This window comes from Mytilus galloprovincialis, chromosome 13 (genome assembly GCF_965363235.1).
Source record: "Mytilus galloprovincialis chromosome 13, xbMytGall1.hap1.1, whole genome shotgun sequence".
Classification (NCBI taxonomy): domain Eukaryota; kingdom Metazoa; phylum Mollusca; class Bivalvia; order Mytilida; family Mytilidae; genus Mytilus; species Mytilus galloprovincialis.
In genome coordinates this window covers 15,578,734-15,638,219 of record NC_134850.1, presented here as the reverse complement: position 1 = coordinate 15,638,219, position 59,486 = coordinate 15,578,734, and the positions used below count along the sequence as shown (strand labels likewise).

Here is a 59,486-nt window from a genome sequence, read left to right as displayed (position 1 = left end):
TTGGATCAAAGCGATTCGATGAAATTTTATAGGAGTTGTCTACCTTTACAAAATAAATTTGTCGGTATGTTTTTTGAACTCATAAACAGTTAACCGTATAACCCTGGAATGTTTTTATTTGAAATCATCCTAACTTAGAAAATAAGGTCAAGGTCATAGGTCAAGGTCAAGTTCTCTATTGTGACTTTTGCTTGTTTTTGCATTTTCTCTGACACTTTGAAAGATACATATAAAAGAACAAGTGCAAAATGTCTGCTTTATTGTAATGAAGATATGCTACATTTAGTCTGATACAATTTAATGGCATCTTATAGGAGTTGGTGCCCCTGAAATGTCTTGATATGAGGTTATTTGATTATAACTTCAACCAAGTTCATTATAAAGGCATTTGACCTTGTACAAAAGGTTAGGTGACAAATTACCTTGAAAAATAACTACCGGAAGTGACCTTGAGAAAACCGGAAGTAGCCTTTTTTTGCAATTTTTTCATATAAAAGTACTCAGAATCCATATATTTTGTCATATAGATACATAAACTGATTACTGAAGACTAAAAATGACTTCCAACAAACCGGAAGTGGCAAATTATCTCCCATTCTACATACAAAAGTAAATAGAAACTATATATTTTTGGAATCAGTGTGAAAGAAGCTTTCATATGAGACCGGAAGTGACATTCATGTCACCGGAAGTAGCATATTATCTCCCTTATATCACTCAAAAAAATAATTAAACCATTATTAATCGCATCAGAATGAAGAAACTATCTTCTTATCAAAATTTCTTTGATGTTGAAAGACTTTCAATTGTTCTCTGAACAATTGGTTTATAATTTGATTAGCTTTGCTTCTAAAAACCAATTGAGAAATTGGTAAGATGTTACCAAAAACAATTTGAATTAATCAATGGTCTTAAAACTGCTTATTTACATACAATACTACTAAGAAGTAAAATCACAAAAATACTGAACTCTGAGGAAAATTCAAAACAGAAAGTCCCTTAACAAATGGTAAAATCAAATGATAAAACACACCAAACGAATGGATAACAACTGTCATATATATCTGACTCGGTACTGGCATTTTCAAATTTTGAAAATGGTGGATTGAACCTGGTTTTATAGCGCTTTACCTCTGACGTGTATGACAGTCTCATCAAATTCTGTCATATTTACAACAATGCGTGAACAAAACAGACATAATAGGTGAAAGTGTCAAAATATGGGTACAGCAGTCTAATATTTTAAATACTAATAAGTACTAAAATTGATATAACAAAAACACCGCTATGATATTTTAAAAGTATCTCATTGATATAAGAAATACTAGCATTTGTTTATTTATGTATATAAGAAAAACACAGCACTTCAAATTTACACGGACATAAACTTTAGCTTCTAACTAACTGCTGAGTGTATATTTAGACTCAATTGTTGTTTATATTTGAACAATAAGTTTTAAAGTTAGTATTTTCTTAATTTTTCGTTGCCGAAAACAACATTTTCCGCATGAAATGTCTGCATATTTACAATTGATATTAGACAATATCGCTATGTGATATAAGAAAAGTTTTCATCGATACGCTTCTTCCATAGACTGATTCTAACATTAAATAACAATACAGGTTGTATAGGAGTTCTTTTTTTGTTTGTTTTTTCGCTAACTATGTTCTTTATTTCCCATTTATTATTCTGTATTCTTTACATTTTAGCACCATATTACTCTCTATAATTTTACGGCCCATTTGCTCGATTTTTTATTTCTCATTTTCTGCATTGTCGGTGCATTGAGTTTCGGGTTTGTTGCATACGTTTACCTTTCGTAAACATACACAAGCAAAGTATTACGGATCACGTGAAAAATAAGTGAGATGAAAGAGCGATACTTGATTTTTTCGTGCGTTTCCATTTTTTAATTAAACTTTGTCAAATCAGTTAGTTAACTGGTTTGGTGTTTTTATTTTTGTCTTCTTTTAGACATAAATAAATAAAGGTAAAAGTAGAATACCAGTGTTCAAAAGTCATAAATCAATTGAGAGAAAACAAATCCGGGTTTATAGCTAAACCCGAGGGAAACACATCAACTATAAGAGGAAAACAAAAGAACAACAGGAACAATGAAATGAAAAAAACACATGCCAACATACATAGAAATGAACTATTTGATAACAACTGACATATTCCTATTTATTCGTGCTTTTTTTGCCTTTTCTTTCATACCTTTTTTTATAGTACTTTTCTGTTAAATTCTGTTGAATAAACATTAAATTTTTTAGAGGTTAGTTGCGCAATATTTCCCGAAAATTAAAAAAAAGGGAAAAATTGTTCCAAACGCAAAATATATCATGGGGGATCGATAGTTGTATGCTAAAAAAAAATATATATATAAATGTATATGTTTTAGGTCAAGGAATATATGTTTTATCATTTTAAGATGCAAATATTAACTTTTGTTCATAGAACAGCCTTCTATTGAAGTGTTTGCAGTTGCCCAAAAATCGGCAATCTGCAAATAGCGATCATTTTGTAATTCTATGTTAAAATAGCACATCGCTATTTGTCAATATCAGGGAGGAGAATGATTTTCCATAATAAAAGATGGGTTATTCAAAGTTCGAACAGAAATATACGAGCTAATTGAGGTCAAAATAGGTTTTTTTTCGAAGTCAAACTTATTTACCTTTTGTAATCATGTTTAAATGCAAACATGGCTTTGCGACTAAATCGTAGGCAACATTGGAATACGTTATTATCGTTTAAAAAACTTGGTTGTATTAAGCGGGATGTAAACGAACGTAATAAAATGCTGCTGTTTACAAACGTGTTAGACATGTTAAATGTGTTTAGAAGTTTAATCTCTTTTATTATTCGAATGAAAGATGCTTTGAGTGTTTTTTGAGTGTTTCCAACATAAGCTTTTAAAATACAAATGCAGGACATTGGGTATGAAAAACATTATAGGCAGTTGTGTTATTGAATACTGGTAAATGAAAAGGTTGAGTACCCTTCCTGACCTCATAAGATCATTCGCTGTTTTAGGCAGTGGTCGTTCATGCTGTGTTGTGTTTTGTGGACTGTTGTTTGACTTTAATTTAATTTTGTTCATAAGTTTCTCTGATTCATGGTTTGAGATTGATTGTCCCTTTGGTATCATTTTACTTTAAAGACATTAAGTTGCAGTAATGAATATCGGCAAAAAGTTCGGCCCACTGTAAAGTGAAGAAGATTCAACGCAACATAAAGACAAATATCCGCGAAATAAGTTTATTTGCTCATGGTGATTATTTGATATAGAATCAAATCGTATTCACGATACATTTAACTATAACTTTAAAAACATTTACTATTCAAAGAGAGACTTAAGATATCAAAGATACATTAAACTCATAATTTGAAAATGAACTGACAAAGCAGGGACAAAAAATGAAAAAGACAAGCAACAGTTTACAAAACACAACATATAATACTACAGATTGAGTAACACAAACCCCCAAAAATGTTTGGGTGAACTAAGGGGCTCCCAAAGGGTAAGCAGATCCTGTTCAACATGTGACACCCGTCTTGTGGCTCATGTAATACTCACTCGATGACAAGCCTAACTCGGTAGGTGAAATTCAAGGCAGAGATGACGGTATTTTGGTTGATTGACGGGATGATTTCAACTTTGCATTTGAACTCTTGTTTAAAATCATGTTCCAACCAACATTTTCTTCAATTGTTCTGTATAGTACCAAGTCAGGTCAGACATATGCCAGTTGTTATCGAAAAGACTGTTTCTATGTAGGTTGATGTTTGTTTTTGTAGCAGTTGAAAATGTCAGGAAAATGGCCATTGTTATATTAGAATTCGTGTCTGTGTGTGTTACGTTTTAATGTTGTGTCTCTGTTGTGTCGTTGTTCTCCTCTTATATTTGATGCGTTTCCCTCAGTTTTAGTTTGTAACCCAGATTTGGTTTTTTTTTCTCAATCGATTTATGAGTTTCGAACAGCGGTATACTACTGCTGCCTTTATTTGAGTGTTTTTCCGTTGATTTCCTCTCATGGTTGATGCGTTTCCCTCGGTTTTGGTTTGTGACCCGGATTTGTTTCAGTTAAATCGATTTATGACTATTGTATAGCGGTATACTATAGTTGCCTTTATTTAATAGCTTCATTGTGAGCAGTTACCCACTATCAAGGAAATCATGAAAGTAAATACAAGCTCTGGAATATTGTACCAACTTGGAGATACACACTCAAGTTTCAAGATAATGGTATCTTCTTTTCAGTCGTCATCAGAAGCTCTTGCATGAAGTCAGCCTCGTACGAAAAAGGAACAAGTCATTCAAGCTATTCAGGAAGTCTAGTTATAACTAGAATCGTTACGTATTAATGGAATTTGTTCTTCAACATTATTCTTTTTTTTCTGAATTAATGCATTTAAACAACGAATAACGCAATTTAAGCGATTAAAAAGACAAGTTTTATAATGTGTTAACTGGTTTTTGAATCATTAAAATTTCAATTTTCATCAATTTATTTTTTTATGCATTTTAGCTACAATTTTCAATTTATTTTTTATGGTTCAAATAAAATAAATAAAAGGTCTTTTCACACTTCAATGTTTATAATGAAACTACAATTCAAACAATTTGAAAAGTCAAATATTTCCGTCTGATAGTTACACACTGCAGATCGTGATCCCTTAATTTCAAGCAATAGTATGATGCTTGTACATTTTGTTTTACTTTAATTTTTTCAGATTCTTCAGAATTTGTTTGTTCAATCTTATATTGACCACATACAATGTTTAAAAAGGAAGAAGTGCCTAAAAGCTGTGTTTCCGCAGATGGTGGTATTTTGGGCAACTGTATGAGTTGTTATGATTTGTTGTTTGATTAGAAGTAAGCATAATTATAGGAAATTGATGATTTCAAAAACTTTTTTGATAGTTACTACGGGCTTTTACTTAGTTTAAAGTGATTAGCAGTTGCATCAGAAAGAAACATTTGGGTTTTCACTCATTTTGTTAACTTTTAATCGAATTTCAGGAAACATGTGCTGTTTATCAAAAACACGCTTTAAACATTTAAAAATGTGTTTGATTCATGACTGTTATTCTATGTGCTAAAAGTTAACTGGTTTGCATACGTAAATTTATTATAAAGAAGTCATAATATGCAATCAAGCTGACATCTTGGAAAATATGCACTTATTCGTCCTTGACCTTTGATCTTGATTTGACGGAAATTGCACCGTACGATTTTTTTACGACCGGGCAAAACAGATAGTACAGATGTGTAGCTTGGAATGATATATAATTTAGCCGTGTGTTGGGTAGGTGCATTAAAAATTTTATGGTTAAAGTCACTCCACTATTTGAAAAGGGAGTCAGATTTCCAATCTTATTTTTACATAATTTGAAATGGAATTCCCTGTTAGACACTTGAATCACAGTTCTGTTGAAATAAAAATGTTCCTTATCTTTTATTTTCGTTCATTCTTTTTTAGTATCAATATTTACAGAACAAACTTTAAGATAGAATGCTGTTGCATTTTGTTTGAACAATGCATAAACCCTAGCTGTCTATGGATTACAATTTCAAATTGATTAGAAACAAAACGGTAATCTGCTAATATCGGACTTCAAAATAATACATTGATATTGTGAATGCAAACAATCGTAAGTAAAAACTTACTAATACAGTAAAGTTTGATTTAAAAAAAAAACCAATGCATATTCTATTTGTATTGCTTATTTTTTTTTTATTTTTTCTTCCTTTTATGTTTCTTTTAATGCTCTATCAAGTATTTGTTGGTTATCACTTTTTTTCTAATCCTCCACAAGAGTTCAAGCGGTTATTTGAGACTACAAGCTGCCTCGCTTGTCTCGTAGGGATGTCTTTCACCTATGCCAACATATATAGCGTTCAGCGTGCACGCACTGGCCTCGAGTGCATGAGGGTGTGGGATCAAACACCGGCCTAGTAAAATTAAAGACTTTAAAATTGGAATTACCTGCTTTTCCACTAAATAAGTATCATTTAGGAGTAAGAGCAAATACTTTCCTCTTCCATGTTGACTGCTATCCTGTGAACTAGCACGTTGAAAATTCAGCTCAGCGTTTCAAGCATCATCATTATAGTTGTGGTCATCGTCTTTGTCGTCGTTCTCCCCTTCACCACGAAGAATGTTTTGATAAATTTTGTGTATGAAGTAGATAAATATTGACATTCTTAGCGTTTTTTGTTCATGTAAGATGTTCCTACCTACATGGCCTATTATAGCTTTCAAGATATTTATAAGACAAACAACTTTACTCTGATGTTCAACTTTTAGCTATAGTTGCTAATTGATAGGAACTTTATACTAGTAATCCCCAGGGTTTAACAACCAAAATTTGGTTGAAATTGATCACACAGAGAGAGAGGTTTTTATAAGTTTACGAGTAAGGACGATGTGTTATACCTAAATTTAGGAACTTCTAGCCAAGTTCGTCTCGTGTGTTTATTTAATAGTTCATTTTTATGTTTCGGAGTTTGATGTGGCGTCCATTTTGCTGAATTTGTATACATTATTGTTTAGTGATCAACTGAAGCCCGCGACCGGGTGCTGGATATATAGCAACACAAACCTTAACCTACAGCTATACCCAAAGAATATTGAAATTAACTGTAGCTTATATCATACTATTTTCAAGTATTTAAATACACAAGAGTGCACACGCTGAAATGTCTCGCCTTCTATACTAATCATTGATATTATGTTGATAGTCCTAAGTATAAAGCTAAGCTTTATTACAACTGTCACATAAACTTAACATTAACCAAGATAACTAAACAAAGACCAATGAACCTTAAAAAAGAGGTCCAGGTCAGATGAACCATGCCAGGCAGACAAGTACAGCTAACAATGCTTCTATACAACATATATAGTTGACACATTACTTATAGTTTAAGAAAAATAGACCAAAACACAAAAACTTAACACTGTGCAATGAACTGTGAAAATGAGGTCACGGTTAAATAAAACCTGCTCGACTGACATAAAGATCATAAAATATTTCCATACACCAAATATAGTTGACCTATGGCATATAGCATTAGATAAAAAGACCAAAACTCAAAAACTTGACTTTGACCACTGAACCATGAAAATGAGGTCAAGGTCACATGACATCTTCCCGCTAGACATGTACACTTAACAATCATTCCATACAACAAATATAGTAGACTATTGCATATGATATGAGAAAAACAGACCAAAACACAAAGATTTAACTATAACCACTGAACCATGAAAATGAGGTCAAGGTCAGATGACACCTGCCAGTTGGACATGTACACCTTACAGTCCTTCCATACACCGAATATACTAGCCCTATTGCTTATAGTATCTGAGATATGGACTTGACCACCAAAACTTAACCTAGTTCACTGATCCATGAAATAAGGTCGAGGTCAAGTGAAAACTGTCTGACAGACACGAGGACCTTGCAAGGTACGCACATATCAAATATAGTTATCCTATTACTTATAATAAGAGAGAATTCAACATTACAAAAAATTTGAACTTTTTTTTCAAGTGGTCACTGAACCATGAAAATGATGTCAAGGACATTGGACATGTGACTGACGGAAACTTCGTAACATGAAGCATCTATATACAAAGTATGAAGCATCCAGGTCTTCCACCTTCTAAAATATAAAGCTTTTAAGAAGTGAGCTAACGCCGCCGCCGCCGCCGGATCACTATCCCTATGTCGAGCTTTCTGCAACAAAAGTTGCAGGCTCGACAATATACCATATTTTGTCATTCTTGTCTTTAGGATAAACTTATATAACATGCTTTTTATATTTTCCGCATTACCATAAACAAACAAACTGTTTAATCTCTTATTTTAGATAACCTGGACGTTGATAAACATGTTCACGATATATAACAAAGGAAACGTGAAAGTCGAAGTTATACTCCAAAGTGCTAAACCGGTTACACAAGTTGACGAAAATGTTGTAAAAGCAGGGAACTTGGCATACGTCAATAAAACTAAATCAATACAAATGAAATGGATACCAATTGAAAGCAGAAGGAAATTTGAGTTCAATATGAACGATTTTAAAGAGTATGAAGGTGGAAACGTTAAAATAAGGTACACGTCATTTCTTATTTTCACAACTGAAAAGGATTTACAGCACAAGAAAGGTATAGGAATGGAAGTTACAAGTGACGGAGAACTACAATATTGCGAAATGGAAAATACCAGAGAAGGAAATGAAGTATCCCAATGCTATCCAAAAAGTAGTATTTGTTCAATTTCATAAAACTAAGATAGACAGGTCGGGTGGTATGTGCTTTATTCATTCAAATATCGGAACAATATAACAATAGCATTATATTTTAATTATATAATAAACTAATATTATTGGTAGTGGATTATTAAGTGGCCCTTTACGATATATACGGAGTTCGTGTTTTGCTCTCTTTCTCCCTATATATATGTAGCTTATTGACCCAAAATACATGTATATAGTATTATGTGACTTACACACTGTGAAACCACTAGTATGTTAGATATCATGAAAAGCCAAAGTAAGATCAATTGAACATGAAACTGGTTGTTTATTTTCATGAGCTTACGGTTCTTATTTTATTGAAAGATCACTTAGATCAAGTAACGGAAGTTAAGTTTAAATGATACTGCACGTAGTTGTTTCTATTATTAAAAGTGAATGCTTCTGTTTTTATTTTTATTGGGTATTAAAGTGTTGAACAAATCACATTTTGTATGGAGCTTCTTAATTATTTTTTTTAATATATACATCGATAGCGGCAAAGATTAATCATATTTTAATTCGCATATCTACAACATCTTGAATGTGATTGGTCCGTTAGAATTTCACTATCGTGATTTCACTGTAATATGCCTATTGCCATTACACATAAATGGAGGCCTTTGTACCAGTAAATTTGAAATTGAGATTAGAGAAAAAATAAATCTTTAGGTTGCGAGCATATAGAAAAAAGTATTTAATCCTATGATTTAATCTTTAGCTGCCAATGTGTTAGAAGATTCAAGAACCTTGATGAGTTAACGCATATATACATCATTTGGGAACCCTTTGTAGCTGGCTGTTCTGTGTGAAGCCAAGCTCCTTGTTGAACGCGTTATTTTGACCTATATATAATGGTTTACTTTTTACACATTGTGACTTGAATGGAGAGTTGTCTTATTGGCACTCATATCACATCTTTTTATATCTATACACTGCAATTTTTTTCTAGGAGCTTATTGCAAAACAATGCAATTTCAAAGTTTGCCCTTAAAAATGTAAGGTGTTGTTGAAGATAAAGTGAATTGTAAGTACAATAAATACCGTTAAACACATGAGTTCCAGATATCTGTAATCCTTTGACTGATTTGTCGTTATAGTTCTGTGGGTTAAAGAAACCAAATTGTAGATGAAATCTTTAATTTATGACAAAAACGCATGCATTTGTTAGCTACAATTTGTATCATACGTTTTCAAAATAATCATGAACATGTTTTCCAATTGAAAGATGCCAAATAGTCCTTTTTTACAAATGAAAACATACATATTACAAATATTCAAAATATTTGTTTGTGCATTCATTTATTTCAACTAACTTTTTGTTTGTGTAAACGAAGTAGAATATGCCTTCTTTAAGTTAGTCTCATTTACAAAATGAGTACTATCTCTTCTTCCTGAAGACAATGATTGATGCGTAGCTGGTTTTGAAATGTCCTCCCGCGTTGTTCCCTTGAAAGCTTCCAACATGCTTTTCAGAAACCGTGACAAATTCTCGTAGCCACTGCTTCGTTGCAAAGACGTAATACTCGAAGAGGGTTTAGAAATGATTTGTAGACATTTAGTCCATAAAGCAAACAGTTTAAATTCGTCAGAAGCATTGAGACATTTTAGAAGAAGGTCTTCATTCTGACTTTTCTCATTGTTTAAGCAAAGAAGTAAGCTCTCTTCGCATTTTTGTTTTAAATTCCAAATCTGATATTCCTCAGCCAATGACAGAATCACAAATATACTTTGATCTAAAACAAGAAAACATAAGATTAAGTATTGTTTAGTAAAATATTATCAAATGACTTTTGATATTCTCAGATCCACATTTTACATACAAATATAAATATGTCAAATTTGTCTATAACAGTCACGTATCATGCACTATATATAATACAGCAATTTTATGTTGAAAATCTATTTGAATTATATCATTAAGACGCTTTAAGCTATCTATAACGTTAAGCTATACAATCAGGTTCATGATCAATCCACCATTTCTTTTCTACATAAGAAAATGTCTGTACCAATTGAAGAATATGACAGTTGTTATCCATTCCGGCGTTTGATGTGTTTGAGCTTTTGATTTTGCCATTTGATGAGGGACTTTTCGTTTTGAATTTTCCTGGAAGTTCATATTTTTTTGTGATTGTACTTTTAATATTAACAATGCAATCGGTTTCATCAATGTATTGATTTTGACTTAAACAGGTTTGAAATAGTTCACGCTTGCATTGTATCTTATTTAAATTTCAACAGCAAGTATCATTAAACGAATTAAATATCAATTTACCTGATAGTTTTCTCTGATACGCAGGATGTAGTATATAAAGCAATTCCAAAATATGTTCATATTTCTTTCCTGTAAGTGGAATCTCTCGTTTTTCTTTGAACTCCGGAGATTGTAACAGCCGTGTCAACACTGGAGACGACATAGACAGAAGTGACCGTGCAGTATAGAGACGTTTGCCTTCAACAACCAGAACTATGTCGGAAAATGCATCCTCTTCAATAAACGGAACGTTCTTTTCAGACCTTGCGTCTGTGGCATTTTGACGCGGACGTTTTCTATCCTTTATATCATCACTATGAATAGTTCTAAGGCTCATATTTCCGAAATTAAATTTGAGCTCGGAAGTCATTATCCTGTGCTTATTTATATGTGATCAACGGGAATTGTATGAAAGTAAAATTCAATAAGAAACAAAAATGGAAAAATTAAATACAAAATTACGTCAGTACAAAACTAATAACAAGTTGTAAAGTAAACTATATTAAGACGTTAACGATTATACGGCTAACATTATAAAACATTTTCTTCTTTATCTCGAACTATAGAATTTAATTGATAAAATACTGAATAACTTATTTACAGTAAATTATCATGAAACAAGCGTTTACATATCAATTTAAAACATTATCTCGGTTACCACGAAAGCCAATATAGATGAATACAAAAGGTGATTGTTTTTGATATGAAAGCTTGGATAAAACAAACATTAGATTTATTTAGTTTCGGTTTTTACAGCATTCACCATTTCTTTTTACATCTAGTCGATTCAACTTCGAGTGTTTACGAGGTAGTCTATTTAAAACGTTTATTTCTTAATTTAGTCGATTCAACTTGGAGTGTTTGAGAAGTTTATTTTTGCATTCCACTTAGACCCTACCTTAAAGCTTTTTTAGGTATATGTATTGCTGGTGAATCATATATTTACATTATTTTGCCTTACAATTTGGTTTCAAAACCTGATATTTTTTTTCAATATAGCTCTCGGAAAAATTAAAAGGAAATTGACCACTTGAAAGAAAATTATTTAACGTATACAGCGATAATGCTATGGAAAAGTATAGATATTACCATGCATTATAAAAAAAATGAAATATTTACATGATTGATTAATGTTCCTAAGCTTGAATGATCGTACTTTTATGTGTTTTTTTTCAAAATGAATGCGTAGTCTCATGAGCATTGAATTCCCCAATGCAAGGTGCATAGTCCCTTTATTGTATGTGCGTTTAAGTTTCAAAGTAACCTGGAACCCGTTTACCATTTAAAAGTTTCAAGGTTTATTGATTTATTTTCGTTAACTTTTATAAATCAGATTCACCATATTGTAGAATTGACTGGTCAGACTGCTTTACAACTCTCTTAAAGTTGACCAAACGTGTGAACTATATAATATCCCTTAGAATATCACTAATAAAGTGAAATACCGGTACAATTTGTAAGTGGCTTCTGTGGAACATTGTTTATACAGTTTTATGTGTTCCAATCTTACTTAAATACAGATCATATACACAAGCTTTGCTTACAAGGAATGCAAACACTGTTTTATACTTTTTTATTCTGGTAATTGTTAAAATTAATAGACATCTACATCTAAACTGTTTGAAAGAGGGGCGAAAGATACCAGAGAAACAGTCAAACTCATAAATCCAAAATAAACTGACAACGCCATGGCTAAAATGAAAAAGACAAACAGACAAATATTAGTACACAGATACAACAGAAAACTAAAGAATAAGCAACACGAACCCCACCAAAACCTGAGGGTGATCACAGGTGCTACGGAAAGGTAAGCAGATCCTGCGCCACATGTGGCACCCGTCGTGTTGCTCATGTTATTACAAACCCGGTAAATACGTGTATTCATTCAAACAAAATTGGTGAATTCTAAAGATTTTATAACTTGTATTTTTCGTTTTACTAAGGATTTTCTACCAAAAGAATAGATTACTTTATGCAAATAAAATGCACGATTTTCTTACAATATTTTAATCCTGTTATTTAATTATATGATGAGTAAATATTATGAATCCACATTTTTACTAACAAAATATTGTTTATCTTTGTGGTACTGGCTTATTCCAGCCATCGAAAAAGTGTGAAGATTATTTGTGGTAGGTGCTTAGTTTTTGCTTGGTATTTAGTGTGAATGGATTTAACAAAAATAGGTTACAGTAACTGTAGTGCACCACAAAAAAAAGCATAACACATACTTGTAGAGCAAATAAGACATGGTCAGGAATGCATCTTGTCGACATGTTTTATTCTTAGCATTTGTGATACAGCTGTTAATAATAGGCTCCAGTAGTTTACCAATGTTTAAAACTCGTAAATCAATGTTGAATATAAAAACCAGAAATAAAGAACCAGAATATGGACTCCTAAAGGTGTGAGACTGATGATGCATCGACAGGTAATGAGTCGATCCTCTGAAATGCATGCATCAAATGTCATGCAAATACATTCAGTAAATATGTCACAATAGGACGCGATTGATAAAGTTACAGATTAGACGATTGTTCTTGTATTTAAAGAATAAGACTGCGAACATCGTGTTGTTATTGAATTGAGACAAAGATATATCAGTCAACTCATTCAACTTATGGTACAATGTAACAGTAAAACTTATTAAGGGTCGATATCAGTCGTTTTTTTCTTAATAACTCTGTGGAGCAGTATTTGTGCAAGGAGCATACAACTGTAAATGACCCGTGTAAAGTGTGATCATGCACAAACGTAGCGTAATGAATTCGATAAGTAAACGCCATATGATAAAGACTCATTAAAGAATTTTTGTGAAAATATGAAGTAGGTAGACTATGAAATTCCAAGCTTTAATGCCCATTTTTATGTATCTGTTATGACTTAAATATATGTCAATTAATTCATCTCATGGTCATGTTTAATTCTTAGCCATAGCAGTGATTTTGGGTGAACAGGAACAAGAAACACAAACTATGTTCTATCCCCATCCTAGTAGTGAGTATGTCTGTGTTCACCTGAATTATCAATGATATTGTCATGATTTAAGATTAACTGTTTTCAAAACATTGCATTTTTTTTTTTTTAAACTCAGGATTTCGTACCCAAGGAATACATGAATTTAGCTCTGTTTGACATATTTAGGAATTGTGTCTGCTGAATGCTGTCTAACTTCATATCTTATGTTTTGGTGTTTTAACGTTTATTTTATCTTTGTTATTCTCGAGCGCAACTGATGAGTCTCTTGTTGACAAAACGCGAGCCTGGCGTACAAAATTTCAATCCTGGTATCTATGATGAGTTTATCTACATACCCTTAAGGACATTCAATAACAGCGTGAATGTTGTATGGTTTTATAGAGGATTCATCACAAAGTTAACGACAACGTACATGTATGCCAAATGATGCCTATAGCTCACATAAGCTAGAAAGGCTCACCAAAAGGCATAGTAGTCTCTGTCTGCTCATGATCGAACTATTTATGATATCTATTATTAACTCATTTATGTTCATGTTCATTTAGGAAGCGATACAATCTTGTCAAGATTGATTACGCTAAGTTCCCTGTTTCAATTTGCTTTCCCGCCACCTATATTACCAAAACAATATTATTTTCGCCAACTTATGATTCTTTTTGCAAATTAACATTATAAGTATTATCACCGATATACTATTGTTGCCTTTACTCAATGTACAGCATCGTCGTCTAATATATATTAATCCTTTTCTATAATCATAATTAAAGGTTATTTTCTTCAGGATTTTCTTATCCCAGGAATAGATTACCTTAGCAGTATTTGGCACAACCTTTTGGAATTGTTGGTCCTCAATGCTCTTCAACTTTTTGCTTGTTTGGCTTCATAACTATTTTGATCTGAGAGTCACTGATGAGTTTTGTGTAGAAGAAACGCGCGTCTGGCGTATTAAATTATAATCCTAGTACCTTTGATAACTATTATAAAAACTAAAATGGAATGGTAAGTTTTGTTTACATTCGTAGATATTGCAAATTGCAAAATTATATTGCAAAGCGCAACAACAAAAAACTCAAACAAGAAGAACGACGACGAACCGTCATAAATTTTTCGCCAGAATAATTAACAACAACGATTGTTTTTGCCATAATTCGTTTTACTGACAGTAACACACTAATGGCAACTACCTGCGGAAACCCTACTGCTATGTCGACCAAAAACAAACGAAGCAAATAAACAAGAGGTGTTTGTCTATTCATACAAAAACAACACAAGATAATTTCATTAAATATATTTCATATTTCATGTGACAAAGCATTATTACAATGTGGTATAAAATTCAAATGGATAATAATGAATTTGATTAAACTTAATAATTAAAATAGTAACTCATCTTAAAAACACAATTGTATATAGGAATAATTTTGCTTGTGTATAACATGTATAATGTATATTGAAAATACTGAAAATTTGTTTTGGCAAGTGACAATGCTCAGTTTTAATAATGTTGTTACTGTCTACATAATAATAATATAATAATCTTAAGGGTCTTAAAGAATATAAAGTACAATTTAAACATCAAAAATTCCTTCATAACGGTTGTCGAACGTGAATTCATTATATATTCAACATTTGACTTGTTTTCCAAGCATTCCATTTTGAAATTCTGGAATTGTATATCCTATTTTTATATGCTATTTTTCAAATAATGTTTGAAATTTTGTAATTATGAAATCGTCCTCTAGTACTACCAATTAAAAACAGCATTCACTTAGTTTACTATGTACCGGGTCTTCCTAAAAAAAGTCAATGCAAACTTTTGAGCGATGACAGTTTCTGTGATTTTCCTCACTTAGCTAAACATATGAAGTCCATAATTTATTGCTCTCTTTATTACCTTCATTCAAAACTTTTTATATTATAACTCTGGTCAAGTATTGACCGTTTAACCTTAATTCAAATTTAGAAATCATAATATTTCTGTAAAATAATTGTTGTGCAAGTACCTTACAAAGTTTTGCATCAGACGTACATTTTTTTTGGCATTTAAAACATAACTAATAAAACAATATTAGTATTAAATATACTATAAATATATACAGCACAATAACAATTAATAAATATCTGTTTTTTTGACATAACGTCATTAACTGAAAATAATTCAAATAGAGGCTTACAGAAAACACTGCTGCTATTGCTTATATGTAGGATGTCAAATTACAAGGTTTTTATTATGGTTTTCCAATTTCGTATGCTAGCAATAACTTGATTAGTTATTTTGGATTGGTATATGTTGTTTTCCTAACAAGGTAATGAGCAGAGATATATCGGCTTTGGTCCTCGAATGAATAACATTTGCCTGATTTTTTGGTTACTGCTGTCCTGTTAAAGGTCAAAATTTCGCCTCCCAGTATTTGAAAATCCTGGATTCATCAGGGATATGTATTTTTTTCCTCAATTATCTAAGTTTGTCTTTAAAAGGTGGTGTCGTAGAAATATCTCGTGCTTATGCTCTACATTTGCAATTTAAACCCTATATTTTAAACAATTGCCAAAGTTGCAATGAAGTGTAGGAAAATTAATAATGGAAATATATGATTGTAAGGATTTATTATTGCGATTGGTGATAAGCAGACAAAAATCGGGAAATAATCAATGCGATTTCATGAATGTTGCATATAAATAATGTTATAAACATTTAAAAGGCAAGCTTTATCAATGCAATCACATTAAAAATTTTATCACAATAATACAAACATTGCAATAACTTTCTGACCCTAAACTTATCAATGCATATTTGTTAGTTTTCAAATTTGCTCTATAACTAGTTAGGACATTTGGCAAATTCATTTTGTAACAAACTAGCATATATTACTTTTATCTACAACATTTTCATTCAAATAGGAAAATATAAGCATAAGATAGTTTAGACTCAACTATGGCATTTTTATAAAATTTATATTGAAGATAATTCAAAATATTTAATTCAATTTTATGATTAAGATTCACTTATTAATTGCCATTTATTTTTTCGTTAAAATAATATTTCAAAATGTTTTAAACAGAACTTGCTAAATGTTATGTCACTTCTCGTTCATAATTCTGATTGTCAAAGTAGACCAGACTCGTAATAATATCTTAGCCAAGCATAATAAAGAAAAAGAAAAATTTGTAAAAATAAGTTTCTGTTGATGTGATACTTTGTGAATATGAATAATATCATTTTATTTTCCGAAGATTTTTTTTTACAGCATTTAGTTCACAATTTCTTAAATGAACAACTTATTTTAAACTGAAGATAAATTACTATGATATTACTTAGAAGAACAGACACAAGTGAATATGTATGAATATGACCCATAATTGTTAATTCATATATAAATATGTGTATCTTTATTGCAATTGTCGTGTATCTGCTGAACTTAGACATCTCAGTGTAATTGCAGTTAATGTCCACATGGTATAAGAAAGAACAGAGATAAAATGTACTTTTCTGTAATTTTAATCTTGTCATTTCAATGCTACTTTTCTAGGTATGAGTTCATAGCATTGCCAATATATTTCATCAAAATATTTCCTGAAATGTACACAGGAAGAATGTAAAGAATGTTGTGCTGAATGTTCTAAGAATTTTATCTCTAACAAACAGTGATAAGGTGTAGAAAAAATCAAACAAGGACTTTCATCGCAAGAATGTAAACTTGATCCTTTATAAAAAATGGTACATGTATTAAGACACAATATTGTTAAAAATAAAATAAAATATATTTATGAGTTATGCCGCAAACATGATAAAAATACCTGTACTGACCGGACACATTCTTAGGATTGCTAAAATGAATACATACGTGGAAATGTAACATAGACATGATGGTTCATCCGTGCTATTCTAATAAAATGAATGTAGGAGGTTTGGACTTTCATCCCTCATCGCTCTCCTCACACTTTCTTTTTACAACCATTAAATAAATACCCACGCTCTTTAACCCACATCCAAAACAATATTCGGTTCCTTCCCTCCAACATTAACATTAATATAAAAAGAACGGCCCTAAGTTCATACATTAGATGATATTGTAACTATACATAGATTATTTGAAGATAATTTCAATGATGTGTAGCTCTATAATCGCCAATAACCTGTATTGTATTTGAAAATAAACAATGTTTGATCAATTTGTTCTTTCAAAAAAATATTATCTTCACATAAATCTTCAGTGACCTTTACTTGTTTCCAGATTGTCTGTAAAATAAAAAAAAAAAAAAAATATTTATCAAAAACTTTCAGATTTTTGTTCAATTTCAACATCTTGCTTATATCTTGGTTTCTAATCGATTAAGGAGAATTCAACATCTGTAAACTACTGTAGACTTTATTTATAGCTTTTTTTTTATATTAGAAAGACATGTTTTACTGTCGGTTGATGGCTGTTGCATACAAAGCAGAAGAGGTTTACGCTGTCCACGCACCAAGTGTCGTTTTCTATGGTGTTCTTTCTTCTAGTATGTAAATTCTAAATGATCCTAAATGGATTTACAAGTTTTGAACATAGGTAAATTACAGTTTACTCATATTTTCATATGACAAATGATAGCTGGCTGTATTCAGGAGTTATTTTTCGTTTCGCTCTATATTCAAGTTCAATTTTCAATTTGCTCTTCCAGTACTTTCTCGTTATCTCTCGAATACTTCATGATGATAAAAGTATGAAATTTGATAAAGTCTTTCAATCATATGAATTCGAGATGATTATATTTCTATAGTTTCACCAAATTCAAAACATATATATTATATCTTCAACTTGCTTCTTTGACATTTGTTCTGTAATATTATGTTGATCAAACAAACAATGTTTCTTTATTTTGAATTGTGTTTTTTTGTCAGACCAGGGATCTCATATATTACAAGTGTTTTACATTCTTGTCTTAGGTGAAAGCCATATGGTAACTTATAGTTGTTTAGATCCTTATCCATTGGTTTTTGTCTGATGTTGTGTCATTTGCTGGTTATGACCCTTGTAACGCGTAGGTACGCGAATCACTCTTATTTTCACTTACATACAGAACTCAACAGATAAGTGTCTTTTTGTAATTTTAATGGAGTGTAAAAGCATTGACGTAAGCAATTTTGTATGTAGCGTGAAAGTGCTTTAGATAAAATATTCATGTTTTATTTAGAATGACGTCCATTATCACTAAACTATATTTGTTTAGGGACCAGCTGAAGGATGCCTCCGGGTGTGGGAGTTTCTGGCTGTATTGGAGACCTAATGATGACCTTCTGATGTTGTCTGTTCTATAGTCGGGTTGTTGTCTCTTTGACACATTCCTCATTTCCATTCTCAATTTTATGTAACGTTACTGTATTGTATAACTTACTTTGCTTGGGCTTCCTTCCGTTCAATCATCTGACGTTTCCATGCTGGCATATTTGCGAAACGTGCCTCATATTCTTCTTCCTGTAAATATTACAGAATTAAGTTGTAGTGGTTTGCTTGATTCTTATCAAAAAATCATAACAAAAAAGGAACAAAAGATAATGTGCCACTTCCTTAAAACAGCACATACAGTTCTTGCTTGAAGGCACAAAGAAATGTTTTTTCGGTATTTTTTCACCTGTATTAATGAATTATAATCATTCATGGGATACTCCAGTCATTATCAACAAACGTGGCTAAGCAAAGAGTAAGCTCCGTGGTATCTAGAAACTAGAAGTTTTACAAATATTTTCCCTAGATAACCAATAAACAGACATAACTCTTTTTAGGGCTTAAACTAAAATCGAGACTTCTTATAAACCGCAAGGACTTGGGGCAGGTGTCCCAAAATGTCAATAAAAACAAGTAACATTTCATCCGTCCTAATGAAAAACAATTGGGCAAGAGATTCATCGCTATTAGTTGGGACATATTTATTGGTCCGAGATATACGAGTCGTTTCATTTGACCAAGGGAAACTCGAGTTAACTTCTGTAAAGTATTTGTTTAGGATTTAATGGAAAAAGGCCATGGAATTATATGTTTTAATGCACTATTTTTCGGAGGCATTAAAAATCGGTTGTAACATTTTCTCCTTAATCGTTTGCAAAAACAAGTCAAATTGCAATAATATCACAGTTTGAAAAAATGTATCGAAACCAAAACTATTGCCTACCTTTTTCTTTTCTTCTGATTCTTGTAACGCTTTCTCTGCCAACTGTCTGGCTAAGAGTTGCTTCTTCCATTCAGGATATGCTGCTCCAACAGGGTCTACATCCGGGACTTTTTCCATAAAATTCTTTGGATCAAATTCTCCCATTAATACTGGGGTTTTAGGTTTTGACTCCTGTGAAATGATTGAAAGTCGCATATCGATTTTTATATTGTAAACTGCGATTCAAAATATGATATTTTTATTTTGGTTGTCAAATGAGCTCAGCGTACAAGTTCAAAAAGTCGTCATCCTTTGATGACAAGTGAAAGTTAGCAATGTCAACATGATGAGAAACTGATTATCATTTAATATGAGGCAGGTGGAAGCGAAGACTATCGGGGAATGTTTGTTTTACTTATCATCATACCTTTCAGTAATCAGAAATATATACAAATTCGCACGAAATCGTTTTCTGATCAGATAAAAATCTCACTATGATGTTTCATGAAAACTCCCGAAAAAGAACAAAAAATTGTGGTGAAAAATATCAAAATCTTAAATTTGAAGTTGAGACAGGAGTGTTTTAGAACATTAAAATGCCAAAAACGGGAAAAATGTAATACATTTAAATTCGAGGAAAATGCTTGTGCGAGCTAGAGAAGAAAATACATGACACACACAAAAGATGAATGGCTGGTCATATTATATGAGGGGTTGAATCGGATGTACAGAAAAGAAAAAAATGGACAAAAAGTGTAGATTAGAGGGCAAAACAATTTAATGAAAAGAGAATAATATGGTTCTACAATATAAATACTAGAGAATAATTAACAAAATAAATAACGAATAGAGAAAAATGGTATAAACAAATTAAAGAATAGAGAAAAAATGGTATACAAAATTTTGAAAAATAGAGAATAATGTCGAGCAAAACAAATTAAGAATTAAAAAAATAGTATAAAAATGTATGGAATGAGGAAATGAGATAGCCCCCACCAGACCTTCATTGATAACTGTTTTTCACTCTATAAATAGTATGTGATTCCTTATACAATATAATACCTTTTGATTGCCATTATTTACACTGACTAGAGGACTACTAGTATTGTTCGGTGTCACTTTTACCGGACTTGGATCGCCAAACGAAAAGACCATTTTGACTTGCTTCCCTTCTCCTGGTTTCTTGGTTACTCTTAAATCTGACAAGTCTTTTTTCTTCAATTCGTCCACTATACTTCTACCGATGACAGGACTCATGCTGCCCATTGATGATAAATTTCCAGTCGAAGATGATGATGTTAACAGTTGTGGCCTACAAAACGTGCAAGGAGTTTAGACAGATAAATGGAAAAAATAGATACGAAGAGGGCAGTACAAAACTGTTCAAGAAAGAAAGAAACGAGACTGAACATCATAGAAAAAATGAAAAAATTAACAATTAAATAAAAGTCATGAAAACATTATTGTAATACAAAACGTTTGAGCAAAGAGAACACCTGCAAAAATGGAGGTACATTTCAGAAGAGTAGGTTGTTCGACTTGTGGCGTCCGTAGTGTTGATTTATGTCGATGAAAATCCAGCGATGTTTCCTAACGCGAAAAGGACGAAATAGACGGTTGCGACTGATTTTATGACAGTACACAGATATGTCATTACATTCATTCAAATGACGATGGCGTCTGTTAAATTATAAGTATAATTTCAAGGTCAAAATATAGGTCTGTACAAAGATTCTTTTATTTTTATTGAATCTATTTACGCATTCATTCTTTTATTTTTATTGAATCTATTTACGCATTCATTCTTTTATTTTTATTGAATCTATTTACGCATTCAAACTTTTCTTTTCTACTCTATAGCTGACCGTACGGTATGGTTGGTTTTTTTTTGGTTTATTGTAAAAGACCGTACGGTAACTTTAGTATAATTGCTTACATCCAAATTTACTGAACTCTCTTGTATAGGTGTCCAATTGACAATCAAATCACATTCGCTTATCTTTATATTGGTTCATTATATTGTATACAGAGTACAAAATTCGTGAGTACTATAGTACTAAAAATACTCACTATCGCTCTGGCAAGAATAATCACGAATATAATGCATGCCTACCCAAGTTAAAACTACAATAAAGTATAGCTTGCATGACTTATTTCTTAAGTATGAATGGCTAACCAAAGTTAAGTGCAAAAATTTAAACATTGCATGGTTTTGTAATTCTCAATTTTAAGCCAAATAAATCATTTTTTGGTGATATTTTACGAAAAGCTTGCTGATACACATTTCAATCGATGATATTATAACTTATTTTCCTAGAACAAATTCATATAATGTTTAACTTATTATTTGAAGATTGCATAATTTTGGTCCCTAACAGACGTATATATTTATACTCAATGATATTTCAATATTTACCTTGGTGATTTTTTAACTTCGCCATTCGTCATTGACATTGGTCGATTTTTTTCTGCATGATCCGTGTTTCCATTTGTTCGAATTTGTGCGACTTCAGAATCACCATTTTGATCATGTGTATCGTTTTCATTCAAGTTTGTTTCTGAATTGCTTACATGCAATTGTTTAAGCTCTGATAACCAATCAGATTTAGGAGCCGTTATTGATTCTGTCATGTTTCTAGTTCCTTTTGGTTTCAAATTTGAAGCGGAAGTTGGTACTTTTTGTGGTATTCCGCGAAATGGAGGTGTTGGAATCAGCGAAGAAGAGTCTTTGCGTTGAAAATTGTCCCTAAGTGTTTGCACAGTTCTTTTTTCTTCAATATTTGTTGAAACAGAGTTTGGTTTACTGCTATGGTCTCCGGTTGCTTTTGTTAAAATGGACGCACGGGGTGATGATACACGATGCGGCGAGCTAGTAGGAGTTCCTTGTGTAGATGCGCTTGGCGAATTTATAAAATGATGATTACTTGAAAAATGAACAGAACTGTCAGTCGTCTGCCGTTTTTTGCTTACGTCATCATATCTTGAAGCAGACGACAATGTTGATGTATCGGAAGATAAATCGCTTTCCTGTCCAGCAGAATTATGATCTTCTACAATAGATTTATCCGTACCATAGACAACTTGTGTCGTAATATCAGTTTCGGGAAATGTTGTGTTGCTGTTATCTAATAAAACTGGACTGCCGTTTTCAGATTCTTTCTCTGCAAAGTATTAAGGGGAGAAAATCTAAACCAACGTGATTTCATGACTATCGGAAAAATACATTTGTATAACTTTAATAACAACTTTCAAAGTTATTATTTTCTATGGGCGAACCATTTAACTTTAAGGAGTAGGGGGTTATGGTTTTTTTGTCTGAGGCAGAATAAAAAAAACATTCGCACAGAATCTAACACTACACTGAAGGTGTGGCGAAAATCTGGATTCAGAATAATTTCTTTGTCATCTGCTTGACCACAATATCTTGTTTTTAGGATAAAACCAATACATTATGTTCTCGAATATTTTTTTCTATACTCTATGAATCCCACATGAACCTTCTTTTCTTACTGTCATATATGACTGCATATTGAACCATACAATTACATAAATTTAAACTTAAACATTATTATTATATTTCGTACTCCGCCCCTTTATTATTTGATTTACCAATTTTTTAGTAGTGTAGTTAGCTCAACAACAGTGATGTCTTCCGTTTTCACACAATATTGCACCAACCCTGGCAATATAACATTTTGAAGTACCTAAATTAACTCACAGAACCTTTCGATGTTATATCTCTTTTCCAGATACACACTATTAGTTGTTAAACAGTATATAAATCTTGTTTTATGTTGCTCTATTATGAAAGCTATCCGTAAAAAACAAGTCACATCATTGATCGAGTTTTCCTCTGTGTTTATGGCGTACTCAGTCAATCACAAAGTGTTGGTGAACACATTTGAAAATATTACCTAAAATACATTAGTTTTTGAAATGGAAAATTGTCTCAATTTGTTCATCAGTATGAGATCTCTGACAACTCGTTTACCTGATATTGTATCTGGAGGTAAGTCTGGTGGTTCGTAGTTGTCTGGGTTAATCTGGTGCGATTTATAATTATCTGCTGATGCTGAGCGGGTTGTAACACTTTCAGTGCTTGACAAAGAATCGTCGTCCTCTGGATAGTCTCGTTCTGGAATGTGAACAGGAGGTTCCTGGTGGACGTCGTGCGAGTTAGTATTAAGATTATCACATGCTTCAGGCGTCACGTTTCTGTCGGTTGAGTTCAGGGAGTCATGCGTTGTGGAAGAAGTGTTGTTAGTGAAAGAATCGTGATCTGATTGACTGAAGTTACTTTGAGAGGAACGGTTATAAGTTGGATAATGATTAAAGTGGTTAGAGAAGCTATTAGATGCCTGGATTATAGGTTTCTGACGATCTGATTGGTTAGTGTGGTTGCTAGTATTCAGTTGATTTATACCGTTACTATTTGTTATGTTGTCCGAGTTTTCTTTTTCTAAGAAGTCAGAAGATGGAAACTGAAGATAGAAAAGTAAAAGATGAGTTAAAAGCGAATCTGAAAACAATTGTGACAGGAACAATAAATATTCATGAGTAGAAAAATAAGAACTAGTACTGCGGATTCATTATTATTTGTTGGATACCTATTATCTTGGATTTCGTTGTTACAGGCGAACCCCGAAATAACAAATTTTCTATAGGCAAAATCACGAAATTAAATATCCACGATTATATAAGTTTTCTTTGATCCACGAAAATAAGGACCCAACGAAAATAAATGAATCCACAGTATTCAATTTGTCTTTAAAATTGGATAGATATAAGTTTATAAATACTAGAATTATTCAAAATATATATATTAAACGAACAAGGCAAAATTTGGCCATTCTCTTTCGATAAGTTTACAAGCTGTTACCCAATGGCCTTTAATACTATATTTAATGGTATAGGCTGTATCCATTATTGAAGGCCATGTATCGAATTGACCAACAATTAAAGAATAGAAAATAATTGAGTGATAAAATAAAAAGAATAGAGAATAGTAGACAAAATAAGTTAAGAATATGGAAGAATGGTTATCAATTGAAGATTACATAAATTAAGCCATTAGTTTTTTCGTTTGAATTGTTTTACATTTGTCATTTCAGGGCCTTTTAAAGCTGACTATGCGTTATGGGCTTTGTACAGTGTTGAAGGCCTTGCGGTGACATAAAGTTGTTAATTTCTATGTCAGTTTGCCTCTTGTGGAGTTTTGTCTCATAGGCAATCATGCCACATCTTCTTTTTTATATTAAAAGTAGACAAACCAATCCAGACCCTCTTTTTAAAGAAAATTTGCATGTGCAATCATATCACATTACCATGTGTGTAAATACAATAAGGTCTAAACTTAACAGTACAGCAACATCGAAGACAAGACTTAGTGTGTTTCGCGTTTATTTTTAAACTTTCTTTCTTCAAACATAATTGGAAAGAAATGGTATGCTGTATCAAATTATCACAAAAAAGCACAACACATGCACAAGAAAAAAACAAAGGCAAAATAAAGATGCAAAATTATTAAAAACTGAGTTGAATATTTTTCAATTTAGCCCCATTTATTGAAAGTAAAAATATCCTTTATGAGTCAGATGTTTTGCAACCTAGGTATACGTGTTCCTAGACGAAGAAAGCAATCAAAGCGCTGTTACTTTGCTATTTATTTATCTTTTGTTTTTTGCAGTGCATGTACTGATTTTGTGTCATGGATGGATACCCAATATCCTTTGATTTTCTATTAGTATACGTGCATACATATAATAAACTTGTAAAAACTGCATACATGCCCTAATAAAGTATATAATAAAGACCAACAATAAACATAGATCTGTTTCCTGCCTCCATACATACCCCAACATATTTTATCGACATGTTTCAATTGGTTTAGCAAGTGTTAACGACTACACATCATTAGCTCTAGAACTTCCCCCTATACATATAGTAACCCCGCCGCACCTTTGTGCCTGTCCCAAGTCAGGAGCCTCTGGCCTTTGATAGTCTTGTGTGGTTTTAATTTTAGTTTCTTTTATATATTTCGGAGTTTAGTATGACGTCCATTATTACTGAACTAGAATATATTTTTGTTTAGGGGCTAGCTGAAGCACGCCTCCGGGTTCGGGATTTTCTCGCTCCATTGAATACCCATTGTTGACCTACGGCTGCCATCTGCTCTTTGGTTGGGTTGTTGTCTCTTTTCCATTCCATTCTCAATTTTATATACAGAATACTATTCCTAATCTATAATAATTATTTTGCTCACCAATCTACTGTCTGTGTTCTACCAAGCAGACAAGAAACATATTTATATTTGTTGGCCTAATACTTATTGATTTGTATCAAAACCTTTATATGGCCTGATATTTATTGATTACTGTTGATTCATTCATATTCGTTGAACACCAATTTTCGTGGGAACAGGGAAACCACGAATTTAAAATTCAACGAAGTACACATTTTCTTTAGACGTGAATGCAGAAACCACGAAATTAAATATCCACAAACATGTTAGTTTTTTTCAATCCACGAAATTGATAACCACGAAAAAAAATGAATCCACAGTAGTACCCAAACCCTTTTCAGCCAGGAGGTAATTATATAGTATATATCTGTTGGTCTAATATGCATGGTTATGTATACCAATACCCTCTACTCTAGCTATACTTGATGCAACATGACATATATACAAATAAAGAACATCCCATTACTAAAAATTAGGTTACGGCGACTATACAAGACAAGATATTATATAAATTGCTAAGCGTATATCATTAACTGCTATAAAATAGATTGTTGTCTAAGATATAATCCGTCCAATACTGACAGTCTCTCTATATAGCGATCTTATATTGTTTTTCAATTTTTATTGAGAGATTAAGGGACGACATCAAAAGTTCAATGAAGGATAAAAAACTTAATTCACATAGTTTTTTCACTGACCCCCTCACCCCCCTCTTAACTTAATTTGGGAAAAATTGATTGACCAATATGGATATATGTAAAAATCAATGTCGGATAACCAAATCTTGCGGCAGTTCAACCCCCCACCCCCAAACTATTTGAATTAAGTTTTTTATCTTACATTGATCTTTTGATGTCGTCCCTAAAACTAAGTTCGCATTTAGTATATTGTAATGTCTCATTGTTACATAGCATGTTATCCTCTAAATCTTATGTTTGGTTTTTATTTTTATCATCAAGTTGTTATTTCTATTATGATACAACACGTAAATACACACTTGGTCATAAGTTAAGTCTTTACTATATTCGAGTCTTTGTACAACACTGCTGCCTCCGAGGGTACCGAACTTGGCTGTTTTCTTATAATATAATTGTATCAATTATATTATTATATAATTGTTTTCTTATTGTTAAATTTAAGACTACATAGTTCATGTACATATATAAGTGGACAGGATCAGCTTTTTTCATGTTTTTTCTTCAAAATCTTCAGAAACAGTGTTAAAACGTATTTGGTTGTAATAATTTCCAATATTACCTTTACGTTAGTTATTTTGCATATTTTGAGAGAACCAAAGTTTTAAACAAGGTTTTAAAAAATCCAAAAAAAATCGGGGTAAATACTATCATACTTTGCAAGATTATGACTGGTAGTTTTAAAATGTCTGCAGACGCAACGTAAAATCTTATTAGTTAACATTGGCAACGTGTTTTGAGAGTTATGAAACCAATCAAACTCTATACACGCGGCAAGTACAACAAAAATGTCAAAGTATCTAATTTTTCATGATGAAGTGGTCCTTAACTTATGACCGATTGTATATAATTTATGAAAAGTACTAGTATAAAGTACTAATATATAATTTCTTAAGCATGGATATATATTATTACATGTTGAAGAGTTTTTATCTGACATTGAAAAAGCGACCTGATATTCTAGGTTGACTTTGAGATATGACCTTTTCTTACACAACAATAGAGACTGTTCTATACGGAAGTTTAATTTATTCGTGTGTCTTACAAGGAGAGTGTTAAAATACCATTGCCACAGATCTATATATAGATCAATACATTTGTATATGGAAATAAATAATACGTCAAAGCTATCAGATACGAATTGAGGGGTTTGGCAGTGGACATGCCCCCCCCCCCCCGAACTAAAAATGTGGTTAAGGTATAGAAGTTTTTAATGTAAGTATAGGAGTTTTTAATGTTTCAATCTTTTATGTTGCCTAGTTTGAACACCCCTCTCCCTTTTTAAAACCCTCGATCCACATTTGGCAATATGGGACAAAAAGTAAAATCTGAAAATACTTAACTTACTAGAGGAATTGTACCTAAACTGGGGACATCAAAACAAATTTGACAAAGGAGGTTGTAAAGCGCCGAATCTCGTTATGACATCACATATCAACCTTCAATAGTAAACAGAAGCGGGTCCTTTCATTTCTAAAAGGGGGTTCCAACCAAGGAGAAGGGTCCATATATATATGATGTCCCCGTTCAAATGCATTGATCGTCAAAAAAATTATCTAACACCTAGTTCCCCAACCCCTGGATCCGCCATTGTAGATAGTCTATCATTGGTTAGTATTGCATGACTGAATGTTTAACATTGTAACCGCAACTCAGAATCGAACATCTACTGCGATATAAAATGATTAATAAAGAACAAACTAGATAGTGATGTTTAAGCTGAGTTGCACATAATACAGTTCTCTTCATTCTTTATCCATGTGTTCGGTCATTAAGCGTTTTAAGCCCCCCCCCCTCTTTTAAATACCCATCAAATAAAGATATGGAATCTGAAAATACTTAACTTACTAGAGGAATTGTACCTAATCTGGGGACATCAAAACAAAGGAGGTTGTAAAGCGCCGAATCTCGTTATGACATCACATATCAACCTTCAATACAGAAACGGATCCTTTCATTTCTAAAAGGGGGTTCCAATTAAGGAGAATGGTCCATATATATATGATGTCCCCGTTCAAATGCATTGATCGTCAAAAAATTTATCTAACACCTAGTTCCCCAACCCCCTGGATCCGTCATTGTACATAATACAGTTCTCTTCATTCTTTATCCATGTGTTCGGTCATTAAGCGTTTTAAGCGTTTTAATAAAAATATGGATGCATGGTGATTCAAATCAAACTTATTAATGTATCTAAAAAGTCAATAGTGTAATGTTCTTACTTTTTTACTGTAATATATTCTACTTACAGGTAAAACGAACTAGGTAACTCCAGTGAAACCAAACAGGTATGACAGAAGATAGTCTACCTTTCATTATTTAAGACAATACATAATTAATAATTAAAGGTCCAATTAACTTGGCTTATTCTTCTTTGATCTGACCAGAATGATGTGTGGTTGCGTTTTTTACTTAACTTTTACTTTCGAATAACATAGGTAATAAGTTGTTTTTTTCTTCTAAAAAGTGGTATGGCCTAATTTCACTCGAGGGGTCAAAACCCGAAAGATTGTTAAACCGAATGAAATTTTTTGTATTGAAAAGATTTGTTTTTAAATTAGATATCACTGCTGGTGACAATTTTAATAACATTTTGTAAATTGCATTTTTCTGTAACGTAAGTTTGAGTTGAAGCAAAGATTTGTATAGTACTATACAAATCCTTGGTTGAAGCAAATACTTTATCAATTCAAAATGAATAAATTTGTTTCTGAATTGAAAGACCCTCCATAGCTTTACTTCGTATAACGGTATGGCTTAGAGAATTAAGTTATTGTGTAGGACGTTCAGCATACAACCTCACCAACTATACTTCCAATTGATTTCTGTTTGATCAAGCGTGTCCATCTCGGTTATTTTTGGAATAAAATACTGAATTTTCAATGTCATGACTTAAAATCGACAGATTTTTTTCAAAATTTCGTTGAAACATATTTCGACAATAAGCAACTCGACTACAAGTTTAAAAATACGCAATCATATGGTTACAGTGGCGGGTCCAGGGAAGGGTTTCGGGGGTTGGAACCTCCCTTTCTTGGACGATCAATGCATTTCAATGGGGACATATGGTTGGAACCCCCCCGGGTTATCCCGGGTTGAGAACCCCCTTTTAAACCACCAAGATCATATAAAATGCTGATACTTCAGATTTTAGAATAAATGAGCACCTAGTATATGAAATACAGGTCCTACCTCTTTGATTGCAGATTACTTCCGGCTGTGAACATGCACTCAATGACATGGCATTTAACCTTCACTTTTTTGACAGCTACAAAGATACTTTACGTACTAATGCGAAAAATTTAAAGCTTTATTATTTTTACCCGGGCGTATTCTAGCGAGGATTTATGAAATGGAACAAGAACACAAATTTAGACAATTCTGGTAGTTTTTATAGTTTTAAGTCCTGAAGGAAAAAATATGTAAAATGAAAATTCAAAAATGTAAATATTCGTGTCTGACAAGACTAATCTGTCTCTCAATATCTGAAGGATGTTACTCGAGAGATTTATAATACCTTTGGGTCGACCATTTCAGTTCATGATTATTCATAAATCAATTCTAAACATGATTTCTCCCTAGGACTGCAAAGAAAATAAATGTAAAAGAGTGCACAATGCACGCACTGAGATGTCCCACCTGTTAAACTGATCATGGTTGCCTTTATATTGAAAGTCTTTGATATAAAAGTTTAATACAAGTATCGTAACATGATCATTGTACATGAGGTCAAGGTCAGATTTACCCTGACAGACGAACATGAACACCTTGGAATCGTTCCATTCCCCTATATGAAACCTGCTTTGAACAAGACGGACACACTTAGTCGGATTATATACGTGTTTATTCGCCGGATATGTTGCAATTAATAGCATGCCTGAAAGAGAATCAGCAAATACTAATTAAAGGTCTTGGATTTGACCCGGAGGGATTTGGTAACGCCACCTCTTCAGTCTCGGATTCGATGCGAACATGCTACAACGGAACTCTCATGTGAAAAATTCGATCACATTTTTACATGAAAATTCATTCAAATGAGACAATTACATGTATCCACCAGGGTTAAGATGATGTGGAATCATATTTTACCATGCGGCCTTCATGTCAACAATGAGGAAAAACTAATAGAATATAGCCAGCTGTAAAAGACCACCGACATGAAAAATGTCCAACAATTCATGAAGAAAACCAACGGTTTCATTCATAATAAATAAAAAAAAAAAAAAAAATATGACATGAACCAACAACAACCTCTGAATTACAGGATACCGACGGTGACATGGGTCAGCCAAACGTATTATGAGTGAACTATAGGTATCCGCGTTTTGCCTCCATAATAGTTCTGCCTATACTACAACTTACTTTTATTAAATGCATTTACTTTTACATACACATGTTAAGCTAATCTCTAAACAATGTGTATTACTTATCTTTTACAACAAACAATTTATTCATTGTTATATATCACATTTACATTACGTAAAAACAACATCTGTTATTAGTCAATGATGTAAAATCATTAAATATTCCTTTTCTACTAAGACTTAACCAAGGAAATCGATTTAATCATCAATAAATAACATTATCTACATCTCTTTATATGTAGGTATCAAAAGCCTAAAAGTAAAGGTGTTACAATAATTTCCTCGATGGAGTGTGTATTTCACTACTATTTTCTTTAATTTTGTGGGACATTATTCTGTACTTTCCTCCCTTCTCTATATTTAAGACCCTCATTATTCTTAAATCTTTAAAATAAAAAATGCGAACTTCTCACATTCATTTTCTTTTTGCCCATTTTTTTTCTCTTTTGTTAATCTAACCCAGACCATCATCCACTTTAAAGATTTTCTCGTGACGGTGTAAACTGAAAGAAATCTGTTTGTATGATGGTTTAAAACACCACTATTATCGTCCTTGGTAAATAAATTTCCATCAGTTTTCATTGGTCGAGAACGCACGAGATCCCGGATAGAACGATGACCTTCACCAAGAAAACAAGCAATCCTTAATTGTCAATTATGAAAGGTGTCGACCACACCTTCCTAAAATTGTTAAAGTTATTTCCTACATTTAACAGCATATTCACCGCAAGGTTCTATCCAGTTATATATTTTTATTAGGGGGGGGGGGGGGTAAACATTTGTGAAGATTATCGGTCTAAAGGACACATTAACGATCCACTGTTGGGCGATGCTTGCCTTATCATTGGCTATATGACTCGTCGATGTCATAAGTGGGGCAAAAAAAGTCGTCCCTTCCGGAGCACCTGCCATCACCTCGATTTTGATGGTGGTCAGTCTGGTAATTGGTTAAATGCATATTTTTACCCCAAGGGGTTGATGGCATAAAAAACTTCATTCATGATGAATATGGTATAATACAATTTTTGGCTAGATTTAATATTATGAATCATTTAAAATTTGATTTGTATTAATATTATCTACGCCCTTCAGTCTCTGGGGGACAGTTGTTTCACTGGCAATCATACCACATCATATCTTTATGATTGTTTTTATGCCCCACCTACGATAGTAGAGGGGCATTATGTTTTCTGGTCTGTCCGTCCGTTCGTCCGTCCGTCTGTCCCGCTTCAGGTTAAAGTTTTTGGTCAAGGTAGTTTTTGATGAAGTTGAAGTCCAATCAACTTGAAACTTAGTACACATGTTCCTTATGATATGATCTTTCTAATTGTAAAGCCAAATTAAACTTTTGACCCCAATTTCACGGTCCACTAAACATTGAAAATGAAAGTGCATGTTTCAGGTTAAAGTTTTTGATCAAGGTAGTTTTTGATGAAGTTGAAGTCCAATCAACTTGAAACTTAGTACACATGTTCCCTATGATAGTATCTTTCTAATTTTGAATGCATATTATATTTTTTATCCAATTTCACGGTCCATTGAACATGGAAAATGATACTGCGAGTGGGGCATCCGTGTACTTTGGACACATTCTTGTTAATGATTTGTTTGCCGCTGAGAGTGATGATCTGCGTAAATGTCAGTTTTGTCACGTCCATGCATTTGGATGGAGAGTTGTCTCTGACATTGGCACTCATACCACATCTTCATATATCTATGACAGACATACGTAAACATATAGGTCTAAAAGATATAACTTACAGAAAATGTAAACGAAAGTGTTTTGCACATAAGTATGAATGCTTTTTGAAAAATTATCTCTTAAATTGATCGAAATTTAACATTAGACCATTCATTTTGCTGTGACCGTGAAAAATTGACAAATTGACATGGTTATAGTTTCTACGAGGTGCATCTGCTAATAAAATTAAATGAATGAATGTACATTTCTTTCTACGAACGGTGGACATGCATACACAACGCTCATCGTGCGGTAAGGTCTCACAAAAGACCTACTTGTCCACTTGCCTCGTGGCTAACTAAATCAAATAAGGAATTGGTCGAGTTAAATTCAATTTATTACATAAAAAATCTGTTACACTTTCAAGTTAGAATGGAGTATATGTCAATAAAAAATATATGTTAGTATTACATTAATGTACGAGGCTATATAATTTTATTGCGGTTGGCTAAAAAAAAGCCATAGAATGCTTCAATACAAGTTCTTTGTTTTGGTCTATTATAAACTGAATATTAAACAATATGACAAAATTTACGACTAAGGGAACGACCATTCAACTTCAAAAAGGGGGGTGGGTATGATTTTTTCATAAACAAATAGTTGTATTCCCATTTTCATTTTGAGGGGGGGGAATAGTGTGATCAAGCAGATGACAAAATATTATTCTGAATCCTGAATTTCCCAAATACCTTAGTATTAAATTTTGGAGAAAAAAAAACGGTCGAAAAAAGTTTACGCTTTTCGAACTCAGACAAAAAAAAAACATAACCGCCCCTACCCCTTTGAAGTTAAATGTTTGCAACCAACAACATTTATACACAATCCTCTATTATAAATTATAATAACAAGCTAAATGTATGCATCCCTGAATGGTACATAGTCTTTGATTAGATAGTTCCTTCCTACATTATTGAAAAGCATGCAGTGTCCTTTTTACTTTACCTTATGGAGTCATTTAATCTGTTATCAGAAAATATAAAACAAAATATTTTAAAACGTAGAGATTGAAAAATCTAAAACATATAAACTGTTAACACAGAGATATGTCTCGCCCTCGAAACCTAATCACAAGCTGTACTGAATCAATTGTTGACTCGTGAACAGCACGCCCAAGTCTCGTTTCCGCAACTAACGTTGCAGGCGAGACAATATTTTTAAAACTTTATTGCTTATAAATATTCTTGATTTCAAAGCACTTCATCTTTACAGTATATCCATATATGATTTTCCCCGTTTTATTGAAAATAAACATACAGCAAGTGAAATACAATAGGGAAACGTAACATTCTTGTGAAAACAATTACAACAACAATTTTGTGCATTTTACCCATAAGTCCATATTTTTAAATCATGGCTACGATGAAATGATGACGTGATAACTGCATGTGCAAACTTTGATACTTAACGTACCTCTCCGCGTATGAGAGCAGCACAACCCGACTGATGACACTTCTCAGCTAGTTCTGCTGCAGTTAGTCCGTCATTGTCCGTTATATTAACATCACATCCGTTGTCTAACAGAGCCTTAATCACCTGTAACAAAACAAAGAAGTAAGTTTACATGTATCTATATAGATCTATTATAAGCAGCATTCATATATTAGCCTCCATATGTCTAGTAGTACCATAACATATTCATATTCAAATCAAATCTTTATTGCCATAATTCTCTACTCTAGCTTAGTCAATCAAGAATGAGGCAAAACATAAACAAAAGCAATATTTAAGTTAATATGTCTATATATTTATATAGGGCTGACGATAAATGTCATTTTATTCTTATCAGTTAAAACTATGAATTGTATTTTAAATTACCCAAAAATCTAAATGAACTGTTTAACAGTATACTGTTCATATATCATGAAGAAGATCTGTTCGTATTTTTTGCATAAGTTATCTTCTCTTGATATCTAACCCATTCATTTAAAAAAAGAGGATGCTGACCCAGGATAACTGGTTAAGGTGGGGGAGGTCTAACTATATGGATTGATAAAAAGGGGGGTTGCAACACCGCCATCCCCTCCGCCCCCGAATGGATCTGCCACATCATTTTCTGGTCTCAGGTTGATTGACTGATTGTGAATATATATGTTATCTACACACATCTAATGATCCAATTGCAAGAGAACTCAGACAATACATATCGTCAAGATCATGTTTTGTTGATTGTTGTTTGTTTAACGTCCAGTGGAAAATATTTCATCCATATTCGGGCTATGATATCTAAATTAGTACCAATAAAGCTGATTATTCATCGTAAAATATGTCGATGTAGGGCGGTAATTTAGACTGTCACTAGAGAATGAGAGTATGTTGAAAAGGGCCGAAATATATAAAAAGGCAGTGAATGACATTGTTTCGGCTGGATGTTGTCGTGAATTACCGAGTTATGCACCCTCCTAAGTAATGCTTTATATATTAGTACTAAATTATATTAGTTGGGTTTTCTTTCACTCATCCCCTCCCCCTAAACCCTTTTCAGGCAGAATAGCACTTAACAAACGCCATCATTGGATCTATAAATTGAAATATTTATGCCATACAAAACATCCATAGTGAGGCAGAAATTCTCAATATTCATCATTTTTTTCAAGTTACTAAAAAACTTCGTACAAAACAATTCAAACTGGCGTCCAGTGACTTTGATGAGACGATAAATCTTGGGTGTTGTTCAGTCATTACATGCCGATTTATTAATATTAAGTGTCGTTACCTGTGATAAGGTTTCAACAGGTGAGAGATAACACCTGTCATACATGAGATTAGCAGGTAATTGTTTTCTTACATTGACACCACCCTCGAAGATAACGGACCATGTTGGTAAACACCAAAATATGCACTGACTTGCATAATGGCAGATTACGTAATTTGTGAAGATTTGACTCGCCCTTGGCTGTACGAATTTCTGATGCTGATAACATCAACTGATAACGACAACTTTGAAATAAATTTCTTAGTAATTAGGATGATACACTAAGAAATGATTATCCCTGATAAGAGAGAAAATAACAAGAAATCTTAATACACTTTTTTGAAATATTTGCTACTGGACAATCGAATCTACTGGGGTAATCCATGGTCTTCACGTCCCTAATAATATCTTGCCACAGGAAAGTATAAAACCTACTAGGTTGATTAATTGTCTATTTGTTCTCTTCCATATCAACATATGAACTATTTGCCACTTGACAGTAGAACCTTCTTGGTTAAATCATGGAAGTATTATATAATACTTCCATGGTTAAATCATTGTTTTCCTATTTGTGCTCATCCCTAGTTATATTCCTAACATTTGCAACTGGATGGAATAATTAACTTGGTCAATTAATTGTCTATTAGTTCTCGTCTCTAATAATATACATGAAATATTTGCCGCTGGACAGTAGAACCTACTCGGTTGATTCATTGTCTATTTGTTCTCGTTCCTTGTAATATAAATGAAATATTTGCGGCTGGACAGGTTGATTAGTATATTTGTACTCGTCCTTAATAATATACATGTAACATTTGCCGCTTGACATTGAACAAAACAAATAAACCAATCATAAACGAAGTTTGTAGAACAAATTCAACATAAACGTAGGTTGACAGAAAATGTGCATTTATAATTAATATTTCTGAATTGTTGATATGAATTTGACGTCTTATAAGTAAATATTATGATATAACATTAATACCGTCCTTTCCCTTGAGATTTTTCATTGTATTTTATAGTAATACAAAAATCAATCAAATCGGCTATAAAAATCACGTTTTATATTGTATAACATTGTATTACTTTGACACAAATATCTTTTTATTAGAATTACTCTGTCAGATAACAAATATTTTCAAATAAAAAATAGATAACAATACTATGATTTTTGGAGGTCTAATTCCCTGTATCACATATCTAAAATGTTTAAAATTATTCCGGGTGATTGTAAATTCTTATGTCCTTAGCCGAGACAAAACATGTATTTGGTGATTTGGTTCTTTTTATTAGGGGTTGGGGTCATCTTTTGTAAACTATTGACAAACCCATACCAAAAAAACTCCAGATAATTACGTTAACCACCATTATTATAACCATTTCAAAGATTATTTCCTTTTGGAGAGCCAACAAAAGTTACTAGTGAGAAGTACTACTGTCAGTATTTCAAAAGCTGTCGATAAACGTTAAACAACAACAAAAATCAATCAATATTAATTGTTGCTACATTTGTAATGCCAGAAAATGTATTCCATAAAAAGAGGGTTGCAGCTTTGTTTAAGTTTTAGATTGCGTATAAACAGAACTAGCAATTAGAGTCAAACGAACGACTTCTCATGAGTATTTAACTCAAAATGTCCAGACACACTTATCTTATTCCCAAACAAACCACATGGTTGCAAAACAACATTAAAATTATAATTTCTGTTAAATTCAGCATACGATCTTTTAATTTGTTTCTAACACAAAATGCCAAAGTTTAATGTGATAGAATCACAAAATGTGGACAAATTTATCCCTTGAGAACAATCAGAACTGAACTTCACTTGTCATATCAGCTTCGTATATACGGTAAAACCCGCTTAGTGCGAAGTTAATAATTAATGAAATGGAAGTTTATATACAATATATAAAGGTATAATAATGAAAGACCCGAAAGGCTGGGTATTAGAGGACTGTTACAGCCTCGGTTCGAGAGATATCGTTAACTTGTCTTGAATCAGACAGGACGCGTATTAACAGATCCTTTAATGAGTCAAACGAACGCCTTCTCGCTTTGGTCGTTTTTGTTAGACAGCCCAGTTTAAAAACTAAAATTATTTACAAAACTACTAAATATGCTTAACAAAACCTACTTGAATAACGAATACTACATGTTTACCTTAGGCTGCTTGCAATCCTCGTTTAAATAATAAAAGCATTTAAACAGATTTATTACTAAACGTGTTCTTAGCCTGAATATGCATGATATATTTGCCACTGGACATTTGCAAAACAAGAATTAAATCAACCGAAATTAAGCATGTTGCATCATACCCGATACAAAAACCAAAGAAACCGGGGAGTTAAATTCACAAAATTCATAAATGGGCATGAAATATTTGCCACTGGACATTTGTAAACAAAATTTAATCTGATAATCGAAGTAAAGCATGCTGTATCGTACTGGATTGTTACATGCACAAAAGCAAACGATACATGAGAGTTAAATTTACAAAAGCCATATATGTGCATGAAATATTTGCCACTGGACACTTGCAAAACAAGAAATAATCAACCTAAATAAAACATGCTGTATCGTAACCGATTTCTACATGCACAAGAGCCAAAGTTACCTGGGTGGTTACATGCACAAAAGACAGTCAAAACAAGGTGTACAACTTCCTGAAATATTTGCCACTGGACATTTGAAAAACAATAATTAATCAACCGAAACAAGAGCATGATTTATCTTACTTTAATGTTACATGCACCAAAGCCAAAACTACCTGGGTGGTATCATGCTCAACTTCCTGAAAGGCAGCACTCGCACCCGCAAAGTGGAAAGGGATTATTATAAGTTGCAATAACTTGTTTCCCAATCCACTATAATTAAAAATTTACTTCCTAAAATATTTGCCACTGGACATTTGCAACCAAATTAATCAACCGAATTAAAGCATGTTGTGTCTTACCTGATTGTTACATGCACAAAAGACAAAGTCAAAAACAGGGTGTACAACTTCCTGATCACAGGGCGATAATAAATATCAGTTCATCACGTAGAGATAATATGCAATTTTACAATGTCATTTAAAAAAATAACAAATTGGGGTTATCTACCAGAAAGGTGTGAAAAAATGTGGTTTCGACAAGCAATATTATAATAAAGTGATTTAAAAACGTTCAATCGTTCAAGAATTCTATCAAAAAGGACAGAAAACAAAATTATTAAATCATGGTGGTATTTTCTCACGCCTACAAACATTGTGAGAATATAACCGTTCTCAAAGTTTCTAGATTGAACCGTTGATGACTGTAACGTCCAGTTGCCGATGTTTCAGACGTATTCAACATACAAGTGACTGAAGATATACGTAAGGGACAACATTTTTTTTAATCGGCTTAAAGACGAACCAATTAATGTAAAACTGAAGACTGAGCTCCACGAACCTCGCCAAAAAACGGGGTATATCTCCTGAATGGTAAATACTCTCCTCCACATATATAAATTTGTCATTTCTATATCATAAACTACACAAACAGAAGCCAACGTAATCTATCATAGCTCTTGTTAGATAAACACGAATACAAAACAAACATTATAAACGTAATTGCTTTTATAACAAACTAAATATAAAATATATCTATAGGCTATAAAAGGTTATGAGATTGCTTCCAGGGACCGTTATTTGGTTGTTTGACACTGAACGTCCAATGGCAAATATTTCAGGCATATCATTTTCGCTCCCAACAGTTTCATGAATATTTGTATTAAAAATAAACATTGCACTTCTTTTAAATGGCATCTTATAAAATGTACATATACTTTATATAATCAGTTAATTTTATTAATTTTAAAGGTCTTCTGAAATAAAATATATATCCTACTGATCTAATGTATAAACATAAAAAACATATATATATCTCTGATTTTTGATGGAATAAAGATTAAGGATTGCGAACCCTGCACAATTTTTATGCAATGTCGAATCACTGATTAAAATTACGTCGTAGAAGCATGCATATATCCATGCTTAAGTGGGTATCAGCTAATAGTAGGATTCAGGTAATAGATGCGGATCCTGGAAAGAGGGTGTTCCTAACATACCCCTTTCTAACCAGCAAAAATATCATTTCTAGTAATAAATCTTTAAACAAAAAAATGTGTTGCATCACTGCTCTTGGTGCTATTTTTTACCACTAGACAATTACGCATCCTCACATTTTGTTCGTACCCTGATCCGCTTCGATAAAGCAAAATAAGTAAAGAAATAGATATGACTCGACTCTTATATATCATCAGTAAATTGCGAGATAAGATTATCAAAACTATCATACATGCAGACCATTTAATTTTGTGCATGGCTACGCCTTTAAATTGCAGGATACTTTATTTTTTCGTTTTACATTTACTCCTACACTAAAGACATGCTTTAAATACCTCACTTAGTATAAATGCACTCGATTTCATGGTTTTTCCGTACCCCAAAAACAATAATGAGTTCAGTCAGAAAAAATGGGACGATTAACATAAAAAAATTAAATAAAATCATCAAAGTTAGTATAAAACTACTGGTACCACCATCACTGACGATGAAGAATCACAGTGGACTATTAAGGACTGGCTTTCTAACGTTTGGAGATCTTTGGACTGGGGGTATAAGTTGGGTTTTTTTTTTACATTTAAAAAAATCTGTGTACCACGCAAGCATCAAAATTTTAGAACCGCCATTTACCCCCAGAAAGATCGTTCCTTTACTTCCAGACACAATCTAAAGAAAAGTAGGTGTAAGGGTATATGTCAACGAAACAGCAGCCTTCCGATACATTCAAACAAATAACGGTGTGGGGTAAATGCTAATGAGACATGCAACAACCTATGGGCAAACATAAACCGCAAGGCGTATTTGTAACGAAGTACCCTTTTCAAATACGGTTCTTTTTCCTCAATTTGACATGCATTTGAATTATTAAGAAGCAATCAGGCTGATATTAAAATTTAGTTCTATAATGAATTAACTCAGATTTTGAGGGCATTTATGACTTTATAGATAGAAAATAAGCGTTCAATGACATTTTACTGAATTTATTGGCCTGCATAATATTCTCAAAATCAACATAAGAATATTTTAATATAAAGGCTACATGCTTATACCCAGAGACATATATTATATGTTTCTGTTATACCTAATTGTGCAAACAAATCCTATTCTAAAGACATGAATCAAAAAATCAAATTATTATCTTTACCTTTTGAAATGATGTATGGTTATTCCAAGGTTAGAACTAATTTTGACTTATCACATCAATGGGATGACATGAAAGCAGACGACAGCTTGTGTGACGTCACACAGGTAAGAAAATTGCCATCAAATAGATCAATGAAGGGAAAATCAACTAGTCTACCTTTTATCGTGTAGAAATAAAGAAAACCTCATTTATCTTGTTAAAATCATCTATTGCAGGTTTTATTCAAACAAAAGTGAAGATCGACAAATTATCTACTAAAAGACAAGATAAATTAAAACAAAATGATATGGTCTTCAGATACATGTTTCCAGATTTTTTAAAAAGAGGGTACATGTACCTCAAAGTAAACAGTCTATGTATTAACAATAGATGTGTCTACATACCCCTCCCCTTTTTTCCACAAACACGTGCCTAGTCAGTCTTGCAAATGCTTTCAACAACAAAAAAACTTTGCGAAGATTTTGATTAAACAGCCTTGACCTTGTAAGTTGATGGTACCCATGACTTTTTAACTCAAGGTCATCGCGCTGACTATATATAGACAGAACTGGCTCTATTTTATGCAAAGAAGGTTCTTAATTTCTCCATTTTATCCATCTCAATTTTTTTCTATATATACAAAATCAGGCTAACTTGTACATGTATATAAGTATTAAACTACTGAGAAAGTAAATTGAGAAGATCTGCGCTCGATACAAAAATAAGGAGGAGTATAATATGCCATATTGCCAATGAGATAAATAGCAACCAAATACAAAGAGCAATGTTTAGAACAACTACATTGTGTGCATCTGACTGTTTGGATATCAACAATGAGCAAAACCCCAATATTGTATAGTCGGTTTTAAAATCTCCGGGAAGGCGACATGCGAAACAATTCAGTTAAATTTCTACCGAACGAATTTGCGAAAACAATGGCAGACAGCAAGAAACGTACACCACAAATATAATAGCGATTGAGAACACATAACCTTTCTCCCGAAACGATAGGCCAGTAATAAGGCGAAACCCCAGGTAGTATCACAATTTGTTTAATTTCCACCCTAAACCCGAATAAATATCGGCTTTTCAACTATATGTTAAGATATCAGTATGTTTTGAGACTCAATATATATCCTTTTTTGTCTATTTTTAAACATTTTGGCTAAAAGTGTCTGGTAACAGATTTTCCCACACCTTCGATAATTGATCCATAAGTATCGCATATTTTAATGATAGTTTTTAAAAAATTAATTTAATCAAAAGCCGCAAACTTAAACCCCTTTTAGATTGATGTTGGCATTGATTATAGCTTGCGACCAGTGTTTAAACTACAAAAAGCAACCGATAGAAGTTATATGCACAGATGCTGCATGTTGAAGAGAGGATAAATATTCTGATAACCTTGTCCTGCTTTCGGAGGTAAAAACAGCATAGGGAAACTAAGAGTAAAACCATTAGTCGACAGGATAGATTTGTTTTATTAATAATCTTGTACTGCCTACCTGGTTTTCAAAACAGCATTGAACACGTTAAATAAAACCCTTGGGCGATAGAATGGATTTTCTAAAATCTTTGACCTGTCTACCAGGTGTAAAAATAAAAGCCTTTGAACTTAATTCAAAACACTAAGGAGATAAGATAGTTTTTCTAAGAATTTTCTTGAAATATACACATGCTGAATACAACTGAATAAATACCATATATCATTGACCTACTATTTGTTTAACATCTTTAATCACAAACTTAAGCAATGCAAAAGTGTTAATGTCAATAGTCCATAACTGAGTAGGCGAGGTTAAATAATCTCAATTTATGTAGATTTGAGATGTTCAAATGGTTATACAACTTCATACTGTGCATACCAAATAACATTGACCTACAACGTGTTGTTCTTTTTAAACTTACATAATCACAAATTATAACATTGTTGACACCGCCGCCACCGTAAGCAGCATATCTTATTCTCGCCTTCGCCTCCACAAAGTCAAAATAATTTGAAATAGTTTTTATAACGGTAGTAATCACCTCACCTAAGTCCTTAGTGACTTGTTTCTCTCAGTTTATATATTTCACTGACATAACAGTTTTTTCTCACGATACTGTTTAATGTTTGGTAAACAGTGTGTTTTGAAGTTAATACCATTGTTTTCAATTGTTTTTTTGTGTACTTCCTAAAGATTCAAACATTACAGTAATGTTTTATCCGGTGTACTGGACTTCGTAACTTGAATCAAGACAGAAGATCATCAAACTCTAAATCATAAACCAAGTGTTGTTAAATATTTGAACATTAAGTACAATCATCTCTCCAAAATTAGGTTCAAAGGTATGTCGACTGTTTAAAGCTGTATATATTATATTATCTTTTACATACAATACACATCAGAGAAATCAGTTGAAGTCACTCAGTTCATAAAGGCGACTTTTTTTCTCTTGTCTCTCTGGACATTCTAACGCTACTGCTCTGAAATCGTTTATTCAAACAAACAAAAAATAATTAAAAAAATCAAAACATTTTAGCGTCAAAAAACGTTTTTCTTGATTAACCTCCATTAGGAACACTGAAAGCCTAGTACTGATATATGTAAGTACAAGTAAAGAGATGTATGAACAAAAGGAACCGCAAATTAATAGCCAAATCCGGCTATGGCCAACTTTGCCAGAGGAAGTTGAACCTTGGTTCTTAAGGATTTCGAATTTCAATGATACCCAAAAAAAAATTTAATGGAAACGAATTGTGTTTGTTTTAAAAACAAACTAAACATGAAAGCCTTAAGAAAAACATTTAGCAATCAAATTTGCAGTTTATCTGTTCCAAAGTAATCCAAAAAAATAAGTATACAAAAAAAAACAATAATGAATCTATCGAACCGAGTATAAATTCTGGTTATATATATATTGCTTAATAAAACGGTCTTGTACTTTGGGGGATCAAAGACACAATGGCCTTTTACAAGACTTGTCAATTGTATGACATACGTCAATTGTATGACATACAGTCAGTCTCGAGTACAAGTATTGTACATAACAATTTGAAGCCCTCCATTAATACCTCATTACTAAATTCAATACCTCAAAATGTCCCAGTTCTGCAGCATTGTGAAGTGGACTTCCTCCTAGATTATCTAATGTCACTTTAGCGCCACCTTCTTTCATCATCCATGCCACAACAGACGCCCGTCCATTGGTTGCTGCAAAATGAAGACAGGAAGCACCGTCTAGGTCACGGTCGTTGGCGTTGCACCCTTGCTCTTTGACCTGTTGTATACATTTTTTTCTAATTAATGATGCAATTGTTAAGACTTACATTTCAAAATACATGACCAAATAAATTGTAAGGAAACACAATTATTAATTTTTCACTTCCTTTTCTTTCTTTTTTATATTTAAAGTGGGGCCTACTAAATTTTCACTAATTATTCGCTAAATTTTTACAATGCGGCTTTTGCTTTTTTTAAGTTACATTTTTATTTGCCTCGTCTTAGCTAAAAAATACTATACATACGTCCAATTTCTTCGTCGTTTCCTAGTTTATGCTTTGAAACAATGATAAGAAAGCCTCTTATTTAAATCTTTAATAATATCACTAACAACAACACCGATGTCGTATCTTATTGGATGTATAAATATAATTTTTATTTCTCAATCGTAATACTGACCAGCCATTTGACAACGTCTAAATGTCCCCCTTGAGAAGCTGCGTGTACATAAGACATTCCATCGAAAGATTTCATTTTCATATTTGCATTTTTCTCCACTAAATATTTGAGTATTTCTAGATGTCCATATTGACAAGCGAGGTACGCTGGTGTGGCTCCATTATCAAGCTGCAAATTAATCGACCTGAAATAGTAGTTCAATATTATTTTTTTAGGAAGAGTGACCCAGCGTACGATACAGTTCCATGCAACCTTTTAATGGATAATGTAATTTCAATGGTATTTCAAATGCAGTGCATTGCAAAAAATATGGTTCAATCCAATTTAATTGAAATACATACGTATGATGCGTCCAGTTTTTTTTTTTTTTTTTTTGTTATTTGCCAATTTACAACACGACTAAACATACCATTGAAAGTTAACTTTGTATTAAGATTTAAAACATGACAACATATTTGTTTCTCGTAAACGAGATAGTGTTTTTGCATATATGCTATTGATAAACAAAAAATTGCATTGGTAGTTAATAAAAGGCTTTGTTTAACAGGTGACAGAGCTTAACAATGTGAGATGTTGCTACTGTCTAAAAGTGTCTATATACTTGCTCAGCTGAGAGCATCTAGATGAAACCATCGCGCTATATTTTATATGAACGGTCACTCATGATCATACTAGTTAGCGTTTATATGTATTGTTAAATAAAATTGAGAATGGAAACGCCTTATAATATGCATTATCTTAGAGATAAACTGAGAACGGAATGAGGAATGGGTCAAAGCAACAACAACCCGCCCCAAGTGCAGAAAACAGCACCAGGCCATAAATTGATCTTCAGCACAGCGAAAAAGTCCCACACATGGAGGCGGACGTCACACTGATCTTCGATTAAAGACTTATTGCATTTATCTAAGTGTTTGTTTCGATTGATTTGCCTTCCCCTTTACGTACTGTATACCAATTACCCTACATCTCTTATTTACAATGACTTAATCAACACATATAATTCTATTTATGGCTTGATATACATGTACTTCGGAGATAAAATGTTGATTTAATGTAGATATATTTGATACAGATTGCGTTATCCTGAAGTTATCTATAATAAGTTTACACCTAAATATTATTTTATATTCCGCATGTACTAATTTTCTCCTCTGGTCGGGATGTTGTCTCAGGCTTTGACAAAATCCCTATATTCATTAAATTTCTTAATTTCTTAATTTGTAATCATTTGCTGAACGATCCTCTAAAACATCGTTGAACTATATCCTTTTGCTTTAACCCTTATATATTTTGATGTAAATTATATACACTCAAAAGGCTAACATAGACATGAGTGAATTTAATATACAAGTACCGATTTCATTTTAAATCCATGTACTGACCAATGAGTTTATAATGATACTATTGACATGCCAGTATAGTCCTATCTAATCTGAGATAAAATAAAGATTATGAAAATACTGTGCGGTTGGTCCATTCAAAATTAAATTCAGCAATTCAAGTATCCAACAGAATCGTGTTTGCTTGAATAATTTCAGTGCATTTAAGCATCATGTTTCGTTTTTTAGTCTGGTTCGACCCTGTCCCAAACGGAGATCCAGCTCAACCTCTCATGTTAGAGGGGACCACGCTACAACGAGACAACGGAGACGTAGACTACTCGGTAACATTGTCCTTTCAATTAGCCGAGCGAAAGTTTGACCGGGCGGGTGCTTAGTAAACAGTAATAGTAGCTATAGGAGCATGTACACTATTCTGGCAAAATCTAAGGAGTAAAAGACGCTGTGTAGTACTACTTTAAAATACCTTTGATTTTATTGAAATGATTGAGAAAAGTCTTACATTTAAATATTTCACAAGTATCCATATATACATGTATAAGAGAAAATGAAATTTGAACAATTAAAAGTGAAAAGGGCGTATATATGTGATGCTAGGATAGTATTGTTAGTCAATCACATACGAAGAAAAACATTTAACACCAGAATTCTAAAACGTTGTGTCAAGTTTATTATATATAAATATATATGAATATAACTTCATGGATGTATTTCCGCACTCAGTATTGCGTGTGGGTCATAGTTTAACACATCTCATAAACCATTGAAATGATAGACATATATACAAGTACATGTCTCAGATAAGCGTAATTTAAATAGATTTCATACTAAAGATTTCAAAAGTGAATAAGGTTATTACAAATGTATAAGTTGTTTGATTAGCCACTTGAAATAAAGAATAAATAGAGGTTTCTTTCAATGTCATTTTAATATGAAACTTTTACAATGTATTTGAACCCATTAGTTGACAGATTAAGCAAACATACACATGTAAAGGGGTTCGACTGTGTGTTATCACCAAAGCATTTTACCAATAACACAGGGGCAGCCTTAAAATGGGGTCCTTACCAGGATTTAAGGGGAGGGGGTCCACCAACTATATTTCCCCGATTCAAATGTATTGATCGTCCCAAAAGGGGGGGTTCCAACCCCCAGAACCCCATTTGGATCCGCATAAAACATCTTACCAGTATGGAATTTATAAATAAATTACAATTAGGTTTTCCTTGATATACACGAACGTAACAAAATAAGTTTCGTAACGTGCTATTTCCTACCTTAAGTCTTAAGAATTCATAAAAATTTCTGGAGAAAACACTATATGTAAAAAACAGATTGACCCGGTATCTTATGATTGATTGGTGTTTGATTAACACCCAGTGGCAAATACTTCATGTTCAGGACAACTCGAGAATAAACTACTACGGTCTGTTTATTGGAACAAAATATGCTTGGACTCTAAATGGTTGATGCTATCATAGGCGGATCCAGGGTGCTCTCCCCCACCCCTTTCGTGGAAAAATTTGGTTGATTATATAGGGAATCACTGAAGCATGACTGGAGCGGGCACCCCTTAGTTCAGTCAGCGCCCCCCCCCCCCCTTATGAAAAGTTTTGGATCCGCCACTGGCTTTGTCGTTTAAAACTATATTAACTGTAGATTAAAGTAGCTACATGTAGTCTGCTTTCTTGTGTATCATATGTACTTAGGTCAGCTTATCTGAACATTTTCATAACATTTATATATAACATTGATACTAGTCAACGGTATCTAGTCAACTGATTTCATTTCCCAAGTTGAAGGACAAATCAAGTGTATAAAACTATAAAGGAATGTAATTATGCCCCATTTATAGGCATATTTCTTTCTGGTCTGTGCGTCCATTTGATCGTCTGTCCGTCTGTCCCATTTCAGGGTTAAGTTTATGGTCGAGGTAGTTTTTTATGAAGTTGAAGTCCAATCAACTTAAAACTTAGTACACATTTTCCTTATGATATGATCTTTCTTATTTTTATGCCAAAATTAGAGATTTTATCCCATTTTCATGGTCCACTGAACATAGAAAATGATAGTGCAGATGGGGCATCCATGTATTATGGACACATTCTTGTTTTTACAATATATTAATTAATGTCATGAACATACATTTTGAACGTACAAGAAAGGAGATCTTGTTTTAAATTTTAAATCATGATCACCATGTGGAAAATATTTCAAAAATTATGATAAACTATCACTTCATGTATATCGTACATGTAAAAAAAATGTACTTAAAAACTACATGACTGTATAATAGCAAGAATCAAAATACTGTCATTACTGAAGAAATACATTTGTTGTAAATATCAACACGGACAGCTAAAGTGAATGATGCCAATTGTTTAAACTCGTGGATCCTCACATGATTCCATTTAATGGTGGTTGTCACTGTTTATTTTTAACATGCCTAAGAAAATCCTTCAATATAGACAAAAAATATGAAAAGTTTAGAAAATAATTAAAATTTGAGTTTTTGATTGATTAATTTATTTCATTTTTATCACTGTTTGTGCATGAAAACTGGTTGTCCTGTTCCTCCTGGTCACCATGTCAGTGAATTTTGAGTGCACATTGTAGCTACAGCTAAAAGTTTTAGGTGGTTTAATTTTTTTCATACTTTCTTGTAGGGTAGCTCCTGGTTACAATATATAATATATAACATGTATAATGTACCTTTTCAGGGACATGTCAAAATAATTGGTGAATTTATACTGTGAAAAGGTCCATCAGGAAACAACATATATTCAAAAAGTTTAATACATGTACAATGATGTACTATGTATACTATATTGAAAATGCATAACCTGTTTCAACATCATGTACCATATTAACTATCACCATATATTTACAACAGGAATACAAAATGTTCATTACCAATAAGAGGATGACAGTTATTGTACCCTTTGTCATGTTTGTGGTTGGAGTAAGGCCATCAGTGCCATATACAAAATAGATACATACATGTACATGTATAAAAAATTAGAAACATCATATAATTTCTTTTAAAAATTAGATGGATTCAGAGGCCTTTATTGTTAAGTTACTGACAATACAATGTTTTGTACTTGTCTTGGCAGTTGAACTTAATCCTGTAGACCATGTAGACTGATGTTTATAAATGCAGCATTTCAAAAGTGTTACATTTGTATCTAATATACAAGAATTATGTATTCAGATAATGATTTTTTTTATAAACATACAAAATTTGTCAGAATACTGGTCCTATTAATTAGCTAGCAGTTGGAAAAGATTTTGGTGCAGATTGTTAAACTATTTCATCCTTCTTGGCTATGGACAGAAATATAGAAATACCTTTGGGCAAAATGTTGGAATGCTGAGCAACCAGAATGGCAACTCATGATCAAATGATGCATATATGTGGCTCTTGCAGATCTTAAGCTTTTTCTTATGTTTTCCATGCAACTTTTAGAACTAGTTAGAAACTGCTTTATTTATTCTGTCTGCTTTAAATTTGCATGTACATAATGTACTTATAATCTAGTTTAGAGCTTTACATGTTTGTGCTTGCTTTTATATATGAACATTTTTGCTTATGCAAAATAGGTGATTTACTTTGTATCTCTTATGTGTATGTGTTTTATGTCATATATATCTTAATTGTATGTGATGTCATTGGTACATACATATATGTTATTAGTGTCAGCAAAGAGCTCTACAGAGCTTATCACATGTTTATAATGTTTATGTAAGTTACCCAGACTTAAAAATAAAATTTTATATTCTATGCTAGCAATACGTTAGTAGTTCCAGGAACTTTTAGTATAACAGTCCCAGGAAGTGCCATATTATACTCTTTTTTTGTAATTGTACCTACCGAGGAATTTCAGTGAGAATTAGTTTGACAACTTTCAAATTCCCTCCAACTACTGCAAAGTGGAGACATGTAGCCCCTTTTTTAGTTTTCAATAAGAGATCACAGCTAGTATTGTTTATAATCCAATGCACAACCAAAAGCTGTCCATATAATGCAGCAATATGAAGGGGCGTGGCTCCAACATCGTCACCTTCATCAATATTTACTTGAGTATTAGTCCACAACCATTTCACAATATCCAAACTCCCTGACGCCGATGCCTCATGGAAGGCCGTAGATCCGAATTTTGTTTTCTTCGACACGTTAAACTGTTTTGTATTTACAAGATATTCAACTAATGTCACGTTCCCACCCCTACAAACATAATGTAAACAATTGGCCCCATCGTCGTCTGTCGTGGTTTCGTCAATATTTTGTGACTGGATGAAAGTCAGATCACCCTTCTTAGCTGCAGAAAATATCCCTTTCATTTCTATGTACACAAAATTGACATTCTTTATGTCGAACCAGTTTATTTAATTTCACTGTTATCTGATCTATTCGTTGTCATCTGTCCAAAATAACTCCGGAAGTTTATGTAGCCGGCCTAAAATTGAAATCGGAGACGGACACTTCTGGTTTTGCGTTTTGGTATCAGACCACCAATTAAATTTCACTATCTGTTCAACCAAATTTTGCAATTTTCACAGCTTTCTAAATATTTTACCTTAAGTTTAACTTCATAAAACCAGAGACATATGTCTCTGATAAAACCAGGTATATCCTGAATTGTACATGTATCAGCTTTCTTCATGCCAATTTTCAACATACCGGTTTAAAGCCTTCCAGTAAAAAAAAAACCTCATTGGGTCAAAACTGCGACTAGAGGTACCACAGGCACTCGTCTCAGATTTTTTTCTTCTATATACCCTTATATAAAAGTATATTGAAAAAAATATTTTCTGAGACGAGTGCCTGTGAGAGGTATTCTAATAATAACCCCTGGTTTTCTTGAAATCTTAAATTAGTACTATAACACACCCGTGATATCGCGGGTCCGTGACTGATATATAACTATGTGTATGCCTTATTTTAGTATTGGTATTGTCATCTGATAAAGTCATGTCGATTATAACATGTATAAGGTGCACAGTTTTCTCTGCTTTCAAAATCTTTCTGTTTGTACCCGTCGACCTGGAACCTATCAATTATTGGTAATATTAATAATTTGGAAAACAAAAGGGCCTGGAATGGAGTATTTTTTACTCAACAGTATACAGCAAAATTCTAAATACACTGTTGATCACTGTTTGGTGGTGCGCCTTTCAGATTGATGTATAACTATGCGTATGCCTTATTTTAGTATTGGTATTGTCATCTGATAGGTGCACAGTTTTCTCTGCTTTCAAAATCTTTCTGTTTGAACCCGTCGACCTAGCTGGAACCTATCAATTATTGGTAATATTAAAACAAAAGGGCCTGGAATGGAGTATTTTTTACTCAACAATATACAGCAAAATTCTAAATACACTGTTTGGTGGTGCACCTGTTAGATGCGGAACGTACAGATAAGGTATAGATAACAGGTGAATATACTATTGGTATCGGTGTCGGACTCGATCCGGAACTTCTTTAATTATTGGCAATATTAATTACGTGGAAAACAAATGGGCCTAGAGTGGTGTAATTTTTAATCAACACCATTGTACTATATTAGTTATATATAAAGTTAAATTCTTTGATTCATCGTTTTTACGTGAACAAATTGGACCTCGTAATTTTAGTATTATACGGATACTATGGCGCGCATTAATCCTCAATATTAAATGCAAACTCATAGACCAGTAAATTTTAGCTCAAAATGGTCTAAATATATTTCTCTTTCACAAAAAGTTTCATTTCTGCAAATTTGTTGGTTAGTTTAAGTAAACAAGGACATCAAAAGCACTATTTTCTGTCACGGAGTAGGCGGGCTACTTTAAAAAAAATTAACTCACAAAAGATGAATGTTGAGAAAGTGCCTCACTAAATTCTAACATGTGTTACAAGCAAATATGATACAAGGTAAGGGACTACAATTTGAATTTTATGGAAGAAAAAGGGGGTGTGCATGAGGAAACAAAGTCAGGCTGAACTAAAAAAAGACGTGAGGACCGAATGAAATATCATCGAAAGGCTGGACAGAGATTACAATTTTTTTAAAAAGGCAGGACAAAATGTTTCATCCTACTTTAGCCTCCCCATTATAATCAAATGGCAAGCTCCCTAATGAATAATATACAAGGCTTATAATACAAATATAAATTTTTCAGAAGAAAAAAAAAATTCGGCAAAATATGTACACTGGGCTTCATGGATAGATAGTTGTGGTCCCATATCCTTTGTTTTTCTATTACATATATATGTGTGTATTAAGGTCTCTGCTTGAGTCTCGAGACCTGGTCAACAGAATATGAATGTGGTTGATTAAAAAAGTTATTTGCTCTTTAATAGCCCTCCAAACTATAGGAACAAAGAGAAACAACTCTAACACAAATTTTCTTAATGGAAAACGAAATAATTTGTCACTGAGTGATATCGACGCCCAGCAATATCATGTCCATCAGCTTAGCTATTAGTATTATTTAGAATTGACTGTATAAAATATCTTTTACGGGGGGATATCTTCTTGTATTTAACTTGATGGATTTTGTCTTATTGAATAGTTATTTATTTCCGTGTGTTGTTTAAACATGTTAAAAGCAAACATAGGTCACCGTACGGCCTTCAACAATACCGGCATACGCTAAAACCGGACAACACTGCGGTTGTAAGTTTATCACTGTGCTTCGGCATGATGCGATTGCCTCACTATTAAGATTGAGAATAGCCAGTTTTCCTACCGAAGGTCGATTGTTCTTTCCGATTTCCTCGACTACTACTTCCAATAAAACCGGACCGCCAATGCCATAATTAATCCAAGTGTTGAATGTGGAGAATGTGAATGTGCTAATACTGTGAACAGCAAATTTATTGAATTTGCCAAAAAATACCTCCTCTAACAACAATTGTTGTATATAAAATTTTACCTTCATGCGTTTTTTTCTTTAATTCTTCTTTTAAACGTCAATTTGTCCCATGTTACCATAGAGTTGTCTTTTTGATAATGTTCCGATATCCCTTTTATCAATATTCATGCATATTGTGTCATATATCAAACTTATTTCCAGTGTATGTTTACTATTTTTTTAAATGTCTTGTTGATTGAGTCAAATCATTTCAATTGATATATCAAAGTGTGTCTTTTTAGGTTGTAATGTTACACTACTTTCTCAGATGAGGGTGAAAGTTTAATCCCACTGCATGTTTATGAATCTGTCTAAGATCAAGAGCCTGTTGTTCAATGGTTGTCGTTTGCTGACCGTGTGGTCCAAACAGGCATTTCTCGTTTCTCGTTTTATATACATGGATTCGTTGGTTTTCCTATTTGAAAAGGCTACGTGTTGGATGCCATACCTTGACCTATAATTGTTTACTTTTTATACACTGACATGGTTTGAGAGCTGTCTCATTGGCACTTATACAACATCTTCTTAGGGAGCAACCATTTAATTTCAACATTCTTTTTATTTTTTCGACGCTATCAATAAATTTTTTTCTTCAAACTATAACACTATAAGATATTGAGGAATCTGGATTTAGAAAAAAAACAATGTTTGTCATCTGCATGACCACAATATATTTCCCCCATCGAATTGGGAACAGAATATTTTTTTTAGGGAAAAAAGATACTCTCCCTCCCTTGAAGTTAAATTGTCGTACTCTTTACAATAATAAGTCAGTAAAACAATACAATTGATAAACAACTCACAAATTAAAATTTATTTGAAAACAAAAATCACTAACAAAAACAAAAATAATCACTAACAAACAAAAAAAAATCCAGTTCATAATCCATCATATCGTTAAAGCTGCATATTTCTATTGAAGCTGTCACCATATTTACTATTTTCCTGAAACGAAAATAAAATTTTAATTTAATTTCTTTGATATACATCAGAGAGAAAAAACCTCCTACCTAAATGCGTCCTATCGATACCTATATTTTGGTATTATACAGAACAAAATCAGTAACTGCGAATACTTTCAGATCTTTACTTTGTGTTTTTTTGTGGGGTGTTTATTTGGTGTTTTGTTTCGTATGATGAGGTAATTCCTTTTTCAATTAATTGCCGTACCTTGTTCTTTTACTGTACGAACGACAGCGGTATAACAAAACAAAGAAAAAAGACTAAAAGACAACAACCACAACTTAAAAAACTAATTTTTAAAGAATGAGCAACAATTACCCAACCAAAAACCGGGGGTTATCTCAGGTGCTCTGGAAGGGAAAGCATATCTTGTTCCACATGTAGCATCCATCGTATTACTTAAAAGTATGCATTAGGACTATAGTATACTTTGAAGGCATATCTTCATAACGAGACACTTATATTGCTGTTTGAAGGATCAGTCAAGATTAAGATTTTCAAGTTATTTTAAACGATTAAAGAAACTCACCGAAATAACTCTCTAGCAGTTGTACATCTCCGACTATGGACTTCAGGATACCTTCATCTTCCACCATATATCCTTCCACTTCATTTATTGCTGCGTCTGTGAAAAATAATTTATGAATATAGTTATAGAACCCACTGGTGACTTGGTTGGAGAGTTGTCTCATTGGCACTGATACCATATATTCTTATATCTAACTAAGATTTTAGAAACAGCGTCCCATGCAACTCTTTCTGTCATTTAAGCTCAATGTTTTTTATGTATATAAACGTACAACGATCATTAGAACACACATAAAAAAAAACTCGGAAGCTTATTGATCTTTAATATATATTTAAAAATAGATATAAGATTTTTTTTAAACAAGCTCATATCATATTTTCAAGACGAAACCAATGCGTACAGAGATCTACAGACAAATTCGCTGATATCCATTTTGATTGACGTCAACTTTGTAAGAAAAATAAAATAATACATACCAAAACGTCCCCGAATTTCAGCCAACTGGACTTTCAATTTCTCACTATTGGCCTTTACGTTCAAATTTATGTCTAGTAAGCTGAAAGTCGTGTATTGATTGGACCAACTGTCTTTGAGATAATCTACATCGTCTTTAATTGGTTCTAGATCCCCCTTTCCAGGAATTATTTCTTCAATCTTTTTGAATCTTTTCTCCATAGCCTTCGACTTTCTTTTCATATCTTTAATTAAGCATTCTGTGTCTGGAAGTGAAAGTTAGAGATGTATATAGTTTTGTTGTCGGGGATAGAAATTTCTTTATTGGAGTTATTAAAAAAATTCTGAAATACTGTTCTCAAATTAAGAAATATTTCATTATTTGTTCCTTACGACTGAAATAAAGGATACATGTTCCATGACGATCTTCTGTTATTCTATATTCTGTAAACCCCCATCAATAAACACACTCACCGTATTTTTTATGCTGAAAACTGAAATTTTACATTCTTTCACCCATCTTCTTTTTCTCAGAATTAGTTATGATGCTTAACCTTGCATTGCATCATTGAATTTAAATAATTTTTTTTGAAAAATGCGATAATATATGTCAACGACTTAAAATAAATTTATGGATATAAATGTAATACTTTTTTTTCTACTGCATATTGAACAACCCTAAATATATGGATTACATTTACTAAAATTAACATGTATTTATTACCTGAGTAAAAGTTTGAAACATCAGACATTTCTTCGTCACCTTTAATACATTGGCCGAAAACTGTTTTCATTTCTGAAAAATAATTAAGTGAAATAACTGAAATTGTAATAAAACAATATCAAGTAACCAATTCAAAGTTGCTAGATAACTTTAAAAACGTGCAAATCATTTTTTTTATTGTTAAACTTCTGTCATTGTGTTTGTCAAATAGAGTATAGGGAGCAAAAAACATAGTTGCTTTAACCATTCCCCCCTCTTGTCTCCACATTCTATGCTAGAGTACTTTACCTTTCATTTCTCTCTTGAGTAGTTTGTGTTGATAGACAGCTGCAAGGAACAATACACCAATCAGAAAACTCATTATGATCTCCTGACAAGTATAAGGGCATCCAAAAGTCATATTCTGAAGAAGAAAAAAAAAGTCTTTCATACATCAGCACAAATATGTATCATATACTAGTATGTTACAATTAGGATCTATCCCATTTATAACACTGCATGTGTCATAGTGGTGATTTTTATATAAAAACAATAATGTTGTATGATTGCTAATTAGACAACTTTCCACCACATACCAAAACATAGAAGTTTACAATTATAGATTATCGTACAGCGTTCAACAATGAGCATAACCCATACAAAAGGATTATCACTATATACCGTACCGTGTTGAAATATATGAATTCTAAATCCCGACACCCTATTCATTACTATCAGTACTGCAGATGTGACAGACCATGGTAACATATAGCTATTTCAGTATGCAAGTAAAAATAAACGTAGATTTATCTAAAGGGAAATCTTTGTGATTTATATTTTTTTTTTTAAATAGTTAAATCGCTTGCATTCGGGTATCGTTGTGGGAATGGTTATAATATTTTATGATCTTTCATATTAGTGAACCTATCTAAAATGTAAGATAAGCTTAAAAAAATTATGACTTATGACAAGCTCTAAAAATGAAATTTCGAAACTACAAAATTTTTAAAAAGCCAATGTAATACTTCAATGTTATGGTGTGAACCCTTACCTCGTAATCTATAAATTCTAGGTCAGCGGGGTCGAAGGTGAATACTGGTTCCATGCTGAAACGAACAAAACAGACGGATTAGCATATATAACAAACTGCATTTGTTGCTTGTATACATATTATATACATGTATACTTTATCTAAATAAAAATGAAAGCTAAATGTACAAAATACAGTTACGTTACTGATTATGTAACTGTAGGCGGTCGGGCTCAGATGCTTTCACTGAATTTTGTGGTACTGAAAATTTTACCGAGTTTTATATAGTAGTCAAACAACAGACACGTAGTGTGTTAAACATGAACGGCTGTAAAGGCGCGATGAAAACCCGTTCGTATCTCTTGCCTACTTAAAATCATGAATTTACAAAGTAGTACATATTATATATTATTTCTTATTTTATCTTAAAATCATGAATTTTTTATCATCCTCCAATAGAAATTTATTACGGTAACAGTAAAAATGGTATTTCGGGATATGCACAATATTAATACTGGTGTTTTGCCCTGTTAACACCTTTGTTACCGGTAGTCTGATACAGATGGGTTTTGTTTATATGGAATTAAGATATTATATATGGTTAAAATATATATGTTAAGTAATTCACTAATTAGTTAAATTGTATGAATTATCAATGAGGCTCTGGATGGGGGTTAAAGAAAAGAGAATAAATTAATACACAAAGAGCAAAATTGTAAATAATAGAGAAAAGTATGCCACAAAAATAAAGAATAAAAAAAATGGGATACTTAATAAAATTATAAAGAATAGAGAAAATAGGCAAAATTTACAAAGAATAGAGAAAACGGTGACTGACCAAAAAAACAGAATGCAGTTGCAAGTATTTGATGAATCCAAGCAATATTATCACGACCAGTTCAGTAGAGTAAAATAGTGTTGAGGCTTACCTAATTTTATCTTCTGGTTTATTAGCAGACTGCAGAACCATAACTGTTACCAGTGATGTCAACCATACAAAGACAGCCATGGCGAATGTTGATGATACAAGTGGTACTTATAACACGATATCAGCAAATTAACAACACAAATTTAAGAAGACAATATAAAACACACGCTTCAGGTTGTCGCGCTGTTGCGGTTGTCAATGAGGTTCACATAACGTCACAGTGATTTTTACTTTGTGACCGTTACATGCACAGTGACGTCGGGCAGTCCTTTCCGCCGGTCGAACTGCATGGCGTATGCGATCGAATAAGGCAATGTATAAAGGGATCTACCTTATATGAATACAAATAATATCGGTGTACTGAAATGCGGGTTTCTTTTAAACTGAAAAAAAGATTGCATATAATGTTACAACATCGTTTATTTTTTCAATTAAAGAAATACTTTACTTGTTTTCAAAATTCCAATAGGGGACATACTTTATATAATTATATCAATAAACCATTTTTTTGAGACGTTTCGGCCATTGGCCTTCTTCAGTTCTTTATTTTTCCTCACAACTACATGGATGACATTACATTTGTATTTCCTTTTTCAATCATTTAATAGGGTTGAAAAATGATTGAAAAAGGAAATACAAAGGTAATGTCAGCCATGTAGTTGTGAGGAAAAATAAAGAACTGAAGAAGGCCAATGGCCGAAACGTCTAAAAAAATTGGTTTATTGATACAATGAAATAATTTACATTGGAAGAAAGTTACATCAGGATTGATAAATCAGAATGTAATGGATTGTTTTAAAGGAATGTACACAGAAGACTAAGTTTATGATGTGTGTATGCATTGGGTTCCAGAATTGGAATACCATTATTTTTCACCGGTCACTCGTTTATTATGACTTTAAGGTTTACAAGGCGATTACTTGCACAACATCATATAAACACCGGTACACTCATATGTATTTTATTGGTTTTCGAAACTGAGATGCCGCTAGATGGGTGACTGTCAAGCGTCCAGTGGCAAGTATTTAGAGATGCATATTTGAATTAAGGATACGTATTATGAATTTACTACAAATCTTCCTTTGACGCAGGGTGCATGGAATTTTAACGTGCTAGTTCACAACATGCACAATGTAGGACCACTTGTCAGTGTCTCATTTTACCATACTCGGACACATTATTCCGACTACAAGCAGACCAGTGGATTTTTTCTGGAAGTGGTTCATTAGTATTTGGCACACAATGTTGTTGAGGTATGCAACTTCTGTTGATTATCAGTAAAATTATAATTAAATGTCATCCAAATATTCATCATAAGTTATTTTACACCGAAACACAAATAATTTCAAGTTTCCCGTCGGGGCTTTTTATAGATTGGTTAGATGATTAGTTTGCTGTATGTTTTTTTAATTCTCATTGTAATGTTCAAGGCCATACTATTACATCTCAGTGTGTTTATCTCTGGTGAATCTTAATCTTCCAATTGGAAGAGAGTTCTTTAATATTATGAGGGGATGGAGGAGGAAGACGACGACGACGAAGATGATGATGAATCGGTATTTAACATCTAGTATAGCAAATGTTACATGCAACTCGGAACAAAAACATGTTAATTTGATAGGAAAACCTGATTCGAACTAGAAAGACCCACTGGCACACATTTAACCATAACATGCTAGTTCACAAGGTCTGCAAGAAGACTTGGCGTTCTATCAAGATAAATGATTCTGAAAACGAAGCAAAAGTTCAATGTCTAATGCTTAAAAGAGAAATAGCAATTCTCGATTTCCAATTCTTTTGTTAGGTCTGGCTTGTATCGAGTCTACACCCTCCACACACTAAAGACAGACTGAGGTGGTCAAACATAATTTAGATGTGGACCAGTTGCATACATTGATAGGAAAACCGAAGGGCAGAAAATATAAAATAATGAGTTACAAAACTATTTCTTGTTTGTGTATGTTTTGGAGGGAATCTTTGTTTGTTATTATTAGTGGTAAAGCCTCTCCCCACTTGTTCACTGTTAGAAACTGTCTGCTGTTGACTAGTTGTTCACTGTTAGAGACTGTCTGCTGTTGACTAGTTGTTCACTGTTAGAGACAGTCTGCTGTTGACTAGTTGTTCACTGTTAGAGACTGTCTGCTGTTGACTAGTTGTTAACTGTTAGAGACTGTCTGCTGTTGACTAGTTGTTCACTGTTAGAGACTGTCTGCTGTTGACTAGTTGTTCACTGTTAGAGACTGTCTGCTGTTGACTAGTTGTTCACTGTTAGAGACTGTCTGCTGTTGACTAGTTGTTCACTGTTAGAGACTGTCTGCTGTTGACTAGTTGTTCACTGTTAGATACTGTGTTTTAGTTGC

At 32.7% G+C, this 59,486-nt stretch overlaps 3 protein-coding genes across 4 annotated transcripts; all 3 read right to left on the bottom strand.

Moving 5' to 3' along the window:
• Window positions 1–9,582: 9,582 nt before the first annotated feature.
• On the bottom strand, window positions 9,583–11,062 carry LOC143056065 (BTB and MATH domain-containing protein 36-like). Its single transcript, XM_076229143.1, has 2 exons — window positions 10,585–11,062; window positions 9,583–10,042 (listed from the first exon to the last, which is right to left on the bottom strand). Exons 1-2 carry the CDS (start codon window positions 10,931–10,933, stop codon window positions 9,618–9,620), a joined length of 774 nt encoding a protein of 257 aa, XP_076085258.1. The 5' UTR covers window positions 10,934–11,062; the 3' UTR covers window positions 9,583–9,617.
• A 6,286-nt stretch (window positions 11,063–17,348) lies between these two features.
• Window positions 17,349–50,074, bottom strand: LOC143056063 (uncharacterized). Of its 2 annotated transcripts, XM_076229139.1 has the most exons (10): window positions 49,495–50,074; window positions 44,278–44,461; window positions 43,691–43,876; window positions 34,123–34,245; window positions 23,663–24,152; window positions 22,088–22,832; window positions 20,734–20,983; window positions 19,693–19,863; window positions 18,919–18,998; window positions 17,349–17,782 (listed from the first exon to the last, which is right to left on the bottom strand). In XM_076229139.1, exons 1-10 carry the CDS (start codon window positions 49,962–49,964, stop codon window positions 17,764–17,766), a joined length of 2,718 nt encoding a protein of 905 aa, XP_076085254.1. In that variant the 5' UTR covers window positions 49,965–50,074; the 3' UTR covers window positions 17,349–17,763. The 2 variants fall into 2 exon arrangements, with proteins under 2 accessions (XP_076085254.1, XP_076085255.1); XM_076229140.1 differs by lacking the exons at window positions 43,691–43,876; window positions 44,278–44,461; window positions 49,495–50,074 and adding an exon at window positions 38,359–38,411.
• Window positions 50,075–51,694: 1,620 nt separating this feature from the next.
• LOC143057412 (uncharacterized) lies at window positions 51,695–57,511 on the bottom strand. The gene is made up of 7 exons (XM_076230717.1): window positions 57,128–57,511; window positions 56,220–56,274; window positions 55,478–55,592; window positions 55,190–55,261; window positions 54,489–54,731; window positions 54,064–54,108; window positions 51,695–51,738 (listed from the first exon to the last, which is right to left on the bottom strand). Exons 1-7 carry the CDS (start codon window positions 57,205–57,207, stop codon window positions 51,695–51,697), a joined length of 654 nt encoding a protein of 217 aa, XP_076086832.1. The 5' UTR covers window positions 57,208–57,511.
• Between the last annotated feature and the right edge of the window lie 1,975 nt (window positions 57,512–59,486).

Excerpts from the sequence above, each read along its gene's own strand:
- LOC143057412 (XM_076230717.1), bottom strand. The coding sequence starts at position 57,207 with ATGGCTGTCTTTGTATGGTTGACATCACTGGTAACAGTTATGGTTCTG. Across the intron at positions 54,732-55,189 it reads TGTTTCAAACTTTTACTCAG|ACACAGAATGCTTAATTAAA; the intron begins GTAATAAATACA and ends TTTCACTTCCAG. Across the intron at positions 54,109-54,488 it reads TGAAATTCGGGGACGTTTTG|ACGCAGCAATAAATGAAGTG; the intron begins GTATGTATTATT and ends TATTTTTCACAG.
- LOC143056065 (XM_076229143.1), bottom strand. The coding sequence starts at position 10,933 with ATGACTTCCGAGCTCAAATTTAATTTCGGAAATATGAGCCTTAGAACT. Across the intron at positions 10,043-10,584 it reads GTATCAGAGAAAACTATCAG|ATCAAAGTATATTTGTGATT; the intron begins GTAAATTGATAT and ends TTCTTGTTTTAG.
- LOC143056063 (XM_076229139.1), bottom strand. The coding sequence starts at position 49,964 with ATGAAAGGGATATTTTCTGCAGCTAAGAAGGGTGATCTGACTTTCATC. Across the intron at positions 44,462-49,494 it reads ATTCTCACTGAAATTCCTCG|GTCGATTAATTTGCAGCTTG; the intron begins GTAGGTACAATT and ends CTACTATTTCAG. Across the intron at positions 18,999-19,692 it reads AATCAGAAGAAAAGAAAAAG|GAAGAAGAATATGAGGCACG; the intron begins GTAGGCAATAGT and ends TAATATTTACAG.